The 72089-nt window shown below is 38.7% G+C and overlaps 1 protein-coding gene across 4 annotated transcripts; it reads right to left on the bottom strand.

The window, feature by feature from the left end:
• Positions 1-22394: 22394 nt before the first annotated feature.
• LOC135463295 (uncharacterized) lies at positions 22395-36191 on the bottom strand. Of its 4 annotated transcripts, XR_010443550.1 has the most exons (5): positions 36109-36191; positions 34684-34858; positions 32752-33309; positions 25712-26929; positions 22395-23325 (listed from the first exon to the last, which is right to left on the bottom strand). XR_010443550.1 is itself a non-coding variant. In XM_064740555.1 (4 exons), the coding sequence occupies exons 2-4, from the start codon at positions 34826-34828 to the stop codon at positions 22814-22816; spliced, it is 1215 nt and encodes a 404-aa protein (XP_064596625.1). In that variant the 5' UTR covers positions 34829-34858; positions 36109-36191; the 3' UTR covers positions 22395-22813. The 4 variants fall into 4 exon arrangements, 3 of the variants coding, with proteins under 3 accessions (XP_064596625.1, XP_064596624.1, XP_064596626.1); XM_064740555.1 differs by lacking the exon at positions 25712-26929; XM_064740554.1 differs by lacking the exon at positions 22395-23325 and having other exon boundaries at positions 25374-26929.
• Between the last annotated feature and the right edge of the window lie 35898 nt (positions 36192-72089).

The following is a 72089-nucleotide window of genomic DNA, read 5'->3' as shown; positions in this document are numbered from 1 at the left end:
AAAAAGTTATTGACTGGTGCATTACCCATTTCCCATTTACAGACCACAGTATGTACAGATCCAATTTGGCATACAATCGGGATCTAACCCCGAAATGTTACAGGCACCTTACGATTCCTTTGCTCCTTTGAGCAAGTGATGTAAGTTATATTTTACAATTCATTCTGAAGCCAAATGTATAAATAAATAAATAAATAAATAAATAAATAAATAATGACTTGATCACTTAGTTATTTAACAATCGTTAATTCTGAAAGAAAATGTGGCAATAAAGTGCGTTTTTCTTTTTAATATAAGGCATCACGAAAGCTCATCAGGCTTTTCCATTTTTTCATGTGATAACATTTGCTGTCTCTAAGCCTGCAGCACATTTGCTGCGGACGTACAGCTGTTGAAAATGCAGTTTAAACGCATTCCTCGAGGCATAGATATCATATCCTGTATATCCTTTATATACCCCGTAATTAAATATTAGGCCTATATATCAACTCCACGGCCGATTGCGTCATGTTTGTACACATATAGACAATGCATGCTTTATACACAGCTACGCTTATGGCCGCAGGTTCACGAAACTGTCGTAGACTTACGTCGAACTTCAGTCGTAACTTATGACATTATTTATGAACTTAGATGTGAACTAATTCTCAGTTTTGTTATGAATGTCAAGATATCTCGTTAAGTGAATAAATTTGTAAGGCATGCCAATATTTTAGGACAGTAAAAAGTTTAGAAGTTAAGTTCAGAGTTAAGTAAGAAACTGCAAGTGGTTTAAAGGCCACACAAAGTACAGGGATGAACTGAAATTACAGTTGGTAAATTATTCTCCAGTAAATAACCATTCACTACAAATAAGTATTTCGTTCAAACGTTTAGTACAAACGTGAAATGTTTACATAGTAATGAGTATGGTGGATAATTCCAGTAAACATCACTGCTATTATATGAATAAAGCCGATAAACATTCAAAAGTGGTTACCACAGTAAACAGAATGTCACAAGCGGCATGCTTATTCTATATTTACTAGTATAGTTATCAATATTTGCCAGCATATTGTTTACTGTATGTATTAGTGTATGTGTATGTGTTAGTATAGATCCCTGAATACGATAGCACAGTTAATCATCATATAGTTACCTGTAAATGTTAGAATAACTACTTGTATGTGTTAGTATAGTTACCTGCATGTGTTAAAACAGGTAGTTGTATGTGTTAATATAGCTACCTATATTTGCAAGAATAGTTACCTGTATGTGTCAGTATAGTTACCTGTATATACTGGTATAGTTACCTGTATGTGTCAGTATAGTTACCTGTATATGCTGGTATAGTTACCTGTATGTGTCAGTATAGTTACCTGTATATGCTGGTATAGTTACATGTATGTGTTAGTACAGTTATCTCTATGTGTTATGCGATAGCACGGTTGGTAGAGTGTCGGCTTTGGGAAGGGTAGATCCAGGGTCAGTCCTGGGTCGAGTCACACCTAAGACCTTGAAAGAGGAAGTTGTAACTTCCTCGCTTGGCGTTCAGCAAAAAGGGGATAGTACAGCGACTGGTTCACCCTTATCAGTATAATGGCGGCGGCTTAAATGCCTTCGGTAAGGTGTCTTAGTGAAGCAGCACCAGATAAAAGAGCAGTGGAAATCCGTCCTGCAACAAGAAGGCACATTACATGCACGCTAAGGATTCCTTCGTCGTCAAATGAGTGAAAAATTGTTAGGTGCGACGTTAAACCCCATTCACTCATTCTATGTGTTAGTATAGATACCTCCGCGCGTTAGCACAGTTACCTGTAAATGATGACATGGTTACCTGTATGTGGTAATATAGTTCGTGTATGTGTTCAGATGAAAGACAAAAAGTTCAGATGAAAGAGTGTGAAAAGTTATTCCAAAATGTGGTCTTCAATATTTTTTTAATTTTTTTTTCCTTAAGGAGAAAAAGACACTTGAAAATAATTTTTGTAGAGTGGGTATTTGGGACCACCATTTGGTATTTATAGTCTTTGTTTAGTAATGTCATAAATGAGGATGTAACACAGTTCTAATAAATATTTTTGCACTGGAATTTGTTCTTTTCACCTAACATAAGTATTAAACCTCAATTTGGATCATATTTTTTATTTTTGATATGTTCATAAATATTATCATAATTTAGGTTAAATGCATATGTTTCGATATAAAAAACAAATTTACACTCAAATAAATTTATTAGAAAAGCATCCCATCCTTATTTAGAACATTATTATACAACAACAATAAATACCAAAAGTTGGTCCCAAATACCCACCATACAAAAATATTTTCAAATACCCTTTTCTCTTGACCCCCCCCCCCAAAAAAAAAAAATATTTAAAATTATATTTGCAAATAAGTTTTGACGCTCTTTCATCTGATTTTGGCATCATTTTTATGTTTTCCTCTCCTTTAACGGTAGGCGTTAGTAGTTACCTTTATGTGCTAACATGGTTAATCGTGTTTGTTAGTATATTTACCTGCATGTGCTAACATTTTTAACTGTATCTGTTAGTGTAGTTACTATACGTGTCAGAATAATTTCCTTTATGTGTTAGAATAATACAGTGTATGTGTTTGTATAGTTACCTGTTTGTGTTATTATTGTTTCCATTATGTGTAAGTATAGTTACCTCATTGTTTTAGTTACCAGTATACTTACCTGTATGTGATAGTTACCTGTATGTGTTAGTATAGTTACCTGTATGTGTTAGTGCAGTTGACGGTATGTGTTAATTTAGTTACTTGTATGTGCTAGCATAGATACATCTATATGTTGGTATAATTACCCGTATGTGTTAGTACAGTTACCTCTTTGTCGGTTGAAATGAACACCACGGGCAGATAATATTTGCTTACTGCCCACAGCTGACAGCAGTGTGGAATAAGCAATAATGGATTAATAAAGTCTGTTGTGAAGTATTTTCAAGAAGCCAACATGCAGTTTGGTTTTATTTTAGAAATAATTTTGTATTAGGATAAGACGGATATTAAGATATAAGATACAACTATCCTCAAAACTTTTATATGTATTTTTACTCAAAAGTTACCTGATTTGATTTCATCATTAATTAATCGACTAAATGTTCAAGCTATTAATGCAACCCTTTTGAACAAGATTTTCTCCGAGGGAGTAATATAATGGAAGACCTTCAGCTTGATCAAGCATGTGACATTGTGAAAGCTATCGTGTTCAATGAAAGAACGAAGAGGAGGGTAGTAGTCAAGAAAATGATGAAAAAATTTAAAATATCTTCACTGAGTTGAGTAATACATCATCTAAGTACATGCATTTAAATTTGACATGCAGCTTTAGGCTTTTGTAACTCATTGCTTCTGGAGCATTACATGGGAAATAACCCGGAGTTTCTCGGGTTACCATCTCTGATTTGACGACAGGTATCAACATGTGTCTTATGAGCACATGCGAAATCTTAAATTTTGAAATATGGCCTCTGAAAATAAACTCTTCAGCTTCAGAGGGCATCATACCAGGTACATTTGTGCTTGTATGTACAAATATGAAATTGTTCATGGGTACTGTTTGGTAACTATAGATAATGGAAAATAAGTCATATCTTGGACATGGTCATCAATTTATAGTGTGCTGAACTTAGCATTTCAATCAGTTTTAAATTTTGGGAGCGAGACGTGGAAGTCCACAGAGAAAAACGTTGCAGTTTTGCCGTCATTTTTTAACAATCCTGTTGGTTCTGTTACTGGGCTATCACAAATGAAAATGATCACCATTTATAGACGAATTGTTTCGGTGAGAAAATTGGCTGGCCTGGAATGCAACCTTAAAATGATTCTATGATTTCTATGATTCAAACCTGAATGTTGCAAACATCAAAATTTTACAGTATTGTCTACAGCCCTTAATAGATCGATCATACATATCATGATTAGCCTGACTCATAGATAACCACTCACCATTGATTCCCAAGACGTGTGCCTCACGGTTGAAAACTCCGAGTTTCGCATACACATGTTTTATAAACCTTTTACTTATCAATCTTTAAAGTCTGGTTCCAATTTAAAGTGAAACTAGTATTATATAACTAATGATTCAGTATTGTGACCAGGATTCAAGTTGTTCTGCTGTAAGTAAGGATGAACATACGTCTTGGAAATTTTAATGTATGTGTATATTTTTAATTGCTTAATCTGAAAGATTTTTTTGTGATATGGCAGTATATATTGCTAATATTTCAGATCAATGTAGCATTGACATGTTTCGAGAGTTTGATCTCACCAGTGTTGTGAGGTGGTAGCATATTCAGCTGACTTGTAAGGTCACTGCCAGTGTAGTTATTACATGTTTCAAGATTTTCATCTCACCAATGTTTACGTTTGAGGCGGTTATGTATATACCATACTTGTGAGAAGACAGCCAAGTTTAGTGATTACATGTTTCAAGATTTTGATCTCACAAGTGTTTACTATATCAATGTCTATACAGTAGCTTACTTGCGAGGCCATAGCCCATTTGGTGATGACATGCATCCAGATTTTGATCTCACAGGTGTTTACGTGTTAGGTTGTAGCTTACTTGTGAGGTCATGGCCAATATAGTGATGACATGCATCAAGATTTTGATTTCACAAGTGTTTACGTGTAAGGTGGTAATGTCTATACAGTAGCTTACTTGTGAGGCCATAGCCAATATAGTGATAACATCCTCCAAGGTTATCATCTCATCAGTGTTTGAGTGGTAATAATATGTACAGCTTCCTTGTGACGTGGTGATGTACTGTATATAGCTAACTTGTGAGATCTTGACAAATATAATGTTGGCACGCTTTAAGATTTTATTCTTATCAGTGTTTACTTATAAATATGGTAATATATATGAGAGATAATTATAGTGTTGGCATTACTCATAATTTGGATATTATTAGTATTTACTTGTGAGGTCGTAATATATGTAGTTAAGTTGTGAGATCATTGCCAGTGTAGTGATAACAAGATTTAGATATTAATAATCCTTATTCATTTAAATTCTGAGGTTGTTGCCAATAATTGATAATTAATATACCTCAAGATATTGATATGGCTGGAAGTAATCTGTTAACAGCCTGTCTTGTAATGACGTTAAACTACAGGTGATATGCGCGAGATTTTGGTATCAGGAGTAGCTAGTGCAATAACGATGTGGGGTTTTCACAAACTAGTACATTCGTGTATCCTGAAATTAAGATTATAGTGAGATAAGTGTTCCTTTATGAAGTGACATGACAACTTGCTGGGTTGTGGCTGACTAATGACCAGCATTTACCTGTGAGAGTTTAAGGTAGACAGTATTTTTTGAAGTTCACTTGACTCACGACTCACTTTCACGACAGATATACACATGTAAACAGGGCTGTATGCTGAAAGTCATGATTTATTGCCATAAGGTCATAAACAGAGGCTGTACAGTTTCTTGAAGGATCTTTAATGTCCATGTAAAGTGAAATGTGTGGATTTCAAGTTTTTGTTTATTGTGAATGTTGATTATTGTTCTTAAGTTTTGCGTTGTGAAAACTTAAGAAATAATATCACATGAAAATCATTAATTATGTCAGCAAACCATTGGCTGTGTCACTGGCCACCATTTAATATGAGTAACTATGATGGTACTATATAGCCCAGACCTTCCTGACAGCCAAAAAGCTTTGGCTCTGAGAAGTGCTTCAAAATTTTAAATTCAGTATCCGGTAAGCTGAATGAAGTCTGTATGATTTTTTGTTTTGGAATATCTGGCAACCCTGTGTAATTTTCTGGGTCTTCCGTGAACTTTCGAGTACACGTAGTTGATTATGCCAGATAAGATTCCTTTGTTGGATGAAATTGTGGTGTTGATTCATTTGAGATGTTTGCTGAAAATAAACGAGTTATCCATTAGATACAGCTTTCAGTTACTGCTTTAGTGGTGCCCATTTCTGGTCGTGGTCTATTGCAGTGCAGTGCAACTGAAGATCACTAGCCTTTCTCCATCATGGTCATGGGCTCGATTCATTACCGGCTTTAAGTGAGAAAGCCTGTAAGTATAGCTTGCTGAGGAGCGTGGGTTGTATTGCTTCCGTCATAATATACTAGCGATATGAATGTGATGTTCTTTTTTTTTTCTTTCCACCAATCAGATTCCATGTTTGATTTCATTCTTTGTCGTCCACAAGCACATACGATGCACATTCTAAACTTCACGCTTATGATAATTCTGAGTCTAAAATGTCAAAATTTTCCCATCGCTTTGAGAATTCATCTTGTTTTCCGGATACTTGAGATATATATTTTTCTAACCTGTAGTAGTTCGCTGTATATTTGATCAGATGCTTTAGATTCATTTTGGTTTTGTTTTGTCTTTTATCAAACATGTAGTTTTTAGCTAGAATTATCAGTAAAAATTTAAACATGTCTTTTTTCCTGTCTCGCCCCATCCCATAATTATAATTTTAGGCGTCATTTTTATATTAACCTTGCATATTTGTGACAACCACTTTTCATACTCGCTCCAAAGCTTTTGTGATTCGGGACATTCAATGAATGTGTGCTCTATTGTATCTTTGTTCAGTCTGCAGTAATCACATATGTCGTCCGTTCTCTGTCCTATTTTATGGAGATAAGATTTTGTTGGTGTTATCCAGTGTAGAATTTTATATTGAAAATCTCTCAGCTTCGCGGTGCATTGAGTGCACTCAAATTGGAAAACATTTTTCCAATTTGTTTCTCTCTGCAGACCTAAGTCTATCCTATTTTTCGCGAATTTTTACCTTAAACTGTGAACCGTTACTTAGTAGGTCATAGGAAATCTTTGTACCTGGTTTCTGCTTCGCCAGTAATCTGAGAACATTGGGGAAAGAAGGATAGTAGGTGTCTTTTTTTTAAATTGTTTATGAGTTTAATCCATTCGGTTTGAACACTTTTAAGTAATCGATTATAATCCAGGAATTTACCATTTACTTTGAATTTTTGCTTAAACTCGGTAAATGTCAACAAATGTCATTGTGACAAAAACTTACACTTTGCCATTTTCGTTTCGCGAGAAGTAGTCTTCTCATCCAAGACATTTTTAGTGATTGTACAAATGGCATGAAATTTACCATTCGAAGTCCACCTTCATGGTTGTTGCTGTTTAAGATGGATCTTTGTATCCTATCGGGACCGTCGTTCCATATGAATTTATAAAGCAGTGCATTTATTTCTTTCAGAGTACTATCAGGTTGGTTTGGGAGGGAAAGAAACAAGGGAATTAATTTTGACAAAGCTAGGGATTTTATGACTGTTATTTTTCCTGGTAATGATAGGTTCCTGATTCTCCATCTTTGAAGGTCATTTTTCAAGTCTTCTAATCTGGCAAGATAATTTATTTTCCATATGCTGTTAAAATCCACCGTTAAAAAATTTATGCCCAGTATGTTTAGTTTCTCGACCCAATCTAATTTAACCAAGTGAGATAATCTTAAGTTTGAGCCCTATCCCTAGCCCTTAAATTTGAGAGATCCTATCCACGCAGCCTTGATTTTTTCTGTGTTCATTTTTAATCCCGAGTATTCATAATATATACCTAAGCAAGTTAGTGTCTCCGAAAGTGACTTTTCAGATCCATCCAAAAATAGCCGAGTATCATCAGCATATTGGCTTATTTTATGTTCTGTGTCGTTTATGAATAGTCCCTTTATGTTATGATTGCTTCGTATCATTGAACCCAAATTTTCGGCACATAAGAGAAAAAGATATGGAGAAATGGGATCGCCTTGCCTACAGCCTGATAATATTTAATACAGAAGACACAGTGCCATTTTGAAGAATGCGGGCAGAGATATCTGTATGAAACAATTTAATCCATGATCTCATATCATTTCCAAAATTGAACGTCATAAGCACTTCTGCCATGAATTTCCATGAGATGGAATCGAAGAGCAAATTGTCCAACGTATTTCCGGAACATTTTGTAAAATTCAACTGGAAAACCATCCATTCCTGGAGTTTTGTCGTTTTTTATAATTCTCAAGGTTGTCGTGAACTCTTTGAAGGTCAGTAAGCCTTCTAATTTGGCTACCTCCTTATTCGAGAGTCTGTCTAGTTTTATATCTTTCAAAAATCCCCTAAGGTCATTTCTCTCCTTTTTTCCTATACAGATTTGAGTAATAATTTTTTGTGCCGCTAAAATTTCCGTCGTTTGATATATTTCTTTTCCATCACCAAGTGTTATTTTTGAAATCACTTTGTTTGTATAATTTCTCTTCTCCAGTGCCAAAAATTATTTTGTCGGCTTTTCTCCCCATTCAATTTCGTTTGCCTTTGATCTGATTAATAAACCTTCCATCTCTTTTTCTCTCAGCTTTTCGTATTCTATTTTTAGATTTTTTCACTCTTTCGAGCTTTAAATCAGGTATATTCATAAAATTGCCTTGAATTTCTTTTTCTAGTAGTTCAATTTCTTTCTCCAATTCTGTTTCTCTCCTTTGTTCATTCTAGCGTTTTGTTGATGAATATTTTATTGATTCTCCTTTTGCTTTCATTAGCAGTATTTTTAAAAATAACGGGTACCTAATGCAAAACTGTAGTCCTTCTTTGGGAATATTTTAAAGTTTTCTCCATTGTAAGCTAGAGGACAATATTCGTCTATTGTTTGTTTAATGGTGTTTTTTATTAAATCGATGTAAGTTTGGTTTTTTAAGAGTGAAAAGTTTAATTTCCAAGGGGCCCTTCCATGGTCACAGTTTACGAATTTACACTTTAGCGTTACTACGGAGTGTTCACTCCTATAACCTGGAATGATTTCCGCTTTTGTAGAGATATTGAAAATATCCTTCGACACCAAGAAAAAATCGAGTCTAGCTTGTTTTTTCGGATTCTTGCGTCGCCATGTGTATCGTCTGTCTCCGTCATGCATGTGCCTCCAAATATCTGTATATTCTTTTTTATTTATGAGATTCAATACCTTCTGTCTGGCTATAGAAATATTTACATGCTAATAATTATGAGTGTCTTTTTCAGGATCGATAACTAAATTCCAGTCCCCACAGATGATTACAGAGGGTTTAGATATTTCTTCAATTTTTTAAAATAATTGCATTATAGAAAGATGGTTTATCTCTGTTTGGTCCATATATTCTATATAATGTTGCGGGGACATTGTGGATATTTAGGTCTATAATAATATAATTGCCATTTGGATGAGCATCTACACAATTTATTTTGTAGTCAAAATTGGGGTTTATAAGAATTATTATGCCTCTTCAGTGAGAAGTGAAAAGGCTTACCCCTGCATCGTGTTCCCATTCTCTTTTAAGAATATTTCTATAAGTACAGTCACTATGTGTATCCCGCAAGCAAATAATGGAGTATTTTTTCTTCCTAAAAAAATGGAAAACATCCTTCCTATTCCTAGGATCTGTCAATCCTTGGCAGTACATGGAAACTATGTTCACTGTCTCAGCCATTTTTGGAATTATATAAGTGCCACTTCACATATTCAGTCATACGAGCAATCATCCTTCCGTCTGTCATCCCATAGCCCACATTGCCTGTGTAAATACAGCAGAAAATGCAGTTGGCATACATAGACTCATCATCTTGGTGGTTTGTGGAAGTATTCTGTGTTTTCCAAAATACCAAAAGTATGTGGGAAGTCGACATTTTGTACCAAGTAGGATTACATATAGTTATATAGAGTTCACAAAGAGACAATCGATGAAAATAAAGAAAGGTGGAAAAAAGGAAAGGGATAAAGTGCAAAATCTTGGTAGTACAGGTGCACATCGCACATATACAGAAAAAGTCCTCATCGCGATCAGGAAAAACTGTTCTATAAATAAACCCTCCTGTCTTCAGTATGAAAGAAAATGTACCAATCCATACACGCTTGTATTAATACACATTCTTAAATATATACATATATATGTCTACACACACAACACACACGTATATCACATACATACACACCATGTACACCTATACATACACACACACACATATACATATACACACGTATACATATATATACATATACACATACATAAGCACCCGCATACAAACTTAAATACGCATATGAAATACACATATACATGCATACATACCAACACTACCCTCCTATACATATATTTACCTATACATATACATCCACACGTATACATACACACACATACATATACACATATACACATATACAAATATAGATACACATACACAACATATACCCATGCACAGTTTTCAATAGAGAAAAGTAAAAACGAAAAAATGAAAAAGAATATGTGTATACGCTGACCAGAAATAAGGTCAGAAAGGCAAGAAATCCCTGAAGCTCAGTCTATTTGTGACCTTAGATCCCTGAGTGTAGAAAAACACGCTATCTTCACGAATGGGTTTCTCGGGGTTGTGGTTCATTCACGCAACCATGGATTAATTATGCTGTACCAGTAACAACAGTTCCTTCCAGCAGTCACTGTAAGATGGGGTTAGTGCTGGGGCTGGTGTTGGGGTCGAGTGAAGCAGAGTGCGGGGATCTGTGAGAGAGGGGGGGGGGCATTCCACCTGTGAAATCGTGCAAATCAGACAAACCACGGATTTGCTTGACTTGTTCATGATCACTTTTTAAACACATTTTTTCCCGTCCTTGGACCATGCCGAACTGACAACAGGATTAGCCACACCTGTTCTCAATAACAGCTGGTTACGTTGTGTCAGATCTTCCTTGATCACAATGCGGGTGCCTTTCAGCGCTCTTCGTTTATGTATGCACTCATTTTTAAGCTTCCAAGATACAAATTTGACAATAACACCGCTTGGTTTAGGTGCAGTAGTGGTTCTAGCAGGGCCCAGTCGGTGTCCTATGCTTATATCACAAGGCTTTACATTTACATTTAATTTATTGTTTAGCATGTGTCAGTGCACTCGTCGGAAGTCTCTATACGACTGTCTCCCTCAGTGCCATACACTCTAATGCTCTCTAGTCGTCCGTGCTGTTCCAAATCATTGATTTTAGAATCAACCGCATCTTATTCATTGTTCAATCTTTTGATCTCATTCAAACTTTTTTCGAGTTCATACGAAAGCTGTTTCACGTTTTCTCTCAGGACATCGTTTTCCTTTTCAAGATTAAATGTTCTAAACTCTTGTACTTCAATGAGTGTTCAGTGTTGTTAACTTACCCACGATTTTTGTCTCCATATTAGTCAGGTGCTCTAACAGTTTCTCACCTGTCACGATGCTCTCCAGTTTACTCATTATCAAGCTGAGTTGCTCCTCCATGAAAGACGCTGGCTTATGGGGCGACAGAGGTTCCATGACTGTTTTGGTTGTCGGATCGTCAACGCTGCTTTGCGAGGATATTTGTTTCCTCTGTTTCTGTGCCCTTGACCTTGGCATAATCTGAGTCAAAAGCCAAGACCCTGATCACAGCTGTAAAATCTCACTGTGACAAGCCCGCCACTCGCGACCAGCTAGCTGGCTTGTGCTGCACTCGGGTCAAAGGCTGATCGTGCAGAGGGTGCCAATCATTTGGTTATTTCCCACCATAGCCAGTTTCTGTAGGCTAACTTTTACCAGTTCAAAACCAAAATCACCTTGTACTGTCACATATTTCCGCCCATTATTGCAAGCACATCCTATTATACGTAAAATGACGACGAAGGAATCCTTAGAGAGTATGTAATGTGCCTCCTTGATACAAGACGGGTTTCCACCGCTCTTTTCTCTAGTGCTGCTTCATTGAGACGACTTACCGAAGCCCCGCCCGAGCCATTATACTGATACTGGTCAACCAGTCGTTGCACTATCCTCTTCATGCTGAACGCCAAGCGAGGAAGTTACAACTTCTTCTTTTAAAGTCTTTGGTATGACTCGACCCAGGATTGACCCTGGATCTACCGCTCCCAAAGCGGACCGGTGCTATTGGGACCAGTCAGGCTACGAAGAAGGATAACATGCAGTAATGCATGATACATGCAGTAATGACTTAGAATTTATTTATTTATTTGATTGGTCTTTTACGCCGTACTCAAGAATATTTCACTTATACGACGGTGGCCAGCATTATGGTGGGTGGAAACCGGGCACAGCCCGGGGGAAACCCACGACCATGCGCAGGTTGTTGGCAGACCTTCCCACTTACGGCCGGAGAGGAAGCCAGCATGAGCTGGACTTGAACTCACAGCGACCGCATTGTAATGGCTTAGAAGGCCAACACTTTTTTGCCTGTCGTATACATTCTCAGTGGATAAACCTATAAGTACACGTGGTACAATTGTACCTACATGCACTCGGGGTAACGCCCGGGTTACAGATTATTTACCTCCAAAACAAAAGAATTGACATACAAGCTTGTCTACAGTAGGATGACACAGAACACAGTTAAAGTATAAGACAGCATCTGGTTAATGCTTACCTTCACAAAAAGACTACTATTCCAAGTATCTTAAACCACCATTAATTTTTTTTATTATTGATTTCTTTCAAAGCTGTTCAACTTAAATGAGATTTGATCTTCACAAAGCAAGTCAGCACTTCTCCATTATAGAGAGGAATATGTCGTCACGTTTTAGCTCTCAAACGTCGAAGGTAGTAGCCTACAGCAGAAAAAAATCGTGGACATTGAATTTCTGATTAAAGCCCAATCAATCAATCATTTGTAGATGTTTTTCTGGAAATTAAACACATTGGCATGATATTCATGTTATTTCTTCCACCGTATGAACTGTTCATACAGTAGGCCAGCTACCAAGCTACCAGTCGTAAGGAACATCAGCTCAGTGTCAACAATTGCACTGTACGGCTACTGTGGAACGGGTCTTCCTGCTGGTCGGTCGGCCTCCCCTGCGGCCCATTCATGATCGCAGATGCACGGGGAATTCCTAGTTCATACGTCGAATCCTCCGGAGGGGTTGTCCTGATGACTTTGTCTCCTACCGTATTGATTCTTTATAACAAAGGCATTTATTGTTGTACATGTACGCTTGGATTCATGCTCAATTTTAGGACACTGAGATAAAAGTCCAACACGGGTTAATGACCTACGTATTCAACTCTGGCTAGTTCGATCGTTGCCTTTACTCATCGGCTTCGCTATTTTACACATAATAAGAAAGTTTTATTTCAGAGGTTGATTCTGATGCAAAATATATTTACTTGCGTGCTATTTGTCCCATTCGAATACAATTATAAGCCATACGGTAAAGCACATGTAGATCTACAATGACAGGAGGAACGGTGTGCCTTGTACGATCATCTGTCTTGCTGACCTAATTATCGCGGACGTTAGAGAAAGCACACCAGCCCTTACAGCGCGTTTGAATAACTTTACTGCTTTGTATAATAAAAAAACAACAAATAGAAACAAAATTACATAGGGCCAAATTAAAGTTCTTCATTTAAGATAAATTCAGAAAAAAATACTACCATACTTTAAAGATGCTTTAACTTTCAAACGTCAAAAAGATGAGATCTTTTCTCGTTCCCATAAACCTTCAGCATCCTTAAGGAAGTTTTTGCTCATCTGATATTTGTTTTTTTATCAACAAACTACTTACCAAACACTAAAATGAACAATAAAATATGTATTTGTATAATTTGAACAACGAGACTAAATATTGCCTATTGGGAAGATGAATGCGGCTTGTGCTGAGACAACGGAATATGGTACTATATACCGTCGTTGTGAGTCCAAGTCCAGCTCATGCTGGCTTCCTCTCCGGCCGTAAGTGGGAAGGTCTGCCAGGAACCTGCGGATGGTCGTTAGTTTCCCCCGGACTCTGCCCGGTTTCCTTCCACCATAATGCTGGCCGTCGTCGTATAAATGAAATATTCTTGAGTATGGCGTAAAACACCAATCAAATAAATAAATAAATAAATATATACCGTCGTTGAATATTTTTTTACACAGCTGTAAACTCAACTATTTCCACATCTGTGGTGGTCAGTTAGAGACACAAACCTGTAGCACAGCACCAATTGAGAAATGGCCCTTCAGCTACATGTAACCAAATCGTTATAAACGATCACCAAATGATGTCATATGTGGAAGTTTTGTGTTGTCATGTGTCATTTCATGGAGTCAATGGGCAAAGGCTACGTCACAGCTATTGTCAGGTAATCTGATAGCAACGCGCTTGATTGGATAAAATTATCAAGGCTGCCTCAATTCATACTAGATATTTGCTCAGTATTGTCATTTTGTCTGACATTTTATTCGGCGAAATCTCATCAGAAAAGTAAAGTATGATATTTTTAAGAAAGCTTGAGCACCCTGCTTTTAATATGTTTGTGAAATATGTTTTAGACAGGTGCTGACTTCTCCTTTACCAGAGCGTACTTCACAATACAGTAGCCGCTGTGATTCAAATGCCAAACTAACCGCAGCAAATAAGCTTAACTTGGAATGCAGATATAAATTAACAGAAAAGGATGAAGGCAAAGAAAACAATGAAAATTATTAAACAGATGACAGCTAATTAAACACTGTTTAGGAGAGTAGATCGATTTACTCTTGCACGTGTGGGGCCGATTCCACAAAGCCCTTTCTGACTCAAAGTCAAAATTTAAAAACTCTGTTCGATGCTTAGGTTTTTTTTGGTACAGGAAAGTTTGTTTTAAGATAACATTGATGGTGAGGACAAAATTTTCATTTCTAAAGCCTCTAAAGTTTTTAGATCGACCTAGTATTTCAAATTTTGACTTTGACTGAGGAATCGGCCCAAAGTTTTTCCAATTTAAGATTCTCAAAAACTGCAACACTTCTGTATTCACAGTGCATATAAAGCATATAAAGAGCTTTGAAAATATTGACTGGATGTACCTCGAAACGAACTGTTTCAGGACAAAAGTTTGGATGAGATATATTGGTCGGAACATATCACCATGTTTTAAAAGTATTTTACGAGGTTTCTAAAAACCTAAGCCTAACTATTTTCTAGGACAATGTTTAATGGTCAATCAGCATCTGATATATACTTCGTTTTAGTGTTTTCTTTGCTTCTCAAATATTAATGTATTGTAAATTATTAATGTATTCCAGACTTTATCTCCAAAAAACGCAAAATCTATTTATTACGGAAATAGTAATGTAAATCCAGTTACAGTTCGTTGGTACATTTTACTCAAAGAGTGTACAGAAAGGAATAGTCATTGTTCGGGTCGTCTTTACCATACATTACAAAGGGGAGTTCGAACTCCTCACGGGAGATAAGACCGTCGTTGTTTGTGTCCATCTTGGCGAAAGTAGTGCGGATGAACTCGTCACTTTTCACCGCTTGCCTCGTGTAGTGATCTCGACATTCCGTGATACTAATGACACAGTCTTTGTTCGTGTCCATAATATCAAAGTAAGACGAAGCCACGGCGGGCATAAACTCGGCGATGTACCAATCCTGTTGGCTGACAACTTTCTGGCCTTTAACCCAGTCCTCCTGGGTTAACGAAAGTTCACCCTTAGGCTTGCCCAGATCCTCAAGCAAAGCGTCCCAGTGTTTCTTGTAAGCCTTCGCTAGAACGAAGGCATTTTCTACCTTTCCTGCCTTTAATAGTTGAGCCGGATACTCCAAGGTTTCGCCCAAAGTTGTTTCTTCGTTACCACTGAAGTTAATGAACTTGAACAGTGCTGTCCACTTTTCATCGACATGCTTTTCCACATCCATCTGGGAGGTCAGAATATCAACTGAATAAAATGTATAAGACGTCTTTAAAGAAAACATATTCACTGACTGTGGAACAAAATAATTAAGAAAAAAACAAGATATGAAGACGGACTCCAGCTATAAAATCATTATTGCTTGGTTTAAGCTAAGGTTTTATACAACAGAAAAAAAGATTTGAACATAAGATTTCCAGCTTGCATGAACAGTTAGAATAAAATCCTAATAGGGGGTAAATTAAAAAGAGGCGATATTCCAGCGGTTACTTGTGGCAATTTGCCAGCTATCACACTGTGGCCGCTCCTCTAGTTTTTCTCTCTATGCTCTACGTCTATCACGCTGTCGTCGCTGCTCTGGCTTTACTATCTATGCCTTACGTCTATCACACTGTCGTCGCTGCTCTGGTTTTTCTCTCTGTGCTCTACGTCTGTCACACTGTCGTCGCTGCTCTGGTTTTTCTCTCTATGCTCTACGTCTATAACACTGCCGTCGATGCTCAGGTTTTTCTCTCTATGCTGTACGTCTATCACACTGTCGTCTCTGCTCTGGTTTTAGTCTCTATTCTGTACGTCTGTAACACTGTCGTCGCTGCTCTGGTTTTTTCTCTCTATGCTGTACGTCTATCACACTGTCGTCGCTGCCCTGGTTTTTCTCCACGCTGTACGTCTATCACACTCTCGTCGCTGCTCTGGTGTTACTCTCTACGCTGTACGTCTGTCACACTGTCATCGCAGCTCTGGTTTTTATCGTACTTTGATTTTTTGTGTCTTCAAGTAATATATCCCAGTGTTATGGGTTGTTCATATCGTGGGTGATCTTACGTTCTGTTTTACGAAACAAGGAGGTTTTGTGGAAGCGTGGTTAGAATTCTAGCTTGGATCATATGTGTGCGTTCAAGTTCATCTCATACTTACTTCCTCCCTGGCCGTACGTGGGAAGGTGTTGCAGCAACCTACGCATGATCGTGGGTTTCCCCTGTCCGGGGCACTGTCCGGTTTCCTCCCACCATAATGATGGCCGCCGTCGTAAAAGTGAAATAATCTTAAAACACCAATCAAATAAATAAATAAATAAATAAACCAATCAAATAAATAAATAAATGGATCTTGTATGCCTTATCAACTGTGTTTATTCTCTGTCGGTTTATCATATGTCTGTATATGTGTCTCTGTCTGTATGTGTCTGTCTATTTGTCTGTCTGTCTATCCGTGTCTATCTGTGTCTATCAGCGTGTGTGTGTTGTCTATCTGTCGGTTTCTGTCTCTCTGTTGTCAGTATGTGTCTCTTTCTGTGTCTACTTGTCTGCCTCTGTCTGTAAATTCAGGGGTTAGTTTATGCACTAATTTCGTGTTGATCTAATTTATTTATTTATTTATTTGACTGGTGTTTTACGCCGTACTCAAGAATATTTCACTTATACGACGGCGGCCCGCATTATGGTGGGTGGAAACCGGGCAGAGCCAGGGGGAAACCCACGACCATCCGCAGGTTGCTGGCATACCTTCCCACGTACGGCCGGAGAGGAAGTGTTGATGTAATTAATGGACTATTCCACTGAACCTTAGTGGTCATTCGAACTCGGCCCAGGATTCAGGAATTTTGCGACCGACTTGTTCCGACAATAGTGCTTTACACTATATTGCGTGGTCGTTACATATCGCCTTGGATGTCATACCTGATTGCAAGGAATTCTTCTTCGCTTGAGGTCTGCACGTCACCAGTGAAATCTCGTGAGACTGTGCGCTGGGGCTTGAACATCAGTGCGCTGAACCATTTCACGTAGTGCTATCGAATGTTATGAATGATCACCGATAGCTGTAACCTACTCATACTCTAACAGCGCATGCGCTGCTTTGAACGCTCCCTTAACATTACTAACACATACATACAAGTTTGATTTTGTGACACATTGTAAAGTTTTTAACATTTTTGTTACATTTGCTTTTGTTTACGGATATTCCTTTGTGTTATGATAACTGTACGCAGCCAGCGAAGATTGATGTCATGTGATGAAGGTAAGGTAGACTTTCCCAGGGTACTGTTTTTCGTCCCGCAGTTACGCGAATACCTCTCCTGCCTTATGCATCGTGCCTAAAGCACAAACGTGACCTTCCCTGAGTTATGTTAGGTCAGTCGCTACACTGTTTATGGAGTGGTTTGTGTTCGATGTATTTTAGTCCCATCAGACATTCGTATACCAGCCGTCAACCAATATGGAAGTTTTAGGTTAATAATTGCAAGGCATATTCCCAAAACAACGTATAAAACAATCCACCTAAGAACAAAGAAGGTATATAAAGTACGAAAATAGGACGGAGTTATGCAAAGCGAAGCAGTCAGCGGTTTTCAATGATGTCAGCATTCAAATCGTGTTCCGTGCTAATATACAAGTTGTCGATAGTACAATATGCATCTCAGTTGCCCTTTCATTGAAACTGTTCATATATCCAACGTATAAATATACTGCGCCTAGCCCCGGGTTAAGCGGAATTAGACACAGCCATGAAGCAGAGTGAAAACGAAACCAATTCATTGTTTTGCAATGACATCATGGCTGCTCTGAGCCAATCATCAGCACACCTTTTGATCATTTCATTAGAGTACTTAACAAAACGAATTTAACCCAGGTGAGATAGGCAATAAAGAAGGTTTTAGCATAAAAAAATGAAAAATATAGCTTTAAGGCAAGAAATTCTTTTTGGAAATGTAATCAAGGTATATGTGTCCTTCAGATATGATCGTTTCAATGTCCTGTTATACTTTAAACTTTAGAAAATGGCAAAAATCAGCATTTCGCCCATTTAACTCCATGTTTTTATCACCTCCTGCTCCATACGAGGTTCCTTTTGTCAGAAGATTGTGGATATTAAAGACAACAGCACGGAGGAATGGCGACAATGTGGTAGATGGCAAATGGTCACAGGTAACCGGTGAAATCTGGCCTCTAGTCAATTTACCTCAGTGAGGGTTTTAATCAAATTGTTCAAGTAAATGTTTAAATATTGCCAAAAATGCAGCCCATATGGTTTACGTATATACCATGAAAGTCATTGAACCTACTGATATAAAAAAGAACATTTAACATTAAATACATGAAAAGAAAAGCTGGCCTAAACTTAGACAGTTCGCTGTTGAATGTCCTGGCAACAAATGGGGATGTTTTTAGTCTTCAGTCTCCCCACGGTTCTTACGTTTATAAAGCAATCTTACAGTGTAACGCTTATTCGGTTAAGATGACAAAGAAAAGTGCAGGTAACATCTTAGGGGTGGGTGGTGGTGGTGGTGGGGGGGGGGGGGGGTACATCCTATATAGTAGGTTTGCAAGTCTTACGAAAGGGATAGTATATACTATGTCCGGCACGCTGTCAATTGTAATCATACATTTTTAACGAATAGATCACCTAGGGCTATTAGGTTATAGGAAGTCAAGGAAGGTGTGTGAATGGTCATACACCGACGAATGACGAATACTGACGAATACCGACCGGGTAAACTCTAGGCGAAATGTTAATAGGCACTGTACTTGAGAAGATCTACTAGCAGCCTATGGATGGTCGTACATGGGTTTCCCACAAGCCCAGTCCGATTTATTTCCACCATAATGCTTTCCGCCATCCTGTAAGTGAAATAGGAGTACTGCGGAAAACATGAAATAAGTAAATATATTTATGTGCATATTTTCAACATGGCCGTATGTCAGATGTTATCGCAGATCCTGTATTCAACGTTGACGTTCGATTCTGCATGTATTTGCCTGTAGTTATCTTTTGACTGGTGTTTTTCCCCCAAGCGAAACAACTTCAGAAAGCTCATCGAACCCTTAAAGGATGAGTAAAAAACAAACTAGAGTGAAGAAAAATTACAGATAAAATATGTACCTATTTTTTTATATTTTTTTACCAAGAAAAGGAAAATGAAATGATAACGTATTAAAGGTGGGCTTATGGGCCAGATTTGATGCTATATTATTATTATTATTATTATTATTATTATTATTATTATGTTAAAGCAATTTTTCAAACCAAGCCGCATGTTTTTGTGAAATCTATGTGAGTATTATTATGAAACTAAACCTGTAAAACAGTGAACTGATATTATATACGGATTAGGATGTAGGAAAAACATGATCATACCATGAAAAAAGTAATATACCAATATATGTCTAATAAATCCACTACAGTACCAAAATACCGTGCTTCCCGAATGTTTCAGGAGCGTTACACGAATGGCGGCTATTTAATTCAGCACGTGACTGTATCAGAACCAGGCGGAAGACTGTTCTTTTTGAGGCAGCCGCTACAAGCTCGATTTGTCTGCGACAGACGTTATATCATGCGCATGTATTTTATACGCAGTTACTCTACAAAAATAATCTGTTAAATTTTACAGAAAGTCTGTTGATTGAGTGACTCTAGAGTGTATTCTGTTACTGCACCATATCAGTATGTTAAATATAGCACACCTGTTGTATTAATTCAACACCAAGACAGCTAGACTAACAGGATTTTATGTTGAATTTGACACATTCCGATGTTATAATAACAGAATACATCAGAATACATCATCACTCAGATGTTAAAATTAGCACATTATGTTTTTGATTGTAGATGCTAATAATGTTAATAAATTAATTGTAAATTTCTTTGGGCTGCGTCGTAAGCTAAGAGTGGTTATCAGGTAAGCCAACCTGAGAAAGGTCGATGGTTAACTCCAGGTTCCTTTATTAACAAACCAGATTGCCCTCGCTTGAAAATTCAGAACAGTGCAAAACTCCAATTAATTAGTCAATCGATGAATCAAAAAAAGCTAACTTAGAATAGGACATAGTTCAAAAGAGTGGTCAAAGTTATTCATCAGAAAACTGTCATAAAAGTGTCAGATGCAATACCAAGAATTCCGCTCAGGCCATAAAGGGCGATAACTTCGGTGCATGAATAGATGCATGGATTGTAGTGACTGTGAAAACCTTAAATATCATCTTACTGGCACGTCGTATACATTCTTAGGGGATAAACCTATGTGTACATGTGGTCCAACTGGGGCTACATACACTCAGAGTAAAATCTACGTGAACAACTCAATTCCATTACATAACAAAACCTCCCGCGGGTTACAGACTGTTTATTTTCAAAGTTACCAGTTGTTTTATGGTCGTACAAGCTTGTCCCCAGCAGGATAACACAGTGCTACCCTGCAGGTGGTGCATTTCCATCAAACTCACCCCTAAAAATATACGTGGTTAACTGAGAATACTGATAAAAAGTAACAGAACTGATGTTAAATTGTGCGTGTATTTTAATACAGTAAAAGTTTACAGGTACCACTGATATTCAACCTTAGCAATTAAATACGTATATTTTATCTTGAAATCAAAGGGAACACTTAAATAAAGCATTAGACGGGTCACTTCGCCTGGGTTAGCAGCAAAGACAACATCAAAACGAAGCGTATATCAGATGATAAAAAATTGTAAACATTGTGCAGGAAAATAGCTCGACTTGTGTTTTTTTTCTTGAGTGAGCGAGTGAGTGAGTGCTTTGGGCTAACGTCGTACTCAGCAATTTTTCAGTCATATGACGACGAAGGAGTCCTTAGAGTGCATGTAATGTGCCTCCTTGTTGCAGGACGGAGTTCCACCTCTCTTTCATCTAGTGCTGCTTCACTGAAACGGGTTATGGAAGGCAAGTAACCCGTCCCGCCCGAGCCATTATACTGATACGGGTCAACCAGTTCGTTGCACTACCCCTTTATGCTGGTCTTATAGGGTTTAAGGTGTGACTCGAGCCAGGGTTGATCCTGGATCTACCGCTCCCGAAGTGGCCCTTTTTTTTTCTTGAAGAATGTTTCTAAAGTCGAGTAAAATGCACTTGGATTCCACAATGCCCTTTTCTGATCATATCGTGTTCAGTCACATCACATCAGATTATTGCAACTTAGTGCACACAAACTGCTACACAAACTCCTGTATTCATAGTACACATAATATTTATTTATTTATTTATTTATTTGACTGGTGTTTTACGCCGTACTCAAGAATATTTCACTTATACGACGGTGGCCAGCATTATGGTGGGAGGAAAGCGGGCAGAGCCTGGGGGAAACCCACGACCATCCGCAGGTTGCTGGCAGACCTTCCCACTTACCGCCGGAGAGGAAGCCAGCATGAGCTGGACTTGAGCTCACAGAGACCGCATTGGTGAGAGGCTTCTGGGTCATTACGCTGCGCTAGCGCTCAAACCGACTGAGCCACGGAGTCCCCCGCATAATGCACAAAATGCACATAAAGCATATGGTCAGATTTAAATGTATTCGCCGAAACAGTTCGTTTCAGGGTAAAACATCTGGATGGGACATTTGGGTTCGAACAGATCACCGTACAACCCGATTAAAACTATTTTACGCGGTTAAAAACAACTTAACAAAAAAACCTAATCCGAACTATTTACCCGTACAATAGTCTTTCATCATCCGATTTTACGCTTCACTATAGTGTTTTCTTTGCCTTTGACCTAAGAGAAACTGAACACGTTTTCATACCCTACCACTTTATCAAAAGTTAGCTCTTGTTTTTTTTGTGCTACTATACAAATTCAGTGGCCCCTTGCATGAAGCAAACTTAGTATAAGTTGACTGTAACTACCATAGCAACATATGTTTTTACCGTTTGCTGCCAAGGTAGTTACAATCAACTTAGTCTACGATACGGATAGCTTTGGGCATGCATATCCATAACAAGATTCAGGAGCATTTTTCTAACCCTGAATGCTGCCATGTAGCACGACAACGGAATTTTTAGTCAATGTCTTGTGTCATATCGAGCTCCTTAGATCAATCAACAAGCTATGGTCTGAAATTAAAGTATTAGGGTATGTATTAATAATAATAATTAATAGTAATAACAGCTTAAGACTTAAGTCAGAAATTTCAAAAAATTAAAAAGCCAAACTGAGAACAGGAAATAAACTCAAATTGTGGTAAATACATTGTTTTGCAGAAAACAATCAGAGAGCAAATGTTAAATTTCTCAGGCAAGGGCTAAATATGTTATTTTCGGTTGGATTTGAATTTTTAACCTAAGTCAAAAAACCTTCCATAAATATGAAGCCAGCCTTATGGAGTCAAATATTGGAAGAACTGGATTCAAACAACAGTTGATACGGTAGTTGAAACATCTTTATCGGTCAGCTCAGCTGTCTAAAGTTTGACAATAGAGCCTTCGCTGCAGGTAAAGCGTCCTTTGATAAGTCCAAAAGTCGTTGTTTAAAAGCCACATTCGCCTCAGTGAATGCCTGTGACGTTAAAGAACATGGATACGAGTGATCCTGAAGGAATTTATCCAAGTTGTATTTGATCTTTTTGAAGGAGTCTACTTTGTAATCTTGTCCCGACGGTTGCTTGACAGTCAGAAAGAAGTCCGTGAGGTACAGATTCAGTTCTGGCGGAGGAATGCTTTCAACATAGCGCTTATCTTCCGGGTGACTCACAGCCAACCATCTCTCAAAACTTCCCACGGCCGCAACCATGTTTCGCACAGTAGAACTAGCTTTTTGGTCTTTGTTTAAAATTCTGGCTTTCAGTCGTGAAACGTTCAACATCCGATCACTTGGAATTGAATGAGAGTGTTCACTGGATCCCGACACCGCGCTGCATGCTGGGAAGCTGGCGAGTGTGTTGGCCTCTTGACCTTCAGTTCCTATTGAAACAAACAAAAAAAATTAAAACGGTTACCAGGGTAAAGAAGAATTTTTGTTTTTCATTTCAAAACCCAAGAATATTTCACTTATTTAAATGGTGAATGGTCTGGGCAAAGACAATGGGGGCAGAGCCTGGATAAAACCACCTCACCTCGGCAACTATATGACAAACCTTACGCAAGGCCACAGCGGTATTAGTGAGACCAGGATTCGAATCAGCGACCTCGTGGGTGAAAGATATTTAGTCTGCAGCGAGGATAAGGCCTTAAACTGAACCACCCAAGGTACGATGAGATTTGATTAATTCATGACCGTTGCATTTGGCCCATACTCCTGACTTTTCCACGTATATCATGGTTGCCATACTCATGGGCTGAAGATCTATGCGTCGGAACAGACATTCGTATATCAGCCGTCAACCAAGATGGACGTTCCAGGAAACCGGCGTCATATACGTCTTATTGGTTGAAGGCAAATGTATGAAGTATCCAGTAGACTTCATTTCTAGGCTTATAGAATCTAGGCAGATTGGTTGATAGGAAGATAGGATTTCCTGGGTTAAATCTTCTTGATTGGCCATGCCTAAAATCCAGCTTAGGCTAGGCATACCTTAGCCTATCTCTCATACCAGCGAGTCAGCGACAATTCTATGTCTTCACAATACCTAGAGAAAAGTGTAAACGGGTGAATGGTAAAAATTCCGTGTCTCATTACGGGACTGAACCCAGGTATCGGCTGAGTATATCTGGAGGATAAGTACCTAATCGCATGGCCGCAACCCGCTACAATTCTAAACCCACGTCACTGAGCTAAACAATAAAACTCTCTCTTCAAATAAATGCCATAACTCGACCCTTTCGCACATAAAGTTCCTTATTTACGACAAAATTGCACAAAACTAATTAATTCACTAAGTCGTGCGCTTGGCATCTACATGTACGTATTACAGTGAATAGCCAAGAAAGGGTTAGATGCAAGTACATGAATTAGTGCCAGAGACCCCTTTCGCAAAGCAACTTCGGTCTTTAGCTTAACTGTAATCCAAACTAAATTCTGAAATATCGTTATCAAATCGACAACATTTTGCATAACTTTATGCTGTGGTTGTATAATTTCATTTAAGTTTGAGCACCTTGTTTTAAATACTTATTTTTGTTAATAAGATTCAAGTTATGGACATTAACCCAAAATGGCTTTATGACACTGTCCCCTGAAGCCACAGCAAAAGAATGGACTCGTTTTTATGTACATGCCTTACCCAGGTGTACTAGGGCTCCCTATTCATTTATTTATTTATTTATTTCATGGTGTTTACCAATATACTAGCATGGTACACGATCTGGATACTGATTCCATTCATTCGCCTAGACCATCTCCTTCCGTCTTTCCATCATAACCGAGAACTGTTGCCCACTTCTTTGCATGGTTCCGTTCTAATTTCGTACTTTATATACCGGTAGTTTCTTACTTCTTTAGTGGGTTGTGTAAAACGTTGATCCTTGTTGGTTGACGGCTGGTATGCGAATATGTTTCGACACACAGACATAAATACTTCGTACTCAAGGATATTTCACTTATACGACGGCGGCTAGAATTATGATGGGAGGACACCAAGCAGAGCGCTTGCAAAATCCGCGACAATCCGTAGGTTGCTGGCAAACCTTCTCACCTACAATTGGAGAGGAAGTCAGCCTATGCATGGGCTCTTGGGTCATTCTGCTGTGTGTGCACGCTTAACACTCGGCCACGGCGGCCCCACTGGCCACACATTACCCACCACTGAAGTTTAATTGACAACCCTTACATGCACATATAAATGTTTCTCTCATATTACAGCCGTCATGTTAACGGATGGGGGGAAACCTATCAGAGAACCTCACTGAAATCACCAAACCTCATCAGAGCGAGCTGGATTCCAACCTTTGACCTCATAGGTCAAGGTCTAGTGCTAGATACAGACCATTAAAAGTCAGGTCAATCTAGGACCAGATTAAAAACACAGACTGAGCCAGGGAGAATGATGACATGTCCTTTATCAATGGTCATTTGTTAAATTCTTAAAATTTACTGAACAATGCCTTTCCCGTAGTCAAATGTGCAGAATTACCCTGACCGACTTTACCTATCGGTTCGCTAGAATACATTATAATGTATGTAAATGCTTTAACATGACGACTGATAGAGCAATCAGTTGGAAACTCCTCACGTTAGAGAGATTGAATGGAAAATATTAGAATTTTTTGAAAATTGAGGCCTTCAATCTACGTGTGTACATTTGTACCAGCAACGAATCTCAAACTGCCCAATTTGAATGGGTCACAGAAAAACCACGTTTTAAGGAGTTACATCGGTATCAGAAGCCAGAGATACAGTTCTCACACTGACCAAATGGCACGAGTCAGTTTGCTGAAGAATCATCACACTTCTCGGGAGAAAGTCATACCACCATCTGACGCTGGAGTTCCGAACTTCACCCTGGCCAAATGGCGCTGGCCAGTTTGCTGAAGAATCATTGCACTTATCGGAAGAAGTTCATACCGAACGTTGCACTTCCGAACGTTGCTGAAGGGTGGTTACACTTCTCGGGAAAAGTTATACCACCAAACGTTGTACTTCCAAGCGTTGCTGAAGAATGTTTACACTTCTCGGAAAATGGCTAACTAGAGCGAGGGGGAAAAATACTCTGTCAGGAGGTGACATCCGTATAAGGCGCCGGCACTGCAAATCCCACGCTTGCCAACATTGAAACGATTCACATCGCTGAAGAGTCACCGTTCTTCTCTGGGAAATCACATACATGTAAGCGTACTGGAAAACCCTCAGACGAGCGCAACTGCAGGTTGGTTAGCAGGATGAAGGCATTTTACCGAAGATAACGTAGATTTCTCTTAGAAAGTCCCAATCAGCGTTGCACGCTCCAGCTGGAGTGATTGACTTTGCTGAAAATAACACAATAGCACATGGCCTGTTTTAAAGCGGGCTAAAATGGCCAGATTACTGTTGATGAAATAATTCACATCAGTTTTAGAAATCATGCTAGTGGCAGTTAATTTGCTGAAGAATCAGCGGTTTTCTCCGATGGAGTCACATCACTATCAGAAGTCGAAGAAGGCACGCTGGATGAAAACAGATGTGCCCCATGCTGTCGGAGAGCGTCTACGTTTCCTAAATAAGCCAGTCTTTTTCGGAAGGCCAGACGGGTCTCCTTGAACTCACTGGAATCCGTGAGCGTACAAGGGTAGCTGTGATCCTGAAGAAACTTGTCCAGGTTGTAACGGATCTGTCTGAAGGAGTCTACTTTGTAATCTTGTCCTGACGGTTGCTTCACGTTAAGAAAAAAATCAGCCAGGTAAGGGTCCAGTTCCGGTGGAGGGATGTGTTCTACACAGCGCGTTTCTTCTGGATGACTCGCAGACAACCAACGTTCAAAGCTGGCTACAGCGGCCACCATATTACGTACAGTAGAACTAGCTTTTTGATCCTGGTTCAGAATTCTAGACCTCAGGGCGGCAATGTTCGGTGTTCTAGTGTGACTGTGCGTTACAATGTCCCCATAACACGCCGAGAACAGCGGATTTCTGTCCACCGCTGAACCGCTCTCACCTATAAACAATAGAAACATACCTTACGTTAACAAAAACTATGATCTACTAAGTTGTCCTGGGTCTTGTTCTCACAACAATAAAAATACTACAAACTTACATCTAAAGATCCTTATGCAATTTCTAAAAGCATTACGTTTACCCCTACATGAATCATCTATCATATGGTTGTTCTTGCGTTTCATGCCACAGGAAAAGACTATACATGTTCTCTTGTGAATTGAGAAAGAAAAGACGGAAAATCCAAAACACCTTCTTTCAGCAAGTACCTGGACATCATGGTTTACAAGCATGACAACGAAGTAGAAGCCTATTCACACAGCCTGGGGGCGTTATTATCAATACGAAAGAAGGGGATATGCGGAAGGTTACTTGGCATTATTATATAAACTGATGAAACACATTTTGTCACTACGTTATTGTGGCCATCATTTCACTGGGTGCGGTGCTGTAATTGTCCTAAATCAAGCTAAAATCATTGAAGGCAATGACAGCAAAAAGTGGCTAACGAAGAAGGAATCTGCCAAAAAAGCAAGTTTTTTTTTTAGCTCAGGATTCCATGGAATAGTCCTCAGGATTCCTTGGAATAGTTTCGGATTCCATGGAATAGTTCAGGATTCCATGGAATAGTTCAGGATTCTATGCAAGATGCAGCAACTTAAATCTTGTTAAAGGCTTCGTTGTTCCAATCTTTGAAAACCGTTAGGAGAAATCACAGGAAACTTATCTTTGCTCCCTTTGCTCGTTGGGGCTTTACCATGCAAACTTAAAATAAGCTACTGGTAGATTTCTAGACGGCTAACTTCCGGTAAGACTAGGTGCACTGAATCTTATCATTTTTGATTAATTTGTATATGTATACAAGCCGCGAGATTCGCTTCCAACGAGATTATACAAGCTGACCGAGAGTTACCTCCCCTCATCTAGTACTGTTGACCGCCATTCCTCTAATGCCGCTGTTTCATTGGCCTAGACATTCTCCAGGGGGATGTTATTTGCCGTGTTAGAATACCCACAGAGTTACTTTTATAAGGACAAATGACAGGTCAGTGATACAGTACTCGAGCCAAGTCTCTGAGCTACAAGGAGACTTATCTGAAACTGTTATGCCCTATTTCGTCTGAGCATCTGTCCTATTATGGTTACCATACTGTGGTATGGACGAGTCCATGTGTTCTACAACTTAATCAACATATACTACTATAGCAAAACCCTGAAAGTGGTAGAGAATCACAAGGTCGTACACGGCTGGGTACAGTACAGTATGAGTCAATGGACACTGTACCAGTTATCACAGTGACGTCGCTGCTACATCATCTATCCATCGTTTTATTTTGCTTTCCCCGGATTTGTCGTTTTCAACACCATAATATGGCGTAGTTAAAGCAAACAACAGTATTTGCATGTACGTTGTGTGAGGACAGGCCGATGCAGTCTGGAATGAACCCTTTGCAGTCTGGAATGAACCCTTTGCAGTCTGGAATGAGTCACTTTGTTCATGAACCCTTTGCGCCTAAGCACATTTACCTCCTAGAGAAGACATTTTAAGTTTTTTCCTGGCGTCTTTTCATTGTTCTTGTTTTTTTTTTTATTCATTTAAGCCTAGCATTTCCTTCAAAAGTATGTCTCCTTGTACAATCCGGTAACGGCGATGTTTGCAGTCCTACTTCACTGGGGCGCTAAGAGGAAACACCCTGTAGAGGTGACGCCCCAGTATTCTAACACCAGAACATATCAAACGTTCAGTGGTAAGCTACAAAAAAAGCTGATACAAACACCATTTTTAGACTGGTTGGTTCAAAGTACCTTCAGAATCCACTTAAATTTGCACCACAACCCTTGCAAAATCAAACCCAGAGTGACAACTATTTTCATGTCCCGTGGCCATCATATCTTATCACAAAAACTTTGCACGTTAAATATCATACATGGCAGATGAAATGCACATGTCAGTCTACGACATCAAGAATATTTATTGCACGTCCGTTATTTTACAACTAATGCATGCTGTAACATATACAAACACAAAATAAATGTTAACAAATTAGACCTCACATTAAAGACGCGTCGTAAAACATCCAGCAACTGTCACCTATTTCGACATTCAATTTCACAGAAACTAAACATAACATCTTACAGGCAATTGAGCTTTTTCTTTAAAAATAAAAACAAAAATTGTTTATAAATATTGGAATATTGTAAAATATTGGAATATTGTATAATATTCTGATGAAATGATAAAATTTCCAGTGTTCTCTTTCGGCATTGGTCTATATATCACAAAGTCGTTGAAACATTTCGTTTGTCGCCCAGCATTTTTCTCCTCCTGGCCAGAGCTGCACGACTGCTGGCAAACAACGGCGACACGTTCATGCAATTACTGCGGTTATGTTCCCTCAGATACCGCGCCAGATACGATCGCAACTTCACCAAAGATGTCGGATCGTAGTCCTCGCCATTTTGCTTGCGAACGATAAGGAAGTACTCAGCCAAGTACGCGTCCAGCTTCGAGGGCTCCATCGCTTCAATCGCCACCGTTTCGTTGTACTTTTTCCATAGCCATCGCTCCAGGAACGCCACGGCACTGACCAGATGGATGACGGTCTCGCGAGACTTCTGGTCCGGGTTGGGGATTCTGTGACGAATTGCGCTGTTGGTGAGGTGGTTAGGGTACACTGCTGGATACAACTCTCGTAGCTGCGTCATCATCTCGTCATGGTTCTCCGAGAAGCCCGCCCGGGGTGACCCCTCCATCCTATGGCCATCTGGGAATGGAAAGAAAATGCAAACTGCGTCTTCACTAGTCGCATTTTTCTTCAGAATCATTCAAATAATATTACCCCGTCTATTTCCGGTTACGGTTCCAATGTAGAAGAGGTTTCCTTGAATGAAACTCGAAATCCAAAAGCTAAGTTCAGATTGTTGCCATACATATGCTATTAACACAATCGTCATACCATTTCTTTATACTTTTCTTCCCCGATCTGTCTGTAATTCTTCTTAAATCCGTGGCAGAAGAATATGTCCATGAACTGGTGAAGACACGTTTAAGGTGACCATAAACCAACCGTGTTTGTAGCTCTTTGCCAAAAGCGAGGCGAATTATCCGATCACATCCAAGATAAGAGGAATTTTTGTCAGTGGTGAAAAATAACAATGACTTCATTTTTCCCCCTGCTTACAGAAGGTATGTCTTGCACGATATACATACATGTGCGTGTAGAGTTGCGCGTTAAAAGTGAAATGCTTCCATAATAATAGTAATCAAGCACAGAGGAAGACTTCATAAGCCCAGAACAACTGAACATCTAACCATGCTTCGCCAAACTAGAGACTCGTTTGCCGGTTCAAGTGTGACCCATGTGCATGCAATTACTAAGGGTGTAACTGTCTTAACCCATTGAAAGTGACAAAACTCAACAGGTTACACATTCATTATAATCTTCATATGCTGTGCTCATTTCTCACTCTCCCATACAAACAACAATACTCTCACGAACACATAATGTTACATGTCCAGTATTCAGTTCGAATCTCGTTTTGATGATTAACAACATCGAATAATACGTCAAAACAAATTATTCACTCTGCTGTAGAGTTATTTAACGTCTTTTTAACAAAGGAAACCAAAACAAAAAAATTACCTTACACACAGGTAATTTAACACACAAACCCAGTTCACATAACTACCATATCGACCAACACTGTCAGCTTCAGGATGCCTGGGTCAGCTGGTGGTAATAACTTGCTTTTATGTTATGTAAAGTATGCTTGGATTTTATGTCGTACTTAAAAATTTTCTAGTCATATGACGACGAGCAGTCATGAGTTGTGGGTACATATACTGTGTCTTCTTCTTGTAGGGCGAGTCCATGCCGCCAAAATGCTGCCGCCACTGAAGTATAATGCTGAAGACACAGACATGACCAGTCTATACCCCACCCAGTCACATTATACTGTTACTGGGCCAACCAGTCCTGTTTCCTTGCTCTAACAAGGAAGTGCTGAGCACCTAGCGAGGCAGCAACAAGTACAATTCTTAGTCTTTGGCATGACTCAACCAGCGTTTGATCCCCGGTCTCCTAACTTCGAGGCTCACTCACCTGCTAGCTGGGGAGGGGGGGGGGGTGTATTTGACATGAGAGCTGCATAAGCTTTAACTGTTTGGTGAGGTAGCGGTAGCCTACCCGACTACAGAAAGCCTAGTCTTAAGTTCAGCCAGTGGTGGGGGGTGGTGGGGCTCTTTCTGAATACCCCCAAATTCAATTTTATTTGACCTGATCCCTATAAGCTAACACCAATGCTACATAATAAGGAAAGTCATATTAACTCTAATAATATAAACCTCCAACTTTATATTAAAAAATTCCGTGGTGGAAAGGCCATTTAAGGCAAACTCTAATTAGATTTATTTGACATCAAAGCTGATAACACTGACACTTGACACCTGGATCATGCAGCGATCTTAGACTTAAGTCAAAATTTTGTATCACTTTAAAATTGCAGTTTATTATGTAAAAGTCAAAATATTGCTTGACAACGTAAATTCTGGCAAAGTTACTGTAAAACAAATGTCCGCTAAAATAATGGAAAAGAACACGCCAAGTTTAATGATTAAAATTTTGAATTCAATGATATAGATGTAAAATGCTGAGCAAAGCCTAAATAGCAAAAATCACCAATTTTCCCAAATTCTAATACTTACACAGGGTACGGGTACTGTCATTTAAACACTTTTGGCTCACACACATCAGAAAGAGCATCTTTTGGGTTACAATTTGATTCACGTTTCGGATTTCCAGCGTAGTTTTCGAGTTACAGGCCATGGAAATTACGTAACTTAAATAATTTGTTGTTGATGTGTTAAAAAGCAACAAACATGGACAAATAAATACAATAATTAAATCGATATATGTACTTATTTTAAAAACATACTGTGTTTCAGCTAAAGTTTGGTAAGTAAAAATGCATCTTCAGAAACACATAAGGCCTGTAAAATAATACTTTTGATGCCAACATTTACGTTTACTTTTTCTGAAGAAAATAGTCACCCTTCAAAAATTCTTTAAATGGCCCTATAAAGTGAGCGAATCCATTAGAATCACGCAAAATGTGCCACTTGTAAAATGCTAAACTTTACGTGAATCACAGTACATGTTGCCCAGGACTGACTGATGTAGCATATTGCCTGGTTTTAATTTCATCTAGATTATCACTGTATTTGACCTTAGACTTCGCCCATGATTTTGCCTAATTCTGTGAGTTCTATTGACCTTAGTTAGGTCTTTGGGGAGAAAATTTAGAAACATCATAAAAGGAGAGACATTTATATAGGCTCAGTCTGTTTGTCAATCAAGTTCACTTGTTGAATAAAATTTTGTTTAATGAAAACAGCAACGAAGGTGTACTTAGGTTTGTCCCAAAGGCAAAATGATAACCTACTGGCAAAATAAAATTTCAGCACCATAATCTTTGCCTTTGATTTATTTTTTTCATTTATTTCTTTGATTGGTGTTTCACACCATACTCAAGAATGTTTCACTTATACGACGGCGGCCAGCATTATGGTGAGAGGAAACCGGGTAGAGCCCAGGGGAAACCCACGACCATCCACAGGTTGCTGCTGGCCTTCCCACATACGGCTAGAAAGGAAGACAGCATGAACTGGACTTGAACTCACAGCAACCGCATTGGTGAGAGGCTCCTGGGTCATTACGACCTGTACCTTTGAAACTATGAAAGTGTGCTTATTTGAGGCCAATGTTAAGGTTAAATACAGTATGTTTTGTTTGTTTTTCAGATAAACTTATCATGGATATTTACCTCTGCTGTTATTGTATGCCTCTTGAGAATCTACGTTGACTGTAACTGTGTCTTCGCTTGAGGCTGGTGTGTGGTATCTGTTCATGAATAAATTATTCACATGAGGAACAGTCACTGTTCCCTCAGGTTCTGTGCTCACTTCATGTCCTCCTTGGTCACTGTTGCCGATTATCGACATCAAGCTTTCGTTTACGGGCTCAAACACCAGGGGTGGACTCTCAGATGTCGCGGCTAACCGTGGGATTTTGGAACGTAACACATTTGATTGGCAGGGATCATCTCCACCACTTGTACTTGAAATATTTCTTTTCCTTCGAAAATGGGGAGAATAAACTGCGCAATTTTCCTCGTGCTCTGACCCGGCTTCCTCCTTAACAACAACAATGTCAGGAGACAATCTCTCACAGGTTTCAAGGTTGCTGGGGAAACTCATGCCCGGCCCATCACCATCCTGAGGCAAGTGAGCTAATGACATAGTTTTCTCCCTTGCTTTTGGTTTGTGATGTTGAGTTACGTGCCCCTTTAACCAAGCTGGGTCTGGATCACATCCTGAACAATCTGGATGTATAACGAAACGAAAACATGAATTAGACAACAGTCATGTGGGTATTCCTGCTTGTTTCTATATACCTCTATCAAAAATCGTGGTCACAAAACTCAATGGCAAGACATGTTGACTGTTAAAAGTTTTTCTCCCTTTCTATTTCCTCCCTGCAAGCTCTGTACCCTAATTCTCCTGAATTTTGGGGCACTTGTTCTGCTCTTTTTAGCCAATATACATGTAACTGTAGCCCGAATATTAAGTTACTCTTTTCACATGGTCAGTCCATCTAATGGTCAGTCCAATCTAATGAACAACATAGATATATTCATATCTGTACTTTTCCAAAAAGCTGGGAGGGAAAAGTATTTTCTTTGCTTTGAGCACTACTTAAAACTATCCTAAAAATGAGAATAATTAGGGTATACATGAGTGAACAAAAACTTGCAAGATACAAATTTTAAGCATTCTAATATTACATTTTTTTGTAAGAAATGCAGGCATACAATGTCCAATTTCGGCCCAAACTTTATTTATTCATTTTAAAATCACCTCAGGCTCACATGAAATGTACGAGTAGATGATAGCATGAAACTGACCTCATATATACAGCCTAACAGAATAGTAACTATACTAAACACACTCAAAATAAAACAAACCCAACGATATAGCTGAGTTTACGCTTGTACTTTGCTATTTTCATAAAGCACCTAATGATGCTGCACTTTTAGCCCAGTACTCTGTTATCCTCCCACATAGTCTAATGAGATAGACCCTGCAAGCTATTCACATACATTACCTAACTGATATAGCTCCTTTTACAGCCCTATACTCTATCCTTTCACATTACCTAATGATATAGCTCCTTTAGCCTTGTACTCTGCTGTCCTTATACATTACCTAATGATATAGCCCTTTTAGCCTTGTACTCTGCTGTCCTTATACATTACCTAATGATATAGCTCCTTTAGCCTTGTCCTCTGCTATTCTTACACATTACCTAATGTTATAGCTCCTTTAGCCTTGAACTCTGCTGTACATTACCTAATGATATAGCTCCTTCAGCCTTGTCCTCTGCTATTCTTACACATTACCTAATGTTACAGCTCCTTTAGCCTTGTACTCTGCTGTCCTAACACATTACCTAATGAAATCTCTCCTTTAGCCTTGTATTCTGCTATCCTTATATATTTACCTAATGACATATCTCCTTTAGCCTTTTACTTTGCTATCCCTATACATTACTTAATGATATAGCTCATTTTACAGCCCTGTACTCTGCCATCCTCATATATTACCTAATGATACAGCTCCTTTAGCCTTGCTATCCTTATACATTACCTAATGACATAGCTCCTTTAGGCTTGTACTCAGCTATCATTATACATTACCTAGTGATATAGCTCCTTTAGCCTTGTACTCTGCTATCCTCAGGTCCACCCATATTGCGAACTGTGACAAGATGACAGGCTCACTGCAGAGTTCTCCAATAATACAGGCAAACTTGTTCTGTACTCGCTCCAGCGTCACTCCCATTGTGTTAAAATATCGTCTTTCCGATAAAAACTAGAGAACAGAAGACAAAAAATGGAAAACATCATGAGATGTGACTTAAAGTGTTACATCTAAAGTGAACATCAAGTCTGCTACTATATATGCATAGAAATAATGACATAAGACATAGTTATCACAGAAAAATATGTAATCTGAAGTCTGAAGCGCCAGTGGTTACACTCATGCCGGACAAGGATGAGCGGGATCGCTAAACTATGACGCTTGTGTCCACGAACGTCACCCTGACCGAGTGCCAAACTAAGAAACATCAGCCTTTTGAACAGGGAACAGAGCTGATGCCCTTTAGTTGCGTATTTGGACCCAGGATCGTGAAACGATCTTAGACTTAAGTCAAAATTTAAAATCACTTTAAAACTCTTATTTCTGATGTAACCAGGTCAAAATATTGCTTGACAACGCAAATTCTGTGTATGTTACTGCACAACAAATTTCAGCTAAAACAACCGAAACGAACATACCAAATTTAATGAATAAAATTTTGACTTAAGTCTAACATCGCTTCATGATACCGAGGGGAGGCGTTTTTGTTTGTATATTCTCATTGTCAGATTGTTTAATACCGATGGTACGTGAGAGCTAGGTTCTGTGACGTCACTCCAGATTTTTTGAGAGGCGGTGATGGACAATTTTAAAATATCACAATTACATGTAGTCCATCCAGATGGAATACAGATTTGTCAAGTGTGTCAGGTATGTGACAAAGAGTGGAGTTTTTCACTCAACACAGCCAAGGTTCCCTACTCACATATGCTTGTCCACCTTTGAATCATATTAATAAGTGAAATATTCTATCCAGAGTACAGTGAGCAACAGTCAAATAGATAGGCCAATCTATCCTACAAATACACACACCACGAATGAATTTAACGGCCCTATCAAGTGGGCGAATTTAACATCAACATATGTACTGGAACGAGCTTGGTCCACCACCTGCTTCATCGACTGGTGTTAAGATTAGGGTGTTGACCATTGTAAGTCGGTGATCTCCTTTCAGATGTGCGTTGTGAAAAGCAGGTTCTTCAATGACCTAACGTCAGACAGCAACCCCCGCCTTACAAATCCCGCACCACCCATCTGTTCACATGTTTCCGTTATTCTGTTTCAGGTAAATGTTGTTGTTGTCAATGTGTAATGCCCTGCCAGAATTCAAATCTATTTTTTCATTCACACCAAACTGAAAAAGTATATTTTTGCTATCAGAACAAATTTAAGATGCACGTTTATCTAGAACGCAACATTACCTTTTCCTGGGAAGAGAAATATGTGGCTAAATAATCTTGCTTTTACGTTTTTGTGATTTTAGAAAAAAAAAGACAGCTCAATGCGCGCCTCTACAACTCGCGCTCGCGCCACAACAAGGTGATCCGAAAGCTCTAACCTTTGAGAATATTTCGAATTTCTGTTCAGTGCGTGTGAATCGAATGCTATACACACAGGGAAACAATGTACCTTAACGAGAAAAGCATGAATGAATGAATAAAATACATACTTTATTTGTCAGTAAAATTCATCTGGCGAGAAGCCTAGGAGCCAAAAAAAAGCGGGGTTTCGTTAATCTTCAAAATAGTTTAGGGAAAAAGATTGTACATGTGTGTCTTAGCCCCACGCAGGTTCAGGTTTAACATATGCAGGCATACTGCAATAGTGGTTAAGCCATTGAAGCTGATTGGCTATATGCGTATTGTATTCCATTTGTGATAAATGCAGGTACACACATTCACTGTAAGTAATATATATATATATATATATATTATATATATATATAATATATATATATATATATTATATATATATATATATATATATATATATATATATATATATATATATATATATATATATATATATATATATATATATATATATATATATATATATATATATATATATATATTAATTAATATTAATAACTAGTTTTAGATGCATTTAAGATCACAGTGAAATGAAGTTAACAAGATGTTGGATGAATCTGGAGGTCGTTGAAGTTTATCTGTCATCTGTATGTTTCTGGCCCACCAACTAAACTGGTCACGTGTACATAATAACTTGATGAGTAACTTAGTTCACTTATGAAAACTTATTCTATACATTCATTTAATGTACATGTAGGCCTACCTTCCGATGGCAGTGGGGACTCCTGCATATAATGAGGGTGGGTTTGTGTAGGTGTGTGTGTGGTGTTGGTTTGGGGGGGAGGGTGTCAGTTTTTGTGGAGGGTCCAGGGGTCTATTCTGCGTTCTAAAGTTTCATATACAACCCGGTCCTGCCTACGCGCAACTATTATGAACAATAATCGGGTGAATATGAGTAGGCCTATCGTGGAAATGTTCAAAGTAATATAGGCCTATATACTAAGTCAGCTTATTTGCATGTACATATCTTGTGGGTTTGTTTGTTTATTTTGAATTAATAGTCATTTCTTGGTTGGGGTTAAACGCAATCATTTTTTGGGATGAGTGAAACTGGAGGAAGCGCGATCTAGATTATTTTATTTATTTAGGCCTACTGGATTGTGTTTTACGCCGAAGGCCTGCACAATAATATTTCACTTATACGTTCAGACAGCATTATGATGGGAGAAAATCCGCGTCCATCCGCAGGCTGCTGGAAGATCTTACCACGTACGACCTGAGAGGAAGTCATTCAGCATGAGTTGGACTTGATCTCACAGCGACTTAATTAATGAGAGCTTCCTGAGTCATTGCGACGCGCTGGCACGCTAACCACTCGGGCTCGAGATTTTTGTTAACCTTACGCACGACTTAATAATGATCTCGTGCCCGCGATTCAGCAAAGATCTCGTGCGCAAGACTTAATAAAGATCTCGTGCGCAAAGATGTCTTGCGCACGATATCATTGTGCATTTCTTTATTGGTCAATTATCTCGTGCGCATGAGACCGTTACTTAGTCGTGCGAACGACTTATTAAGAAGAAAACATAATTGAAACATTGAAGTTGTATTGTTATTATTTTTTTATGTATATTTACAATTTTTTTCTAATCATGTCACTTTTACCGCTCCGTGCTGACCAGCCTCCTCTCTTAAAAATAAAAGTCATAGGTTTGTGGGAAATGCACAGTTCCATAACCCGCTTTGTGGAGGGTGACTGTTGATACGGCCCGTTGATAATTGCAGGTTTACTGTACGCGTTGAATGAATAGACCTACATACAAATATTTAAAACGACAAACCTTAGCCCTATTAATAAAGCCGAAAAAATGCAACAACTAATTATAACGCGACAATTGAAATAAGTCTATACGTATGTACCTTTCTTTATTTGAATGGCGTATTAAAACTATTTCTTATACCAATTAGGGAACTGGGTTAAGGCCGGGAGAATATATATGTATAAATATAAGTACTTACTAATTGTGTATCACATTTTTTCATATTAACGCATTTATCATGGTCATGGCCTCATCATCATCATTATAGAATATAGGGCCTCGTGGCTCAGTCGGTGAGCGCGCTAATCACCCAAGAGCCTCGCACCAATGCGGTCGCTGTGAGTTCAACCTGCAACCTGCGGATGGTCGTGGGTTTCCCCCGCGCTGTGCCCGGTTTCACCACCATAATACTGGCCGCCGTTGTATAAGTGAAATATTCTTGAGTACGGCTTAAAACACCAATCAAATAAATAAATAAATAATAACATTATAAAATATATTACATATGTGAATGGAAACAGCTGTTAGCAATATATGTGCTGAAGACCGCGGAGGAAAAACACGGTTATAATATGAAGTATATAGCCTTGTATTTTGTATACAAATAGAGTGTTAAATACAATCTGTTGTTATCATAATGAATCACTACAAATCCTGGTGGATTAAAAAAAACATTTGCAGATGAGATATTAGCTCAATTTAATGATATTTAAATTGCAAACAAAACTGATTCACTTCCTCTTGAATACTTTCAAGGACGTCTATACTGTAATAACTGTTTTGTGTACTATGTTTGCTGCGGGGGTTCAAACAAATACCTGTTATGGATGTTTAGGCTACTCGGTATTCAGTCAACCTTTCTTTAATTTCTGACGAAGTCAGGAGACCTCCTGGATCAAAGCCGCGGGTCGGGTCATACCTAAGACTTCAAAAATGGTACTTGCTGCTGCGTCGCTTGGCCTGGCGCTTGGCGAAGTTGGAGCAAGGAAACGCAACTGGTTGGCACGTTGTCAGTATAATGTGACCGAGTGGAATGTCATGTCTGGTGTCTTCGGCATGATATTTCAGTGGCGGCAGCACTTTGCATTGGTGCCATGGACTCGCCTTGCCACAATTTATTTATTTGTTTGATTGATGTTTTATGCTGTCGGTTAAGTTACTAAGAAATTTGTTAGATATTTATATTCCTGGACACTAGTTGTTCATATAGAAACCCAGAACAAGGTAAAACTCTGAACTAGAGTTTTCTGGTTTATTTATCCACATTAAAGGATTTATGAAAATGAATGTTGAAGTGGTTATAAAGGAAACGAACAAATTTATGTCACAAATTTAACAAAAGTCGTTTTGAAGCATATTGTATATCATTTAATTATCCTTTATTTTTATGCCCCCCACCCCTGCTCCCCCTACATGTGGAGCTGTTTTGACATCTATAACAGCAGCTATATAGCAATACATAATTATCGTACTGATCACTGTGTGCATGGGCCCTTAGAAAAACTGTAGGTTAAAGCCATTTTCACATCCTCTCCGGCCGTACGTGGGAAGGCCTGTCAGAAACCTATGGATGGTCGTGGGTTTTCCCTGGGCTCTGCCCGGTTTCCACCCACCATAATGCTGGCCGCCGTCGTATAAGTGAAATATTCTTGAGTACGGCGTAAAACACCAATCAAATAAATAAATAAATAAATAAATAAATAAATAAATAAAGCCAATTTCGCACCCCAAGCAAAAAGCTAAGAAGCGTTTACGCACCTTTGTATAGTGGGACGTTAAAACCGTTTGTATAAATAAAATGTAATTACTCATCAAGGTAAAAGACATTGACCTTTTCAAGACAAAATCTGCAAACAAAGGGAAACAATTATTTCGCTCATGTACGTACCAATGCACATATATAATAATGATACTGATAATAATATTTTCCTCACATCAGGGTCAAATGTTCTTTAATTAACCAATTAAAGCCTACTGCGAAATTCTACAGGTTGTACCAAGAGCTGAAAAACAGCAAACAGCCTGGATTTTTTAATTATATTCGTTATCTTTTATACCTCTTTGACCTAATACATTTAAAATGGAAAACTATTTAGATTAAAGAAAGGTATCATCGTTTTTACTTGATGTGAATCCAGTAGAATATTGTTTTCCAAGATAAGTGTTCGGATAATATTGTGCCATACGCTGCACCTAACAGCTGTGGAAAAGCTATTTATATGGAGTGGCTCAGTACAAATGTATACTCCGTACGTGTGAACTTGCCAGGTTATAATCTACAGCTGAACATCTAGACATCTGGCAAACCGGGAGAATGACAAGCAAAGTGAGTATGTAAACATACATGGAGGTGAAGTTGTTGATGGCATTGATTGGATAAGAATAAGATATAAAAAATATATGACAATATATATATATATATATATATATATATATATATATATATAATATATATATATATATATATATATATATATATATATATAATAAGTATTAAATTATGAGATAAACGCGCACAGTGTAAAGCAGGACAAAGCTATAGCTTAATAGTCCGTATAACCAGTGCAGCGGGAAATGCGTGAACAAACGTAAAATTCACATTGACTCATTCCCAGTTCGTCTGAAAACTCTGAAGTGTGTTCAGTGCTGTCAGTGTAATAAATTGGAAATTCAAGGTCGTCCAGTGCTGGTTCTAACTGACGCGGGAGTATGTTTGCTTCTCTTCACGAGAGTCCATCACAAACTGCGTCGTTTTGACGCGAATTCCCATGTAATACGCCCAACAAGCCGTGCACGAAGACAGACGTGTTCGCTCAGGTATCGGCTGAAGTAGTAAATATATTGCTGTAGTCGATTTAGTCATTACTTCGTGTCTCTGAGGGTTTGGGCATCGTGTCTGGTGTCACCGACATGGCGTTGCAGTGAAGCAACATTATAACACAAATGTCGACAAAAGGTCAGGTCTACTTCGGTTAAGGAGACACCGTCGTGATATGACCGAAATAATATTGAAAAGGATGTTAAACTCCAATGAAACATCTAGTTCATGTAAAATAATGCCGTTACTCTGTAACGAGTTAAATTCCACTTTGCTCCATGTACTAAACGTCACACGTGTCTAAACGTCGGATGACATTTCACACGCGTTCGATTCGACGTTGAAATAAGTTGAAATGTAGTTGAAGTGTACAAATATTTTTGTTAGAATGTAAATTATGCCTTTTCTGAGAGTGGGTAGAGGCGGAATGAATAATGGGGGAACCTTCGTTATGAACCGTTTGGGCACCATAGGCTGCATTCGAATCTCCACGTAGATATCTAACCCCGGGTTACATACTGGCGCTATTGTTATCCGCGACTGTTTTTTTTTTGCGTATTGCCCAGCCTCTCTAACCAGAGACGTGATAAGTCGCGTATTACGGAGTTACACACTTCTCATCACTCCTAGTTTTAAATACCTTCACACCAGAAACACTTGACTTCCGTGTTTTCTTACATGTACTAAAAAAAGGAAGTAGAAGTAGGGCGAGAACTTAAATTATTGGCGTCCACCACCCAGCCAGAGCGACTATTCCTTCTCTTTGTATACAGAACAAACATGGCCCTTACCCAGCTCATAGGCATGGACATTGGCATATTACCCAACAGCCTATAAGACATAGAATCAATGAATTTAAGCGTTTCTTAATGTCACATATCTAAAAAGTTACATTCTACCATATCTCTGTGAAACGTTCACAACAATCCTGATAAAAAGCACACAGTACAAATGACCTAATTATGTGCTAAGAATGAATGAATGAATGAATGATTATGGTTTAAGGCCACGTCGGAAATATTTCAGCCATATTGTGGTGATATGTGCTAAGGAATGGCAAGGGCAAGAGTGCAAACTTCTTTCTATTCCTGACATGTGTAACAGTCTCATGTGCTTTTCTGGAAAATATCACTGAGCTTGGAGCATTTTGCTTACATCATTCGACACTAATTTTTCCACATAAGTTCAAAATGTTCTTCTAGGGATACAAAAGGGTTGTATTGTGCTGTATTTGTTACCCAATTCCACTGTTTTACAGGAGTGAGTGAGTGATTGGGGTTTAACGTCGTGCTCAACAATTTTTCAGTCATATGACGACGAAGGAATCCTTAGGGTGTATGTAATGTACCTCCTTGTTGCAGGACGGATTTCCACCGCTCTTTTATCTAGTGCTGCTTCAATGAGACGACTGATAGACGAAGGCAAGTATAAGCCGCCCAGCCCAAGCCATTATACTGATACGGGTCAACCAGTCGTTGCAATATCCCCACAATGCTGAAAGCCAAACGAGGAAGCCACAACTTCCTCTTTTAAAGTCTTAGGTGTGACTCGACCCAGGATTGATCCTGGATCTACCACTCCCGAAGCGGACGCTCTACCAACTGTGCTATCCGGGCCGGTCTGTTTTACAAGAAAATACGATGCAAATTGCTAAGGATTTGATAATTTTGTGGTCTTGATTCTGTATGCTGCGTGTATCAAATGTGACTTGAGGGTCATTTTAATGGGTTGATGGTCGTCCTGTGTAAAATAGGCACAAAGATCTTAATCATAATTTCACTAGTCATCGGGTTTGATCGAAACTGATAGTTTCAAAGACCGTGTTTTTATCCTAGACTTCTAGTCCACATGAATAGCGCCAATTTATTTAGATTGAATAAAGGTTTGGAATTTGGTGTCGCCTTAAATGCATCATTGCTGTACATATCTGACAAACACAAACTACTTAGAAATCGAGATCATTTCTGATGCCAATGTAAATGATCGTCAGAATTGTCCCCCGAAAATGGACAATAGAGCCTATGTTCGGGCAAAAGCCGTCGGTCTATTATGTAACCGGTCAAGCACCTGATGCTCGGGTGATAACCCTTATTTAAGCGGAATTAGGCATAATTATGAATTGCAGAGTACCATTGGCTATATTCGAATCCACCTAAGCGTGTAAGCTGAGGGCCGTGTTCTCGTGTCAGCTGATGCAAATGTGTAAGTGCACAAAAACCACATCGGGCGCTTTATTTCAATATCGTTCTTGTTGTGCTCCGTTCCAACTCCAGAAAAATGGGGAGTGAAAATCTCGTTCACGAACAGTGATCTCGTGTTACACTTTGGCATTCGAAACTTCATTTTCGTGTGAAATCAACACGGGTATAACGATTCGAATACGCCTATGTATTTTGATTTAATCTCAACCTCAGACAGGCATCCCCGAAATTCGTCTGCCTCTGCCGTTAATGGGGTTTCTAGTAACTTTACTCCACATATCTGCCCCTTACGCGGTCTTGCATGACGTTCTAAACAGTCACACGGCGGCAAACATGATATTTGTTTTAAGTTAAAGAAGATAGGTTTTGGTTTAATCCGATATTCCGCAAGGCTTCCCACCGATTAATGACAATCGTGAAAGGCATCCTTGTTTCCTTGGAAATAAGACAATTTTTACTTTATTTTCTCTTCACAAGCTTCAAAAATTCCGAGCTCACAAAAAGGACATCTTTAACGTTATTGACTTGGACAATGACGGGGTTGTCTGCTTGGACGACTTGATGGTCTTCCCTCACAAGTTGTTGGGAAAAGGCAAAGTGGAGGAAGGTACACGTCTGAAAGAGCAATTTAAGGAGTACTATGCACGAGTCTGTCAGTCAGCGGGATATCCGGCTGACCAAGCGTCCTTGACGAAGGAGGACTGGATCCAAGGTGCTGTAGGTCTTATCAAAACGGAATGGTACCGCAAGGAATTCCTGCCTGAAATTCTCGATGCCTATTTTACGACGCTCGATCTAAACCAAGACGGGAAGCTAAGTCCAATCGAGTGGGAACACTTCTACAGGAGTCGTGGTATCGAGGATAAAGAGTTCTGTGCCAGAACCTTTGAGAAGATGAACGCAAAAGGGGACGGATTTATCTCCCCCGAGGAGTTTAAACATGGGTTCATCCAGATGGCCTTAGAGGAGGATCCCACCCAGGACTTCTCCTTTCTCTACCAAAGGAAAAAATAATAAAGCTACAAGATGGACCGGTTGACAAAACGCTAACAAAACTACGTAGATGGACTTTCTTTTGGGAGAAATAGAGTAGTTTTGAGCTCGAACTCTTTTGTCGCTAAAGCTGAAAGAAAGGCTATACTGAATCATTTGAATTCTCATAAATGTTGGGTATCTTTTGTTGTCATTTATTTACTGATCACCTGTCTCTCCGTGTACCGGAGGATTTTTTCCTTCAGTAACGTTTAAGCTCACTAATACTTTGTTACCCAGTTGTTTTCATCCTTTCTCATTCTTTGTCAGTAACTTTTTGGTGAAGGCCTGTTTCAGATATCTATGTTATGGTAAATGTAATAAAAAATTGTTCACGTATATTCCTGACACAGTTTTGATACTAATTTAATTTATTACCGTAGATCATTCCATGTGTCTTTCCATCCTCATTCAAAACTGTTGACTGGGTTGACTCTTTTGCCGTCCCAATAGGAAGTTTCGAATTCGTTGAAGGTAAAAACCGTCCTCCTGTATGATGTGATGTGTGAGGAATATTAGGCTGCCTTTGCCGACATTAATTTACCTATCACTTGTTTCAACGTGTTCCAAATTCACAAATGACACCTTTCCTTTAGAAACTTCTCAAGTTCCCAAACATTCACCTCATCTGTTTTCTCCAGCGCTTTTCTGCTCATCAATTTTCTCCACCTCTCCATAACTTTTTGCGAAACTATTTGCGCCCATGTTATAGTATATGTGATTATGTCATAGTAGCCTAAGATATTTGACAGGTCACGACACATTAAAACTTTTTGCGTTTAGCGATAAAAGACTTCGGACTCGAAACTTCCCTATTGCGTACATTATATGCTTTCTTAGTTCTTTTGTGGTTCGTGTTAAATTTGTGTAACAATACCCATTCACAACCCAGTAGGCCTACTGACAGGCTTAACATCTCCAGAAAGTTGAGTAGAGAAGGGACGGGATGGTTTGGGGATGGAGTTTTTAGCCACAGCTTTTTATTGGAGAGTATGTAAAAATATTACCTAGAAAAAAAAATCCTTATAAGGGTACGTATTTGCACAAGGAAGACTGATAGCACTGAAATGTACCTAGGTTACATTTTCTTCAGAAAACAAAGACCCTTATTCCCTTAAGCAGAGACCTGTGGGATGAAGAGAGACTAACAAAGGATTATTAATGAAGCAACACACCTGCCATTAGGGTATTCTCATACGTGCTCTTACATGACGTTCGTTGCATGGAGGCCAACAAACGTCAAAAGGGGTCAACTTTATTATTATTTTTTGTGTTTATGTGACCGGGCCAACAAGCCCTTACTCTAAGCACCCAGTGCTGAGCGCCCAGCGAGGCAACAAGAAGTACTGTTTTTAAAGTCTTTGTTATAACACTACTCGGTTTGATCCCAGGTTTCCAGACTTTGATCCAAGGTGTTCCAGCTTCGAAGCGGACGATCTGACCATATGGCCACGAAGTGGTCTTACTTTTTTTTTCAGATAAACACCAGAAATACTGAAACAATTCAACATTTGGCTTGAAAAAAATCAATGATTAATTTTCTGTAGAAAAATATCATTTAGTTAGACTCCCAAAAACTAAAACAATATGAAACAAATGACCCGAGGAAAGCGACCTCATCAAATTAAAACTTGTTGTTAAGCGAACCTAAAACCAGTTGTTTTTTTTCCCTGGAAACAAAGACTTTTATCCACTAGGCACATATCAGTAGCATAAAGGCTATCTGAAAGATTATTAAACGGCGAACACACCTTACAGCACTCTAAACTTGAGCGCATGCACAAAGCTTAATTAGATGAACTAAATGTCCATAAGAAAACAAATGACTGGGAAGTATACTAGAATCTTCCGTCTAAGCGATGTAAGACATTAAGAGGTTTGTTTGGTATGTATTAAAACTTCACAATAACAATCAAGCTTATGCTTCGTATCGAAGAGTTTATTTCCCGTAACGGCAGTTGTTCAGACTCATAAGTGTAATCAAGTGGGGACTTCGATGACCAGAGCATGGATCTCCCAAGAAATAAACCTATGTGAAATTCAGGGCAATCATATATCAACATTGTACAGGTATTCCGTTTTGTACAAATTGTGCTCTTTTCCTCAATTGTTCCTCTTTTAGCTTACTTATACTTGTTCTCGTAATGAATACGACTATATGCAGAAATTATTAAGAGAAAGTTTCATCAGGCTCAATATTATTCATTCACAAATTGGTATATTGATGATTTGTTTATTTATTTATTTATTTGATTGGTGTTTTGCGCCGTACTCAAGAATATTTCACTTATACGACGGCGGCCAGCATTATGGTGGGAGGAAGCCGGGCAAAACCGGGGGAATTGATGATTTGTAAGTTGTAAACAATATATATGGAGTTAAGGCGGTGAAAGTCTTATCTTCACTTGTAACTGAACAAAGACCAAAACGATTTCCTGGCGCTATGACAAGAGATATTGCGCAGGCTGCGGTCCTAAAAAAAAGGACACCAATTATAGAGTACCAAAGCAATCATCGGCTAAAATACGTCACTGTCTACTCGTATTAGAATACTAGGTGCTTTTCGAATGAATCTCAACAGGTACAGGTTCGGCTGGTCTGTCGTGGGAACATTATGCAGAGTGTTGCATGAATCCAGCTCTCTCTGATGCGACTGGAATCAGGAGTTTCAGGTCAGGCACTTGGCAAAGAGCGGCTATTTCCTCCAAGATCTGCCCCACGTATGCCTTAAAACGCGGCACCGTTGTATAAGTGAAATATCCTAGGATATATCGATAAACGACATTCAAGTAAGAAAAAAAAGAATAAAAAAAATGTTAAAAATGATGTCTGATAACACATACATGTAGCAGGTGAGAAACCGCGTCTTTGCTACACTATGCATGTTTTATTTTAAAAGTGTTTGGCAGCGCTTAAAACGTAGCCTTGGGCACATCCCTTATTGCGATCATCTGATTATGGCAATGGTCCATCTCTGGCCACGCCATGTAATAAATTCTCCTCGCAAACGAACATCCCTTTGAGACAGAAGATTTCGCTAGTCTGGTATTGTGTTCAGTGAATGAGACATCCTAAGTCAATCAGAGCCATGCTGACAATTTCTCCCAGGATTTGGCCTTCCAGTGATCGAGGTTCACTTGTAAAACGTGTCTTGATTGGACAATAGCTATATCATTTGCCACTTATGACCGAAGTCGTAGCAGGTCAACAGAAGCGAAACTGGGAACGATCCAAGCTTATTCCATGATGTACGACTAAACGAAATGTACTCTTAGGGCACCAATCTCCACCACATCTGTTTTTACAGACGAAGGGACAATACTGCGGATTTCTGTTCTAATGAACAGTTGTTTTAAACATTGAGGATACCGATCCGGATAATCAGAGAAAGTGAATTGATGAAGTGAATTAATCAAAGGCTAACCTATTGACAAACTTTCACCCAAATCAATGCATTTCTCTAAAGCCGCTGAGAGGCATGCAGACGTAATTAAACTTAGCCAAGGTTGTAACATGTGATGTTATTCCTATAACAGACAATGTACCAGTCTGTGTACGAGTTTTGATAGTGTTGAAGTATACGTCATCGAACGTAGCAGCATTCGTCGTGTTACGTTTTGTACAAGGCACAATAACTCTCGTACAAATGCTACAAAGGTATTACAGGTTTAGAATATGCAATAAATAAGCAGAAAGTTTTATTTAATAAAACGGACACAGATCATTTCAAATTGCACACGTGTGAATCTAAAATGAATTCTAAGATACATATCAGAGTATGTCCTACCTTGGTGTCGGAAAATCCTCGAAGTAAAAATAAAACAGTACAACAGAAAAAATCTTAATATTTTGTTTAGAGCTACTACTGTTATGTAGGCCTACCGAGTAAAGTTCTGTTAGTTACTTTGTTTTCTTGGTTCAAAGTAGATGAAACGAAATATTCATTTGTGGAAATGTAAGACTATTTCACTCGTTAAGTACAACAGAAGACGTGTTAAACAGACAGATATAGAAACATGTTTAACTTAGATGAAACGGAATATTCATTTATGGAAATGTGAGACTATTTCACTCGTTAAGTACATCAGAAGACGTGTTAAACAGATAGTTATAGAAACATGTTTAACGTAGATGAAACGGAATATTCATTTATGGAAATGTGAGAATATTTCACTCGTTAAGTACATCAGGTGTTAAACAGATAGTTATAGAAGCATGTTTAACGTAGATGAAACGAAATATTCACTTGTGGAAATGTAAGACTATTTCACTCGTTAAGTACAACAGAAGACGTGTTAAACAGATAGTTATAGAAACATGTTTAACGTAGATGAATCGAAATATTCACCTGTGGAAGTGTAAGACTATTTCTCACGTTGAGTACATCAGAAGACGTGTTAAACACATGGTTATAGAAACATGTATAACGTTACCGTGGACTTACAGACATGCAAATTATGGAGGTAATTGGAATTGTACGAACGTCATAAATTTACAGTGTTTATGTCATATAAATGATTTTCATTTCAGTTCTTCATTGTTCATAACAGACAGTCTACGGCACAAGTAATAGTAAAATAGAGTAAAATTTATGTTTTTTTTTTATTCGGTTGGTGTTTTGCGCCATATATATTCCATAATACCGAACATAGTAAGGCGAGGCCGAAAGCCGAGCCGAGTAAAGGGAGGCCTATAGGTTACGTGTAAGTTAAATTCATTTACCCGTCGTATTCGTGAGACACGGTAAATATAGCCACCAACTTCCGGTTTTTGTGATAGCCGATGTTGAAAGAATTCTGGGAAATTAGCAAGGAAGTGTCATCCGCAAAAAAGTGATTAAATTCTCTCCAGAAAAACATCATTCATTGCATTGTATTTTGCATTTAGACTGGCAAAAAAATACATATGAAATAAATGACCAGAGGAAACCGACCTATTCAAATTAAAACCTGCTGTTACGGGAACATAAAACCAATTGTTTTTTGTTTGTTTTTTTTTGCCTGGAAGCAAAGACATTTATTCACTGTAATGTATTTCCTTTAGAGAATCGCCTATATTCAGCTCCTTGTAAAACCAGTCTTACTTGCCACCGAAATTGCCTTTAGCCAGTATAAAGTAACAACACAAGCTCTACACACTGATTGATGATATTTTCACGAACAGCTTCTTGTTTCTGACATAGTACTAACTGATATAAGTGGCCATTTTCTCTTGATTCATATTTTTAAGGTCAATATTCAACCATCGCCGACACACAGAAAATCAAAATATCGTAAAATGACTGAACTGAAGCATTTTCCGAAGTAGGCCTCATTAAAAATACTCACTGGAATGAGTATTTTTACCAAATATATACCAAAATAACCTCTATCATGAACAACTACTTGTTCCCAATAAAAGAAATCAATATAGATCTTTCAGAAACAAACTTAATAAACTAATATCGAGACCAAGAATAGAATACTATGAGTGTAAATTTAATAAGGCAAACAACGACATCAAAGGTACATGGAAAGTCTTGAACGAACTCTTTAGACGAAATAAAAGTGACAGATCAACAAATTTCACTGATGAATACAATGACCTCTTAGATGAGCAATCCATAGCAAATAATTTCAACAAATATTTCAGCACTGCTGCATGAGATCTAAAGAAAACTATCCCCGAAACAATGAAATCTCCTCTTGATTTTCTGCAGCAAGCACCTAACGCAAATTTTAATCTATCACTAGTCACACCGACCGATGTTAACTGTTTTATCTACGAACTAGGATCCTCTGCCCCAGGTATTGATGGCGTATGCATGTCTGTGTTGAAATCAGCCTGTATCTCAGTGCCCCTCAGTGCCTCTTTCTCATATAATTAACCTTTCTTTTAGAATTCGCATTAATCTAGTGATGAACTTACTTATTACAGGCCGATTTCGGAACCATCTGCTATCAGCAAAATTGTAGAAAAGTTAGTCGCCCTTCAACTGATTGATGTTCTGGAAAAAAATGCCATTAAAGCAAATACTCAGTTCGGATTTCGATGTAACCACTCTACTGTATACGCCGACACTGTCCTATGCGAAAAATTATTTTCGGACAAGGAACAGCGCAAATTCAGCTTAGTTACTTTCATTGACCTGTCCAAGCTTTCGACACAGTAGACCATAATATATTGCTACAAAAATCACGACGTAATGGATATCCGGATATAACGAATGACTGGTTCAATAGTTAGCTGCCCAACAGGTCACAGTGTGTTTCCTATAAAGAGGCTACCTACCCAACGTCCCCAATTGACTGTGGAGTGCCCCAGGGATCCATATTAGGACCCCTATTGTTTTCAGTCTATATAAATTACATAATCAACTCCCCGTCTCTTTTCAACTTCATTCTTTTTGCCGATGACACCAGCCTTCATCTTTCTGGTTATAATATTCAGGAATAATTGGTACTATGACAGGTGAGCTGGAGTCAGTTCAACGTTGGTTCCATGTCAATAAAGTTTTATTAAATATTAATAAAACGAAATGCATGATCACTAAACCATACAAGAAATTACTCCCTCCAGATATCCCCAAAATAAAAATAGGCAGCTATGAAATAGAATTCGTTGATAATTTCAAGTTTCTTGGCGTTGTTTTCAGCGCTAACCTGTCATGGACATCGTACATTACATATATATAAAATAAAATTTCGCGCAACACAGGAATTATAAAACATATAAAGAAGTTAATGAACAAAAAACACTTCTGATACTGTATTTCCCCCCTCATTCTACCTTACCTTTCCTATGTAAATGCACTTTGGGGGTAACACATACAGGACACACGTAACTCCCTTATATATTTAGCAAAAGCGGGCAATCTGCGCGGGCAATCCGCATCATTACTTCATCACACTAGCTTACACACACCCTCTCCTTATTCCGTCAATTAAAAATCCTTAACATATTTCAACTCAGCTTCTTCTTTTGCCTCCAAATTGTCTATAAGTCTGTATACAGTCTCTTCAACCTTCCAGAAACGTTTCAAACCGTTTTCAAAATGCAGTCTGACGTACACTTTTATCCTACACGAAATCAAAGACCAAATCTCTATAGGCCATTTACAATAGCTAACATTTCCGAAAATTCCATCCGTTCGAAAGGCCCTCAAAAATGAAACAAATTTCCCCAATATCTCAAAACTATCACCTCTTTTTCTCTGTTTAAAATAAATTAAAGGACCAACTCATGAATATTATGAAATCGGATCTCTACCAGCAAACTAACTTATATCGTATCACCACCAGCCAGCCTTGTATCTTGTCATATCGGTATACATACATGTGTAGTTGTTCTTCTATAATCGTACTTACAGTATGCATGACTATAACGGGATAGAACAAGTCCACCCGGATTTTATTCTCGCCTCGAAGTCACTTAAACATTTGTTTGTAATCATAAATGTTTATACTTTGATCTTCTTTATTATATCCTTGTATACATCTATATTCTGACTGTTGGTGAATAAACAACAAACTAAACAATAAACTAAAACTATGAAAAAGATAATTCAACGGCGAACACACCTTACAGCACTCTATACTTGAACGCATGCGCAAAGCTTATTTAAATGGACTAAGTCTCCATAAGAAAACAAATGGGTTGGAAGAATGATAGAATCTTCCGTCCAAGCTATAAGTTTAAGGTATTAAGAGGTTTGTTTGGTATGTATTAAAACTTCACAATAACAATCAAGCTTATGCTTCGTATCGAAGAGTTTATTTCCCGTAACGGCAGTTGCTCAGATTCATAGCTGTAATCTATCCAGACCTTCGCAGAGCAGAATTTCCCAAGAAATAAACCTATGTAAAATTCAGGGAAGCCATATATCAACAGTGTACAGATATTCCGTTGAGTACAAATTGTGCAGCCCTTTTGGCTGATCTATTCTTGTTCTTGTAATAAATACGACTATATGCAAAAATTACTAAAGAATGATCTTCATCAGGCTATGTATTTCTCATTCACAAATTGGTATATTGGTTATTTGTAAGCTGTAAACAACATACATGGAGCAAAGACGGTAAAAGATGGTAAAAAGACGGACACTCTCGAGATGGCACATCTTATCTTGACTTCTTAATTGACCCACGACCAAATCTGTTTCCTGGCGTTACGACAAGTTATATTGTTTCAATTTTGACGTTATGAATTATCCTTCCTTCGATAATTACTCAGTTTCTGAAGTTCTACAATGTGCATAGTTCTTTTGTAAGCAAATTGGCAGAGAGTGTCTGGCACACTGACACATAAATCTGTCTATATTTATTTGATTGGTTTTTACGCCGTGCTTAAGAATATTTCACGGACACAACGGCGACCAGCATTATGGTGGGGAAACCGGACAAAGCAAGGGGGAAACCCACGACCATCCGCAGGTTGTTATCAGACCTTCTCATGTACGGCTGCAGTAAATATCTGTCTAATCATCTTTGCATGAATCTGTCCTGATTTCGTATCTTATATACTAGTACTGTCTTAGTTTTTATTGGTTTGTGTCGAATGTTGTTTTGGATATTAGCATCACGGTTTTTGACACGGAATGTCTATTTTGGTTGTCGACTGTTTGATAAAAGATTTGACGACTAGAGTTATAGCTAGTCTATATTTCATCTTTGGCAGTTTGACTTAAAAATTCATTTAGGACCTTAAAATGATACTTGTAATGCCAATGCTTACTTTTTTTTCTGATATTTTAGTAATCCAACTTAACGAAAAGACTCTTTAAGTGGCCCGTTAAGGTGGATGAATCGATGAGAATCAAGCCAAAAATGTCACTTGACAAATGTTAAACTTTAGGTATAAATATGGTAGCATTTGATTAATAAGGTGTTCTCTTTGCCTTCACTGCGCAGGCTGCGGCTTTAGAAGAAAAGACACAAATTATAGAGTAGCAAAGCAATCATCGGCTAAAATACGTCACTGTCGACTCGTATTAGAATACTAGGTGTTCTTCGACCGAACTACAACAGGTACATGTTCGGCTGGTCTGTCGTGGGAAGAGTATACATCTCTCTCTTTTTCCACTGAAGCTTTAAGTCAGGAGTTTCAGACTCTTGGATAAGAGCGGGGATTTCCTCTCAAGATCTGCCCCACGTATCCCTTCAAGCGCCTTATCGTCGTATAAGTTAAATATTCTGTAATACATCTCTACAAACCCTAAATGGTTTCCAAGTTCAGACAAGCAACAAGGACAACGTTATAAATGGTATCTGATAGCACATACATATAATAGATAAGAAATGGAGCCTTTCCTAAATAATGGTTTTATTTGAAATGTTTGTGGCAGGGTTTAAAATGAAGCCTGGCGCATACCCCTTCTTATGACCATCTGACTGGAGCAATGTCTGTATAAGTATAAATTCTTCACGCAGACAAATAGCCGTGGAAATAAGAGCGGTATCATGTTCAGTGAATGAGACGTCCTAAGCCAATTAGAGATTTAGCAATTTATTTAAACTACAATAGAATAAAATCTCCATGCTGTATTTAAAGTACGTGTAGGCCTACCCAGTAAAGTTCTAGTAGGTTCTTTGTTGTCTTGGCTTATTAAGCCCTTGCTATTGATGGCTTACTTCACTCATAAGCTACTTGATAAATACGGGCTCTGCTAATTTGCTTAAGGACTATTAATATACTATCTTGAAGGCTTAACCGGATGTATCATCAGTTACTTCTTTTATCGCTGCTGTGCGGTGTTGGTGTATGTTGATTGCTGCTATTACCATGTCGGTTATTTGACAGAAGTTTTATTTACTCTTAACTGACACCGCATAATACGTCCCGCAACCTTTCCTACTGTCTCAGCCTCTGTTCTGTTTTCTCATACCATAATCCTGGACTCCTTCATGTAAACAGCAGACCTGCTCTGAATTACCTCCCTTGCTGCATGACAGCCACTATGATGTTACGTGAGATTAGTTTTTGAGACGTGGAATTACGAGAAATGGACCTCGCCTATGAAAGCATGCAGTACACAGGTTATGTCACAACAGAGACAACTATTTTGTAGACAACAAAATGTAACAGAAATCATGATATCTCATCTTAAATGAAGAGAACCGAGAGGTCTGAAATGATGGCGATGTTTCTCTGCTTTGGTAGTATATACATATTCTGCGAGACGGATCGGAAGCTAGAGACCACGTGATCTCGTTACCAACTAACGGCGTGGGTGAAGAAAACGGTCCTCCTAACGTTATCGCATAGAAAAATGCCTATTTTTGAATCGCTCTCAGCGATCTTGTATCCCTTGGATTTATATAATTTTCAGCTTTCCAGATAGCCTGAGTATTTCTGCAGAGGTTTTATGATGGTATTTTGTACAGCTAGGCCTTACTGATCGCTAGCGAAGTGGCAAAAACTGACCTTTACACCAATGCTTTAACGTTGGGCTGCCATTTTGTTTTCGACATGGTAAGGTCTCAACTAACTACAGCTTAATCCTAGAAACGAACCTTTAAAAAGCGGAGAGTGACATCAAGGGAGGTAATTCGGACGACCCTTTTAAATAAATAATATATCATTAAATAACCCAGCTAGACTTTTCCAGTCACATCTGAGTGACTGGCAGTGGAATCTTGTAAGCGTCCATTATGTGTGAATGTCAGTGAGTCCGATCAGTGGGTATTATGAAGTGTAGCCAGAGACCTGGGTTTTGTGGACTATCATGCGATTCTTTGTTTGACAGTTGTTTAACGCCGTGCTCAAGAATTTTTCAATTTTCCAATTATTTTTCGGTTTTATGAGTGGACGATACTAAAATGCCCCGTGTAAACCATGTGACTACGGCGAGTTACTGACAATGTTTCCTACGTGTGACTCACAGATTTGTGAATTGTGGATTTAATTACATTTATATGAACTGTATAATTTTACAGTGCTGATGTCATATAAATTATGTTCATTTCAGTTCTAGAGTAAACTAGAGTAAATTTTATTTTCTGTATTTGATTAGTGTCTTATGTCATATATCTTGCATAATGTTTCACTTACTTAATATGTTGCCCGGAGGAGACGGCAACACCATAGATTAGCCACAGTCACTTTTTACTGTGACTTTGGTTATTGTGCAAATCTTCAAAGAAAAGAAAAACTCAACATCCATAGCCTGAGTGAATCACTGAATGAATTTATTAAGGTTTCATAGTTTTAACAGGGGCAATATGTTTTGCCATATCGTAACACAATGAACTGTTTCATTTAGCAGGTAATTTGTATATATGGCTTTTAAATTAATCATTTTTCACGCCTGGCGTACAGAAAGGAGAAGTCCTGGTTTGGATCATCCCCTGTGGCTAGAATTGTGAAGGCGAGTTTAAACTCTTCAGGGGAGATTACTCCATCTCCATTTGTATCCATCTGCCGAAAGGTCCGGATCAAAAACTCTTCATCATTGATCCCTCGGGTCTTGTAGAAGTGTTCCCACTCACTGAACCCTATTTTCCCATCCTGGTTGACATCGAGAGCAGCAAAATATATGTCCACCACTCCAGGAACACATTCCATGCGGTACCAGTCCGTTTCAAGAATATTTACGACACCCCGAACCCAGTCATCCTTCCCCATGGACACTTGCTCTGCTGGATACCCGGCGGCCTGGCATGCTCGTACATAGTGTTCCTTGTAAAGTTTTCTCAGACGCGTTCCGTCGACAATTTTACCAGCTTCCAATAAATTATTTGGGAAGACCATACAGTCGGCCATGCAGATGATGCCGTCATTGTCTAAGTCAAACATATCGAACACTCGCTCTATTTTTCGAGTTCTGAACAGCAGGGTTTGTTGGGCATCTTTCTGAAAATTGACAACGATGAATTGTGAAGCTGAACTGTGAGACCTGCACTGTTTATACTGCTCTGACCTAAACCAATATATCTAAAAACAGAAAGTCTTGGTACTGTTCTAGCCTGCTCATATTTATTTACTTTTTCAGTTACTTACTTAGTTACTTAGTTATGTAATTACTTACTTATTCATTCATTTATTGGATTGGTCTTTGAAGCCGCACACACGAATATTTCATTTATACGATTGCGGCCAGCATTGTGGTGCAAGGAAACCGGGTAGAGCCCGGGGGAAACCTAGGACCATCCGCAGGTAGCTGGTATCCTCCCATTCGCTCCACTGAGACCATTTAACACGTCAAAATGTACACTGTATAATTAGCCCATACAATACGACACTATGGAATGCTGCTTTTATTAATGAATCTGTATTTGATATTTGTCCGACCTGAACTGTCAGTTGGATACTTCAACGGCACAACGTTCCTTTATGACATGGCGTTGTCACTTGACGGCAAGGTAAGCTCATTCTGTCAATGTTAACATGGGGTATGAATATAGGACACTTATTAAAGAAGATTAGACCGATCTTCTGAATTATGCTCTTGGAGTAGAGTGGGATCTACGGAGCCATAAAAGGTGAAAAAGATGAAAGTTATCATGGTGAAAAAAGTTTTGAAGAGAGAAAAAAAAAACACGATATGCCGTGGTACACTGATACTTACCGCTTGGTTCATGTTTTGGTTGGCTGGAAATTACAAGGGTACATCCAGCTTAACAAAGGGTCAGGCTATCTCAGAGCTTATACGGTGTGTCAGATGTGTCTCTTATTTTATAATCATCTATACAGGCTATCTCTAGATGCAATCGACAAGATCATTTTTACATTCAGATAAATGAAATACCTTACATCTTTTAAAGGGTTAGCATTTCATGGTGCTCCTTCAAAGCTGTAGATTTAATCTGGAAAAAAAATGATTAAAGCCTTAATCGTTTCACCTCCTTTACAAATATCATCCGCCGCCCACACAGCCATGAAGGACTCTCGACGAATGTTATACGAGAAAAGTTGTGGAAAATTGATTTATATGGAAACCGGAGGATGACATCTCGTCTCGCGAATCGCGCCGTTATCGTACCGTGGATGTCTATTCGAAAGGAACGGAACGAGATGACCTCATTCGCCCTGCATAGGTTTAGGAATTTTGTGAAGATGCCGGATAATAGGCATGCCATACATAGAGAATAATTTTGTTACCATAGCAGCACGGTTAGAATAAACTCCACGCAGCGACAAAATCTATATACGCTGCAGTCTCCGCAAAGGAACAAAATTTTTTTTGCGGGGGGGGGGGGGGGTTATAAGAAAAGAATTCATAACATCGAAGCCCATGAGATTAAATAGCTACAGGAGATTATTAGATTATAAAAAAATTTGAGAGTTATGACAGTAAAGTGGATCACAGAAAGGTGTCTGCTCAAAACATACTGGACAGCCTGGCAAAACATACCGGACTTAGCGTGGCAAAACATATCGGACTTAGCCTGGCAAAACATACCGGACTTAGCAAGGCCAAACAAACCGGACTTAGACTTGCAATTTATTGTGAATGGTTATTCCGATATTCGAGGCAATTAGTTCTTGGTGTCGAAAATAAGTTAATGTAGAGTTAAATTAGCAAAACGAAAGGGAAAAGTAATCTAATTGTCTTTTCTTTGCAATAATATGGACACAAAATGTCATTGTTTAGAGCCTGTGGTATTACGTGTCACTATCAAAATGCAATTTTGGTTCTGTATATGAATAAAATAACGAAACAGTTGTTCTGTGCGGACATATATTTCTGCACGGACGCTTTACTTGAGTCGTCATTATAACTAATAGTAGATCTTGCTCCTGTAAACTTCTGTTTATTACTGTTTGCGGTTTGTGCAAGACAAAAGGATTGTTTGCTGCAGTGGATTTGAGTTTGACTATTCAGTGAATATGCATGGCGTCTAGCACACCGGTCAATATACTCTCTAAACCCTGCTGTATATAGGAATAACCATCAGTGTATTGTGGCAACCACGCACCTGCACAAAATTGTGTGTACCAGCCGTGTGTAATTTGTAGAGTACAATGTTTAACAGCTCCACATTTCAGTATTACATAATCTTGTAGGTCAGTGTGGATGTGCAATTTTGTAAACAGTCGTTCTCAGAGAGTAACGTCCTTCAAAAAGACGCCGCCATGACAGATGATCCGCATGAAAATTAAAAGATAGTTTACGAGTAACTTACGAGTGTCGATCTTGGATTTATTGCCATTTGTTAACTATCATCACTGTTTTCGCTGCCCTGGTGTTACACTCCAACCTGTAGTCTTTTATATTACATGAGGACGGTATGTAATGCGCGTATTCTGTCACAAATGTCCCTTGGAGCAATGAGAGGCGCTGAATGTATCATTTCTGTGCCACAAGTTCCAAATTAAATTCACACTATTTATGTCCATTTAACTAATGATCATGATATAGCTTACTAGAGTTCAGCTGGTAGACTGGATAATGGTATAAAATTCATACTACATAAAGTATACAGAATAAGCTCTATTCCAGCTGGGGGCCCCGTAGATCAGTTGGTTAGCGCGCTAGCGCAGCGTAATGACCCAGGAGCCTTTCACCAATGCGATCGCTGTGAGTTCAAGTCCAGCTCATGCTGGCTTCCTCTCGGGCCGTATGTGGGAATGTCTGTCAGGAACCTGTGAATGGTCGTGGGTTTCCCGGGGCTCTGACAGTTTTCCTCCCACCGTAATGCTGGACGTCGTCGAATAAGTGAAATATTCTTGAGTAAGGCGTAAAACACCAATCAAATAAATAAACAAATCTATTCCAGCTCACTTCAATAATGAAACGTATTATGTGTACATATACGGCCCATATGTGTGCAGGTAAAGTAGGCCTAATTACCTCAAGCAGCGCCGCTCAAATTGTGCAGGGGCCTCCGTGGTTCAGTTGGTTAGCTACCCAGGAACCTCTCACCAATGCCCGTACGTCTGAAGAAGGTCTGAAAGCAACCTGCGGATGGTCGTGGGCTCTGCTTGGTTTCCTCCCACCATAATGCTGGCCGCCGTCGCATAGGTGAAATCTTCTTGAGTACGGCGTAAAATACCAATCAAATAAATCAAATAATGCAATAAAATCGTATCTCCTTCCAATTTTATGAAAAGGCTGGGTGGTAAATTAAAGTAAATAACAGAATCGGATTTTGTTCGTATTTTATATAGAAAGCAGGTTGGAGATTTATTAACGTAGATCAAGCTAAGCGATTGTTAGGACAAATTAGTGACAAATTAATTGAAAATAACACAGATATATATCGGATGGTGTTATTATTAATTTTCTTACAATATTACGCTTGTTGAAAGTGAAATTCAATTCAAGAAAATGTTCTCATGAAGTATAAATGCGATACGCATGCAGCAGAGAGTTTGAAAAATAATACGGGGTACTATTTTCTCGCGGTATACCTGTAATAGATTAGCCAGATGACATTTTTGGGCTAATGAGTATAACTAACATCCATACAGAAAACATCTATACGCCTGAACCAGAAGGAAAAGTGTACTACACTCAAAAAATGGTTCGTTAATGTAAACATACAGTCTGAGAGATGCGGATTAAATTTACGCACCTAAAAGCATTCTTTGCATTCTTCGACTTTGTTGGTTTGTGTTGAACATTTTTTCGGAAAATACTCTTACTGTAAGTACACAGCACAGAAACTCTTACTGTAAGTACACAGCACAGAAAGGGTCATAAGGTGAACAAACAAAAGAAGGAGGAATATATTCTGTAAAATTTGTACACTGATAACCCAGTGTTCTGCTCATTTGTACATTGTGTATGTGTTTTTTTTCTGTTTTCAACTAGAAACAATGCCCGAGGCCATCCATGTAAAGGTGTATTTTAGATTTGCTAAATTGTTCTTGATTCAAGTCCAGATAATTGTGGCTTCCTCTACGGCCGTTCGTGGGAAGGTCTGCCAGCATCCTACAGAAAGTGGTGGGTTTCTCCTGGGCTTTGTCCGGTTTCTCCCAACCACAAGGGGAATATTCTTGAATAACTAAATAAATAAATAAAACTGAACTCTGAAGTTTACAATACTTCAAGGTATAGGGGCTAGACGGGACGTTAGCAATTTACCCCTGCGATAACCTGGATGTGTCATGCGCTCTCGACACTTCGCTTTACCATAGTTGACGATTTGTTAACGAATGCCAACATGAAGTTCTCAGTGCTAACAGGTCCGTTTGTGTGGTCTAGCACAAAGTTCTTATGAGATCACTGCACAGACTTCCTTCACTATGATGTACATATAGATTTGTACGTTACATGTGGAACATTTTTCCTTTCCAGCCATACTTGGGAAGATCTGCCAGCAACCTGCAGATGGTCGTAGGTTTTCTCCGGGCTTTGCCCGGTTTCCACCCACCATAATGCTGGCCGCCGTCGTATAAGTGAAATATTTTTGATTACGGCGTAAAGCACCAATGAAATAAATAAAATAAATATTCTTGAGGTCACATGACCGCAGGCTTGGGTATCTATAAAGAAATAGTTACTATGTGACAGGAAATATGTGCTGAGATATTTCATTGAATGACCTAGTTAAAGTTCACCTGTAATTGATTCGAACTATCTGGACTATTTAATTTTGTCAAGGGTACTACCAAACCAAAGCAAAAATAACCGTTGACCTTGTAAACCTGTACTTCAAGGTCAGGAAGTAGTACATAACAGGTTTTCTTTATTTTGCTGATGTGCTGATTATACGATATGCCACAACAGGCTATCTGTCAAAGTTTCAATTATCCAATAACATAGAGAGAAATCAATTTTAATCAGATTTTGGATATTTCTTTTTCATATTCCACCTGAAGTAAAGTAAACCAGTTAACGACAGCTGTGAATGTGCTGTATAAACAGGTAACTTGGCTACCTGAGTGACCGAACAAGTCGGAGCTGTTCTGCACATATCATATGAGAGCTACCGACAGGGTAAGGGTTGCTTCACTCTTTCTCTCAACAAAAGGAGACCAGCTGATCGTCACTGGAAACGGAACGATCTTTACTGTGAGTAATTCCTGTGGATATAGTCCGGTGACTTGTTAGTGGCATGTGACTTCATTTGAATCTGGTATGTTAGTAAATTGGTTTTTAGATGTACACAGGATCATATTGTGTGCCTGCCTGCCTCGTATTCAATGCAATTTTAGAGTGTGCCTATAAGCAGAATACAAGAAATTTACAAGAAAAAAAATTAGAGCCACAATATAAGGTATGTGCTGATTATGCGATATGCCACAACAGGCTACCTGTCAAAGTTTCAATTATCCAATAACATAGAGAGAAATCAATTTTAATCAGATTTTGGATATTTTTTATTCATATTCCGCCTGAAGTAAAGTAAAATTTATTTATGGTCTTGAGATCATAGTTTCCAAAAATTTTCATATTGGTTTGAGAGCAAAAAAATGCAATAAGCCAACTAGAAAGATCCTAAAGAGGATTTCACAGAAAATAACTGTTTTCAGAATATTCCGTGGACAGTTACCGGGAATTCTTCTGAACAAAGTAATGTGACGTCAGATCACCTAGATGTGGGTTTAAAAAAAATTGTAAAAAAACCCCACTGAAAATAGTCTTGGGGAGCTTTTTGCCAGGCTCTTTAAACGGCACTGACTTTGTCATTTTCCTCATTTTCACTTTAAGCAAGCATTTGTCAGAAATTTAAATTATATGCACAATGTTTTACTTTCAACTCGATAATACTTAGATGTTTTGGTTGCGTGTTCAAATCCAGCTCCTACTGGAGTGAACAGATGGTTTGTTGTGAACATGAACTCAACCGTGTATACAAGTTTCCTCGGAATACGTCCTCATGACTTCGTAGCCTTGTTTTCTGTCGTGTCAAATGTGGATTCGAATCTTGGTTCGAATCTTCCACAGATGTACAGATTGTCACCCAAAGCAAATATTGGGTAAGACAAATCTTCAGTAACTCCCTAAAATAGATTAGTTAATGTCATTTAGATTGTGGATTAAGCATTGCCGTTGTTTAAGACGTATATTTCCTGGGCATAGCACAGATGCTAGCGTTACCAATTCAGTGACCATTCCGGGTTTCGAACCAATGACTTCAAAGTCAAGCACATAATAACGGGTCTTCTAAGGTACTTCTTCCAAGGGTACCACCGATACGGGTTCAATCCCAGCCTTGAACAGGGAATTTGTACATTGCCCTGATCTCACTCTTCGTAAGGCAGTGGTAAAGAAACCATCAGTACTGGTAACTGGTAACAGAACCTTCGCTACATGAATAGACCAAGCTTACATGATGAATTCAATAAGCAACATCGCCTACATATATATATATCTATATATATATATATATATATATATATATATATATATATATATATATATATATATATATATATATATATATAATGAAATTTACAAGAATAAAATGAAAGAAATCTACAGAATAAAATATGAAAAGACCACAACATAGATATAAAACTATAGCAGCGACGACAATGTGATTGGTGGCAAATTGCCACTGACTACGTATCCCTTGAAATACGTCCTCAGCTACGGTTTTATTCCAACTGTTGACGTATGATGTTTAAATAGTAGCAAACTACACGTTCCCTACCAGCATGGCTTACAAGCTGACATGGCGCCTCCGTGGCCGAGGCAGCGAAATGAGGCAGGAGTCTATTATCGCTGTGGTAGCTTTGAGTCCAGCTCAAGCTGCTTTCTCTCCTGTCGTATGTGGAAATGCCTGACAGCAACTTGCGGATGGTCTTGGCTTCTCCCCTCACCCCACCCCCTCATCCTCCCCTTCCCCCGGTTCTGCGTAGTTTCCTCCCACCTCAATGCGGGTCGTCGTCATATAAGTGAAATATTCTTGAGTACCCTCTAAAAAACCAATGAAATAAATGTAAGCATACATGTAATACTGGATTTTTGTTTCCCACAGGTGTATCAGATGGAAACCAGATATATGACGGCAGTTGTGGCGCCGCAGATCGAAACCGAAAGGCCGGACGGGGTCGTGAAGTCGGACAATCCTGAAACAAACCAGATATATTGGTCAGTCAATATATATATATATATACCTGTGTATTCTCGATTAAAATTTTGCTCACTCCCTGCTAAATATGTTACAATAATCATTGAAAAGAAATTCAGGAAGATGGGTGAAAACAGGCCTAAATTTTATAAACAGGCTTATTTTATGACATGCTTGGAAACTCTGTAAATCCATATTAATCAAGAATTCTTTCGAGGCATTCAGATGCATCGTGTTAGAGCAACCGGAAGCACTATGTCGCGTCACTGGTACCACAGGGACATAAGGAATTTCAGCCTCAAAAACAGATAAACCCCTTTCACTTTTTCATTTTGAATCAAATTAAGCTTGATATTTACCTTCTGTGTTTGGGAGTGTAAGCTCATGAAGGTAGGTGTAAAAAAGCTAACTCTCACAAAGTTGGGATAGCATATGCAAATTGATGGAAACAGTTAAAAATTCAATGAATTCAATGAATGGCTTTTATCTGCTTTTGCGCCTGAACTGATTATTATTAAACAGGCAAAGCAGGGCTCGGCTGAAGTAAACGGAAACAGCTGTATCCACGGGCTATAAAAGTAGCTCGTGCTTGATTGGTTAAAACGGACAACATGGCAGAACTTTCGATTGTCCCATTGTGTGTGAATTTGTTGCCTTTGAACTCTGTTGTGCAAAAATGAAAAGTTTTGCTTTTTAAATTTCCTGTGGGATACTCTATCGATGCATGCATACGTTTGATGAAATGTTGTCGTTTCTTTTAGAAGACGGACAACATGTATACGTGCATGAAATATCCCACTCAAAGATCAAAACTGTTCATTTCTGCTTTTGTGATGTTGTGATATCGCGGTTCAAAATAAGCAAGTAATCGTGCAAAAGTTATTTCTTTAGCTGTGGCTTTAGGGATCCCTGTTTTTCCTATCTGCCATATAGGATGAGGAGCGTGAATGAGTTAATCGAGGTCTCATGACCTCGTTAGAACTTCACTCAAAAGTCCTGTTGCTTTTTTTTTTATAACAGTTGAAACAAAGGACTAGACGGCTTTGTGATATGTGTTCCATTATAAGCTCTATATCCCTTATTACGGTTGTTCTAATGACCTAACAGTGAGGTATAACGCACTCTATGAAAATCTCCATTTAGTGCATGAAGATTACTGACACCATGTAACGAATTAATCCTGCAAAGACCCATCAGTTCAGTGCAGAAGATTAATCGCTAATCGCTAGTCATTAATTAATGACCAATGTGTTTACAACTCAGCAAAGGTAGATAACCTACTCAGCAGACGCATTTGACGTCATCTGCCGGATTCGAGGATATATCTGTAACTCACATGACCGTTGTTGTCCAGTGAAAAGTGGGGTATTTTATCTGATGTAGGATAAATTCCAATATTTGTAATGTTTAAATGCGCTATGATTGCACCCCCGCTAGTCCTGGAATATGAACTGATATACATTTTGTTTTGGTTTGCAAACAGGTATATCATGACCATGGGAATAGTCGGACCGGCCATATCATTTGCTATAGGAGGAGTTATAAGTCGAGTATATGTCACCTTGGAAGGTCAGTGGTACTGTTTGTTTCAAGTCAGCTGCCTTCACGCCTTACCTCTGTTCATTTCACTAAAACGGCCATCAGTTATTTAGGTGGAAGAATTTCTTCTTTTCAGAATATTGCACGAAGAAAAACTGTACCATGTATGGAGGAATAAAATATGTACTCTGATTAGTATAAGCCATGTTTGCAACTGGGGTTTAATTTATTTGTATATCTTATAAAAGGCGGTGTTATATGACTTACTCAAGAATTGATCAGTCTTAAAACCAGGAGAACCAATATGGCATCACATATATCCTGGTTGACTAGGCAGCCTTATGCTTATGCTCTACAGAATCGAATTGTTTGACAGCGTCGCTCATTATATCATTGTTAAAAGACGCTTGCCTTCCTATCATTAGATATAATTCATTTTATATTCAAATGTCCATTTCTCTAAATTATACTTTATCTATAAACACTTTTCTAGTTTATATATTTTAAACATATAAATTGTATTTCAAATCTTGAAAATATCCGTGTATTTTTTTTTGGTTTTGAGTTTGGATGTTGCCACTTGGAAAACCATGTTACGTTCTCCCGGTTTTAAACACGTGTGCTTCACAATATGGTGGTAATATTATGGACGTGGAGTTCGGCTATAATCATTCATTTAATCATTTATTCATTCTCTAGAGACCAATTTGACCCCTCGTGACCCCCGCTGGATCGGGGCGTGGTGGCTAGGCTTCCTAGTGGTTGGAAGTCTGGCTATTGTCTTGTCGCTTCCAATCTGCCTGTTCCCGCGGAAACTTGCAAACGCTCCCCACAAGAACAAAACCGGAACTTCACCCGCTGGAGAACCTAGACTTGGGAGCCTTGCCCAGAGAGCCGTGTTTTCTGTAAAAGGTTTGTTATCCTGTGGGTGTGTAGCCCAGATGTGGGGATTTTCCTTATATACACATTACCGCTTACATGCTTAGTCACAAACCAAATACTTTATAAGGCACATTTTTGAGATATTAATTTTTTAACTGATCTCATTAGTGGAAAGGGATAAAATAGAAGGCAGTAAACTAGTTTCCCGGCATAAGCTGAGATACATATTTTGATGAACGATAACTTATAAAGTAGCATGGTGGACAATTTGAATACTTATTTCATTCATTCGCCTAAAATACTGCCTTGCGTCTTTGCGCGAGATCAAATCTCTGTTGTTTCCTAGTCGCGAGTTTTTTTTTTCTCATAGAAGTAATTTGTTGAGATTTGTAATATATTAATACCAACATGCTCCTCCGCACTACACTGCATACTTGTTACCGCGAATGCATGCACCTGTTCTTTACATCCGCTTTACAGCATTACCTCCGCTAACGATTTGTTTTGCAGAAATCTTGGCCCAGTTCACTGAGGCCACGGTGATGAAGTGGGAAGAAAACACAAAACTTTTGTCTCAACCGCGTTACACATGCATTCACAACAGTGTGCAACAATGATTGTAACGGATGCCTGAAACAGTTTGATTATAGGTCCGCGCGAGGATATCAGTGGTGAGGCTGAGACAAAACAAGCCAACATTCGACGCACAAGCTCCTAAGGTCACGCTTGTCTAGTGGTGGCAGTGGTGTAAAGCGAGCGTAGTCAGTGTTGGTCTACATGAAGATTGGACCAGTGTGCACTATATGTTATGTTCTCTTTTCCACAGGAACCCTTCCAGCAATGCTACGCCTAGCCAAAAATCCAGTCTACGTTCTCTTTACAATTGGGGGCGTCCATCCGAGCTTTCTCAATCCTCACAGACGTCTCCTTTGCACCGAAATATATGCAGATTTCCTATATATTGTCCATATTTAAATCCAACATAATAATCGGTAAGACGAAAGAGCCTAAGACGGAACAGCCACAGCAGTCAAATAATTATCATTATAACTAGACAGGAGAACAACACCAGTCAAGTAATAATAGCTGAACTGCTTCAGTGGCTTTATGATTAGAGCGTCCGCCACGAAGTCGAGAGGTCTGGGATCAAACCCGGGTCGGGTCATATCAAAGACTTTAAGAGTGGCATTTGTTGCTGCCTGGTTTTGGTGCATTCCACTGAAAGGTTAGAGCAGGAATAGAACTAGCTGGACCGGTGTCAGTATAATGTGACTGCGTGGAGTGTTGTTTCTGGTGTCTTCGGCATGATACTTTCGTGGCCGCGGCACTTTGACCACGTGGGGTCGCACTGCTACAAGAAGACACAGTATATGTACAAACATCTTATAACTCCTCGTCATCATATGACTAAAAACTTGTATATCGATATATAAAAGCCCAATAATAAGAACTAAGGAACTATAAGGCTAGATTTATTGCTGGACCTAGAAAATGAACAACCACGCGCTTGTCCACGTAACAAAACCTTTATCAGAAGTTAAAACATTCTGGGAAAAAATAATGTTCAGGTATCGGAAAACAAAACTCAGATATACAATTCATGTTGGTACTAAACAATTCAGAATTAATGACTCAGAATTCAGATTTGGTAAGTCCAAATCTATTCATGAAATGGACTGAAACATTGAAAAGCAATGAAAACATACATCCACATGGGATTTCTCCACTCTCTACACTTAAGTCCCTCATCAAGATTCATTCCAGCGCCTTAGTAAACTGATTATGGTGGTGTTTCCAAACACAGAATATAATTTCATAAATGTGAAAGTTCAGCCGGCATTTTTAATACGAATTCCTATTCACATGTCTGTATATAATTTGCCCAACCGCCAATCTACAGTGTGTGTGTATAGAGACATCTTATTCATCCAATGACATTGTTACCACTGATATTCAGCCAATGATTGCGCATGTCTGTCAATGTTATTCAGCCAGTCTTAACATATATCTATTCATCACTTCTTTAAACAATAAATCTGACGAGTGCGTCTATAGACAACATATTCAACCAATCATGTGCACATATTTTGTTCTATATTTCAACAAAATACCGCCTCTAGGTTTTATGGCTCTGGGATCCGCAGCAGCGTCTACATTTCTGAGTGGAATTCTCACCAGGAAGCTAAAATTGGGTTTAGGGGGATGCCTGAAGGCCGTGTGCATCACTCAGGGTGTCGCCTGCCTGCTCTTTGCTATCGGAGTACTCCTGGTTTGTCCGCAGGCCGAAATACAACAGTTCGACATTAACATGTACGGAAATCTTAAAATCTTAAAATCACAATAGCTGATTATAATTGGAGAGTTTAGTGTTCGAACTTTTTTTTCGCTAAAGGTAAAAACAGTCCTCTTGTAACTATGAGCTGTACACAAATAATTTGCACAGTTTTATGAAACTTGCATTCTTTAGTAACAAAAACAAACCATTTAAGCATCATTTCCACAATAATTAGATGCACGGATTCCAATGAAAAAAATGCTTTATAGGTTGAAAAGATAAACGATTTACAGTGTACAAGACCTGGCCCTAGAAGCAATGAGCAACAGGCTAGATAGCTTGGACGTAGACTGCATTGATTGTAGAGGCAAATTTTGCACCTGAAGTAAAATCTACTAACAAATAAAAAAGAGTCACCCACTCGCATAGAGGGAGAATTATCTAGCTTAATCTGAGCCTCAAGTCCGACATTTGTTCGCCCTTCCTTAACCTTAATCGAACGTTGTCCATAATAGCAAGATTCATTTCCCAAAAAACCTAAACAAAAAGATTTAGGACAGCTTTTGATAGTATATTGTTTCAGTATAGTTCGTACAAAACCAGGCTATTTTAATACATTCAGACCTTGTTTTGTATTAAAAAGGATGAATTCATCGAACATATTTGGTAATAAGGAATAAAACTCAAGGCCACATTGACAGACGTAAATCATATCGTATCATAATTTATCCCAAGGCAAAGAGGACAGAAGTTATTTGTGTTTTTAATTTACCATTCCACAGCCAATCATATCCTTTCACGAAATTTTCTTCCTGTTCCGCCGGATATCATTGTGACACAAGCAAAGTTCTTCCCGATCTGCCGTGCTGACGGCGCTAACTACATTTCACCTTGTCATGCTGGTTGTATGGGGAAAGGATCCAAGGTTAGATACATTGTAATTTGTTTGACACTTTAATTTCTTGAACAACGTATACTTATTACACATACATAAATCGTCACAGACGCCGAGACCTTCCGTTACACCGTGCATGAAAGTGTACGCCATTCACAGATGAAAATAGGACATTGTGATTTATTCATTTATTTGATTGGTGTTTTACGCCGTACTCAAAAATATTTCACTTATACGATGGCGGCCAGCATTATGGTGGATGGCTACCAGGCAGAGCTTGGGGGAAATCCTCGACCATCCACAGGTTGCTGACAGACCTTCCCACGTACAATAGGGCATTTTGCTTTCACCCTCAGAATACCTATCAACAATTTCAGTCTCGTTCGACTGGCTGATTACGACTGTATGCGAGACGAAATGCGAGACTTTTGTCTCCTAATATCAATACCCATTAAAAGGAGACGACCATACAATCATAGTCGCGCGTAAATGATACGACCAATTGACAAATGATCGCTTCACAAGAACAAGACAGTTTCTTACTTATTTAACTATTTGTGGTTTAACGTCAAACGCAAAATTTGACGGGTTCATGGGTGGAGGAAAATCATCGCTCAAACTTCGACGATAGTCACATCGTCAGACAGATCAAGCCTCGGATTTCTTACCAGTGAAAGGTCATTTTGACAGAAATATCAACATAGCGCATGTTATCCGATCGCTGAATAATCAATCAGAAAGCCTTCCTTCCTATGTAAAGAGGTTTGTTTTAGCTAGGCCATAACACAAAAACACACAGGTCGAACACGTAAAGGCTGCATACAGAAAAGTGTCAATATTCAAACGTGCGAAAACTTAATGTAGATGTAGTATTTTATTTTCTCTGGAAAATAATACACTGTTGACGAAATATACAGATACATCGATAAAATATCCTACATATAGTTTAGTAAAAGTACCTCTTTTATGTTTATTATTTTGCTGCGATACCGTAATTCGAAGTAAGCAAAATTTCGTACAATGGGAAAATTTATCAATCATGAGCGAGCAATTTCTGTAACCCGAGAACGCATACATTTCCATGGCTTGTCCCATAGCAACGTTAAAGGTTCACTGCACAACTTATCAAGCACCCATGCCCATAAGTTATTAGTTTTTTCTAGACGTACATGTACCATTTTGTTTTATTCTCCAGAGATACGTGGATTGCCTGTGTATATCAAACTCCACGGCTGATCCTCTGAACCCCAAGGCTGTAGATGCCACGCCGGGACTGTGTCAATCAAAATGCTTGCTATACAATGTGTTCACAGTTCTTCTGTTTCTAACAACTTTTGTGGGCGGATCAGGTACCATTCCCACTGTCATGGTGCCAATCAGGTTAGGGATACTTTTACATGCACATTTACTATACTGTACTGTTGAACATTGCAAATTACACGACGGAGTATTAATTGCCACATTCCGTTCACGTTAAATCTACTTATACACTGCTGCTTCAATCAAACGGACCTGATAGTTAGCGTGTTAGACCAGCACAGTGACTCAGCAAACTGTCACCAATACGCTGTTCTACGTTTTGGCGTATGTGTGTTTCGTACGAGCTGGTGAAGAGAATACTTTTGGCGAAAAATCGAAAGAGCATGTAGAAGAAGTGGATTGAAAACCATAAACAGTAGCTCCAGAGCCTTAGATATTTGCATGCTTCTTTAAAACCATTGTCGATATAATCCTCTCCTTGATATCACTCTTATCATATCGGTGGTTGTTGGGGCACTTCGGGTAACATCGGGACACTTTTGCTAATATTGGGACTCTTCGGCTTGTGTCGTGGTTGATGGAACAACCAGTTTCAGAATGCTCACACAGTGTTCGTTGCAAACATGTACCTCTGCATTTACAACGACATCCAGCGCGTTAATTAGACGTGAATTTGCTATGGTAGGCAATATGGTTCTGGCTGTCCACACTCCTGATGTGTGTCCACACCAATCGAATTGAATAGCCTAATGTTTCACGTTCAACTTAATCTTGTCACCATATATGACGCCGGATTTGTCAACTATTTTTTTTTATATACTATACTACCAATGTACTGCATATTACAATTTTTGAATACCGTTTCGGATACATAAAGAAGAAAACATATTCGGATATGAATCCTTTGTCGAATACTCTCGAAAAGCATACGTGTAAGCTATGGCCTTGTACACTATGTTACCACATATGTGTACAACAGGCACTATTTTGGCACTGTACGTGGGAAGGTCTGCCAGCAGCGTGCGGTTGTTCGTGTGTTCCCCTGGGCTCTTCCCGGTTTCCCTCCACACATGCTCACAATGCTGTATAGGTGAAATATTCTTGAGTGCGGCGTAAAACACCAATCAAGTTAATAACTAATAAATAAATTTTGGTACACATTAATCTGTAGTACAGACTTTGTGTATGTTGTGTACATAACTGCTTTAGAGTGTACAGGCGAAGTACAGACATTTGTGTATGTTGTGTACATAACTCCTTTAGAGTGTACAGGCAGAAGTACAGACATTGTGTATGTGATGTACATAACTGCTTTTAGAGTGTACAGACGAAGTACAGACATTTGTGTATGTTGTGTGCATAGCTGCTTTTGGAGTGTACAGGCCGAAGTACAGACATTTGTGTATGTTATGTACATAGCTGATTTTAGAGTGTACAGGCCGAAGTACAGACATTTGTGTATGTAGTGTACATAACTCCTTTAGAGTGCACAGGCAGAAGTACAGACATTGTGTATGTGATGTATATAACTGCTTTTAGAGTGTACAGACGAAGTACAGACATTTGTGTATGTTGTGTGCATAGCTGCTTTTAGAGTGTACAGGCAAAGTACAGACATTTGTGTATATTATGTACATAGATGTTTTTAGAGTGTACAGGCCGAAGTACAGACATTTGTGTATGTTATGTACATAGCTGCTTGTAGAGTGCACAGGCAGGAGGCAAACTGTCTGTCAATATATACATATTCCACAGCATTAAATCTACTCAATGCCAAAACACATATGAAGTAAGACACAGTTCATGGATGTAACAAAGAATATATTGCTGAAGTCTTCATTACCATGTATAAAGTCTTCTATACGTTACACGTACAATGCTTTACAAAGTTTCTGTTCATTGATGAAATGACAAGGAGAAAAGTAGGGTACCAGATGTTGCGATATATATAGCTAGGTTATAAAATTCTTCACGGCGGTTTAGTTTGCCATTCCGTGATGGGAAATGCAACACATCTTCATTGTAAAGCTGTTGTGTTTTCTGTCAAATATATAAAACAAAAACAAAAAAGGAAACAAACAAAAAAAAACCCACATATTTTGGTTTTAATCGAGTTTTGTTATTTCATATTTTTTTTACTGGATCGTTGTTTAAGATCGTTCTACAACATTTTTCACTCAAATGGCGAAAGTTGCTTTCATGGCTGG

Source organism: Liolophura sinensis, chromosome 3 (genome assembly GCF_032854445.1).
Source record: "Liolophura sinensis isolate JHLJ2023 chromosome 3, CUHK_Ljap_v2, whole genome shotgun sequence".
Taxonomy (NCBI): Eukaryota; Metazoa; Mollusca; class Polyplacophora; order Chitonida; family Chitonidae; genus Liolophura; species Liolophura sinensis.
The sequence above is the reverse complement of the archived record's forward strand: the minus strand, read 5'-3'. Positions and strand labels throughout refer to the sequence as shown.

Excerpts from the sequence above, each read along its gene's own strand:
- LOC135463295 (XM_064740554.1), bottom strand. The coding sequence starts at position 34,828 with ATGGGAGTGACGCTGGAGCGAGTACAGAACAAGTTTGCCTGTATTATT. Across the intron at positions 33,310-34,683 it reads TAAAGGAGCTATATCACTAG|ATTGTTCAGGATGTGATCCA; the intron begins GTAATGTATAAT and ends TTATACATCCAG. Across the intron at positions 26,930-32,751 it reads GGCATACAATAACAGCAGAG|GTGAGAGCGGTTCAGCGGTG; the intron begins GTAAATATCCAT and ends TATTGTTTATAG.